This window comes from Poromitra crassiceps (assembly GCF_964638095.1).
Source record: "Poromitra crassiceps genome assembly, chromosome: 13".
NCBI lineage: Eukaryota > Metazoa > Chordata > Actinopteri > Beryciformes > Melamphaidae > Poromitra > Poromitra crassiceps.
In genome coordinates, this window is record NC_139644.1 from 15990039 (window position 1) to 16062127 (window position 72089).

General features: G+C 43.6%; 2 protein-coding genes across 2 annotated transcripts in view; both read right to left on the reverse strand.

Moving 5' to 3' along the window:
• Positions 1-3086: 3086 nt before the first annotated feature.
• Positions 3087-54668, reverse strand: LOC310788378 (transmembrane protein 235-like; the record flags this gene model as incomplete). The annotated part of the gene is made up of 8 exons (XM_083649941.1): positions 3087-3155; positions 7920-7971; positions 9336-9451; positions 17334-17479; positions 26471-26692; positions 48646-48783; positions 50891-50968; positions 54500-54668. 8 exons carry the CDS (start codon positions 54666-54668, stop codon positions 3087-3089), a joined length of 990 nt encoding a protein of 329 aa, XP_083506067.1.
• A 14360-nt stretch (positions 54669-69028) lies between these two features.
• LOC310788319 (fascin-2-like) overlaps positions 69029-72089 on the reverse strand; it is a gene marked incomplete at both ends in the record, with an annotated part of 7268 nt that continues 4207 nt past the window's right edge. The window contains 4 exons of the mRNA XM_083649890.1: positions 69029-69231; positions 70935-71102; positions 71214-71335; positions 71444-71600. Of these exons, the coding sequence (XP_083506016.1) occupies positions 69029-69231; positions 70935-71102; positions 71214-71335; positions 71444-71600 (650 nt within the window). The remainder of the gene's footprint in view (positions 69232-70934; positions 71103-71213; positions 71336-71443; positions 71601-72089) is intronic.

Genomic DNA, 72089 nt, shown 5'->3' on the forward strand with positions numbered 1-72089 from the left:
CAACACGGGAACAAAATAATTTACAACATATTCAAGTGAAATTTCCTTTTATTTCACTGTTAATTCAAATGACTGTGAAGCAGAGGGTTTATACATTTCCCTATCCTCGCTTTCCTGGAAATCCAATTGATAGACTTATTTGGAAAGCCACCCCAGCGCCATTCAAATGTCCTTTTTATTCCAGTAAATCAGACAAGACAAAAAGTACCGCCTCACCACCCTCCACTACACGCCGCACAAAAGCTGTATTGTACATGTGCTGTAGAATTCCTCTCCTACAATAGTTTTCATTGATGAATAGTAGTATGAATGTATGAATATTATGTACTAGTAAAGCAGAGTAAAGTAGTATGAAGTATGATGAAAGGTAGGTATTGTTTATTTTTGTTCTTAATAATCTCAAAAGTTTACCATTTACCCATGGGGAGATGTAAACTAGAAATGTGGGTGTATGTATTGGGATAAGTATATCTATGCATGTGTGTTAATTGTAGGTATGTATATACAGTATATAATATGTACTGTACATTGTATAGAAATATATGTGTATATTATTTATATGTATGCATATTGTATGTCCTTTTCTTTATATTTTATTTTCAATTTTTTTAATAGAACAATAAACGAACAAGACAAACAGGAAAATAAAAATAAAATACATACATCAATGACGTTTGGCATTGTTAACGTGGTGCTACCAGCCACAAAAGGTGCTTATGTGCTTGTGAGGGATATTACGCATAGGACCCCCCCAAAGGGGTCCACATGAAACCGACCGGGCAAGCTGTCCATCCCCCCCAACCTTAGTCACCGCTCACTAATCATTTTTAACCTCGTCAAAGTAGCCCAGAAACGGGTCCCAAATAGTTAAGAACTTTCTAAGCGAGTTGGTTCACAGGAACCTGAGTCTCTCCATCTGTATAACAGAAACCATGTCCATCAGCCATACTTGAAAAGAAGGTGAAGAGGAGGACTTCCATTCCTCCCTCACTGTTCTGCGGCTCAACAACATGTTGATGTGTGCATCTGGGAGGAGAAGTGTGTGAAGGGGAGTAGAACATCTAAAAGCTTAACAAAATGGGCCCCAAGAGGCAGAGAGCTGTAATTATCTGCATAAACACATTAATGATACATCCATTAACACCATGCGAAAGCATCTGCACACGTTTACAGTAGCAGAGCAACAGGCTGGCCGCAGGCCTACATGTAGGCCTACAGTGCATGTAGGCCTACATGTAGGCCTACGATTGCAGCATAAGGCCATTAACGTTACTCTCCAAAGTGCTTTCATTTGAATTTGTTGTACAGATGTGGCCATTGTAGGCTTCCTTTTTTTTTTTTTTTTTTTGTTAACCGCATACTTGCCGCGGATTGAGTTTGTTCTATTTTCACCAGAGAAAGTTACAAGGAATGTAATCTAAGCTGCTGGTTAGAACCACTGAATATGCTTTTTTGCTAATATGCTAATTTAGCTTGTTAGAACCACTGATTTTGTTTTGTTTTGTTGCTAATATGCGAATTTATCACTGAGATCTATTTTTATATTAACTATAGAGTATGGATTCAGTCCAAATCTGCTGTAGCATAGCGGTACCGGTAGTACCGGGTCGGATGATGTGGAGTCATTCACTATCATTTTTTAAACTTGAAATATGTATGAAATAATAATGCACACAAGGGTGCTTTCACACTGGCGCTCCGGTACCGTTGACCACAGTTCCGGAACATCTGATGAGTGTGAACGTTGCGTTCCTTTCCGTTCCGTGACCGGGCGCGGAACAGGGAACCGTGACAGGGTCCAGTTGAAAAGGTGGTCTGGGGAATGCTTTGGCGTGGCCGGGAATGCGGGGCAATCGTACTCGGGCACGGAACGGAACCAAAGCAATCGTTCCCAGTGAGAAAGCACCCTTAGACACCTGGCAAAGGATGAACCCAACTGAATACAGACGCCCATATAAGTCCATATTCACCCCCACACGGACAGACATGTGGTCATCATCAATGACAGAACGCTATGTGGACATGCACACTTTGCATGAATGAAGGGACGACTCATATCCTCCACTCCATCTGATTGTTATCAGCGAGGCTGACAGCATGACGGAGAAGAACACGCTGCTGTTATCATTTCCTTCCAAGTTCATTTGCTTGCAGAAACCTTCAACATGACTGCATAGTTATCGTGAGCAATAAAGGAGTGCCATGGAATAAGGGTCAACATTGACTTTTGTGATAGATGCACGGGCAACTTCCCCATGCTGGCAGTGTCTGCTTCAGCAGTAGATGATGATGAGCACTTGTCCGATTCATTGATGAAAAGGGAGCAAATATCGCACATTGTGACATACGGTGAGTTAGTTCCTGTAAAGATCACGTGTTGAAGTATAAGCGGTGCAGTTTTGCACAGGTCGGACCCGTGCGTTGCGTGTCTGCGCGTGCATCCGCATGCCTGCGTGTGTGCGTTTCACCGGCTTGAAGCCGCGGCGCCTTGTGTCTCCACTCACTTCTCGTGCTCACAGGTGCTCACAGGCGCGGACTCCATAATCGGGCACGTCGGGCAAATGCCCGGTGGCCTGGCCTGGCCTGGTCTGAAAAAAAAAAAAAAAAAAAAAATTTGGTGCCCGCAGTCAGGCCACTCACTGAACAGCAGGCCAGGCGCCGCCTACTGGTTTACTAGTGGTTTTATTACTTTATTCAGGGTTAAAGTGGGTGCATCTCATTGTAAAATTGGACTCGGCCCAAATTGGGCTTCAAACGGCCCAAATTGGGCTTCAAACGGCCCAAATCTGGCTACAAACGACCCAAATTGGGCTTCAAACGGCCCAAATCTGGCTTCAAATGGCCCAAATTGGGCTTCAAACGGCCCAAATTGGGCTTCAACTGGCCCAAATTTTTCGCCGGTGCCCTTCGGACACCGGCACGCGCGGCGGCCCGTATCGGCCTGGCCTGCTTGGTATCTAATGCCCGGCCTGAATTATGATCCCAGTCCACCCCTGGGTGCTCAAACACACACAGTCGCTTATAGAAGCTGCTGCACTGCCTAGAAAAAATGGTCACTGTCGGCTTCTAGGAACATGTTGTTTGTCTCAGGTGAGCAACACAATCCTGCAGGCCAGAGTAAAGGATCTGGAACGCAGGCGGTTTGGAGCCAGGGCCTAAAAACGGGAAAACACACATGACACTTGCCCCACACAAGGTGATTATTACCATAAGCATACACCTGTTTACGATCATCTGTCTGGCATTTACAGTCACCCCAACCTGTCAGGACAGCGACACATTCATGGAATTCGACTTCGAGGAATAGTAAACAAAAGGAGAGCGGCAGAGCGAGTTCAAAGCAAGAGAGATTGACAGACAGGTAGACAGACAGGTTGTGTGACTGAACAAGAAAGAAAGAAAGAAAGAACGAACAGAGACAGACAGACATGAATACAGACAGGCACACAACACAAGAAGAGGGAGTGTATTATCTCTCTCAGGCAATCCCTCCAGGGCTCTTTGTGATCCAGGATATGGATCTGTTATTGCACTCTTTACAGGAAAGGGCTGACCACACTGTTACTATGACAACCAGGTGACATGACATGTGGCGCCGGTTAAGGCCCATTCTGCGCACAGCAAACAGGCGCAGCGGTCAGGCAGCCTGACAGGGTGGGGACCTGGGAGACCACATCGCCTGACCCTGACCAGACCAGATCGGCAGTGACGCCAGCCAACGGCTCTCTGCTCAGCCCTCTGCCAGTATTGAGTCACGCTGGCACTTCCAGTCAAACAAGCACACAGACACACGCGCGCGCACACAAACATGCTGTACGCACATACAAGAAAACAGAAAGATATATGCACACAAGCAGACACACAGATACACACACACACACACACACAAACATGCTGTATGCACATACAAGAAAACAGAAAGATATATGCACACAAGCAGACACACAGATACACACACACACACACACACACACAAACATGCTGTATGCACATACAAGAAAACAGAAAGATATACGCACACAAGCAGACACACAGATATACACACACACACACACACACACACACACGTGCGCGCGCGCACACACAAACATGCTGTATGCACATACAAGAAAACAGAAAGATATACGCACACAAGCAGACACACAGATATACAAACACACACACACACACACACACACACACACAAACATGCTGTACGCACATACAAGAAAACAGACAAATATACGCACACAAGCAGACACACAGATACACACTCACACACACACAAACATGACGGCCACAAATAGCTTGGCACAGTGTCGTCACTGCAACCTCCAGCTTTGCCCTGCTTAAACAAATGGAGTGCAGTTCTCTTTAAGTCAGCAGTAAGGGTGACTATCTGCGCCATAGCCTGTAATGTAGATAAGTAATGCAGTGTGGGTAGTAGTGTGGGTCAGTATCGATTATTGAATCATTCATTAGCGTCAGATTTCATTTTCCGTGCTGCGTCTTGCCGAGAAGATCAAAAGCGCAACATCTGAACAAGTTCAGTCATGACTGTGAGAATTGATTTTGACACTTCAAACTTGAGCTCCGTGAGCCTCGCTTTACAGATGGATCAATTGGTGCTCAATCAAATGTGCAATTCTGAACATCACATAATGTTAAGATGCACAACTAAGCATAGCTGAAAGGCGATTAGCAGGCTACGTAAAAGATCACTTTTGTTGAAAATGGACGAGTACCACGAGGAGGAAGGTTGATTGATGATTCCCCACCTTGCTTCCTTAGGCGGTGATTTACCTTTAAACTGGTGACCTGGTTCAAACGGTGCTATGTGGATTTATGCCCACTGTGCTTGTAAAGAAGAGACCACATGGCAAACAAAATGTCAATTAAAAAAGCTATTTAGTCTCAAATTCAGTCTAATTCTTCTTTAAAAAACAATCTTTAAAGAAGTGACGAATGGTTAACGAGTTAATTTAATGTGTTTCAGGAATTGTCTATAAGCAAGTGTTAAACCTTCAAACAAGTCAGAAATAAGGCAGATCACTCCACTATCAAGAAGAGGGTACTTGATTCAATCAAGACAAGTCGTTGGTTGAAGCAAATTGATTTGCAGCAGAACCAACTAAATCCATCTGTTTTTTTGTTAAAAGATAAAGAAGATAAAGAATGGATAGCAGACTGTGCTAAGACAGATATAGTCTTTGGGTGCATTGGTGAGTTATCGGCTGCAGGGTGCTGTGGCGCGTGCGGATGAACTACTGCTGGAGGATGAATGGGCTGAGGGACATTTGTCCTGCCCGCCTGTGTCCAGGCGAGGAGAGAAACCCAAGCCCGTCCGGTCTGAGGTAATGCCACAGGGTCTGCCGGCGAGTGGATCAGATGACCGCAGGGAGGCAGGGGAGAGAGACTTTCATTTTGAATCAACTCACTGACACACACATCCTCTCTCTCTCTCTTTCTTTCATGTTAACACAAACAGTTTTTTCTTTCTCCCAATGCTAAAAATAACAACATAACACTCATGTCAAACTGTTCTATGTGTCCCACGTCCAGAGATCACACTGAACACTGTGAAAGGTTAATTGTGTCTAAAAAAAAAGTTTTTCTCTGTTTTCAACCACCGGAAGTTTCAGGGGAGGCTCTGCAAAGTTGAAGAATGAATTGTGAACAGGGCTAATGCAGAATGCAGGAGAAATGTATTGAAGAGACAGTGAACTGACATGTGGTTACTGGGTGGTACATTATTTCCAAAGCAATACGTATAGACTTACAGCGTCTGAATATATCCAGTCTGTCACTCTCTCCTTCCTATCTCCACACAATCTGCTTCACACACTCACAATGCTGCAAAATAACTGCAAACATTGAAACCATTCTATCTGTCCTAGGTCCAAAATTCACCCTGGACACTTTATCGGGATGGCTAGTGGCACATAGACAGATAAGTATCAAAAATAGTCAAACATGTAATCAGCTGACTCTATTATTCTTGCAACTATGTAATCTCTCACTGCTCCAGGGTTGTTTTTTTCTCTCCACATGGTTGATCTTAAGTAACCTGACACAAACACTCATCACAGGTTGATGTTAAGTAACCTGACACAAACACTCATCAGATACCAAAACCCGGACCCGGCGGCACTGCCGCCGTATTCTTTTCCGACACACTGAACTCAGTCACGTGATTCATACAAGCAGGGACTTCCATTGAATTTCACTGTAAAAAGGTGCAGTCACCAAAAGGCAATTTTCCACAATGTTGGGAAAGGAATAATAGACATTGTGTGCGTACAGGTACATGTCCTTGTTTGGTGGTTTTGTGACTAAATTTGCATAAGAGCGTGATGTGTGCAATATTGAGATATTTGAGAGATAGCATGTCACAGACATGCACACAATCATTAAGCATTCTATACTGTATATCAGCATCATTTCATATATACTGTGTGTATATATACTGTATATATATATATATATATATATATATATATATACATACAGTATATATATACAGTATATATATATGTATATATAAATGTATATATATAATATATATATATATATATATATATAAATATATATATATTTCTTTATATATATATATATATATATATATATATATATATATATATATATATATGAAATTATGCTGATATATAGAATGCTTAATGATTGTGTGCATGTGTGTGCACAGTGACATGCTATCTCTCAGATATCTCAATATTGCACACATCACGCTCTTATGCAAATTTAGTCACAAAACCAACAAACAAGGACATGTACGTATATATATATATATATATATATATATATATATATATACGGTATATATATATATATATATACGGTATATATACGGTATATATATATATATATATCAGTTTCCTCCCTTGTGCAGTTTTGACGTGACATAATTCCAAGAAACAAAAGTCTTTACTGTGGAGCTTGAAGATCCTTTCATTGATAGCACCTTTATTTTTCGTGTCAGACAGATTGTTGTACAAGACCTGATCGGTTGCAGTTTACACAACTCTGACTTTCGAATTTAATGTGAAATTTGAATCACACCACCTGCCCGATAAGGAACTGTAATGTGGAATTTGTTAATGACACAATCTAAAAAAAATATGTTCAACTGTTTCCTCTTTCCTAGTAACCTGACAGACTGCTTGCCAGTACTGCGGCTGTCTGGTGTTTGATCTACCAGCAGATGACCAGTTCCCACCTTATCAGCAAATGACTGAATTACAGATAAGACAAACTCACATGGTCAAGCATTAACGTCTCTAATCTAATGAGTGCTGCAGCGGCTGATCTGTGAGAGTATGCATTTGTGAATGAACCGCCAGTGCTTGAATAGTAGTAGTATGAGTCATTGTGTGATGGGTTGTAATGTTTGCCCTTATGGTATATGCATCCTCAGGCGACCTTTAAAACCTTCTAGTCTCAACGCTTCAGGAGACAGAGACACCACACCGCTGCACTGGCCTGCTCTGCCTACATCATCATGACTTCAAAAACACCTGCTTTATGACCCCCATCGCATTCTTGTAATATTTCAAAGAGCTCATAGCCATCATAAAATTCAGCCCAGGCCCTCTCTAGTTTGTTTGAGAGAGCGGGCAAGAGAGACCGGCAGAGAGAGAGAGAGAGAGAGAGAGAGAGAGAGAGAGAGAGATGTTTAATATCATTACAGCATTGACCATTCTTTACCGTAACACTTGAGCGTAGTGTATGTGAAGTCTCTTACACCTCATCTAACCCAAATCCAAGCTCCTGTCTGTCTCTATGGCTGGAGAGTGAGATGGGGGGAAGGGGGGGGGGGGGGGGCAGGAGTGCTGGCAGGAACAGCAACAATGAGTTCATGCTTGGCTCTTCCCGTCTGGCCTTAACTTTAGCTCCATCTCCCTGGGGAACACAATACAGCTTACCTTGAGGAGGGGAGGGCCCCTTTGTTGAATCAGGATGGGAGGGCTCTTTGCCCTGGTAGAAGGCGGGGAGTGAAGATGGTAAGAGGCCACGTAGCGACCATCTCCAAGCCCTGTTTGCCTTGGCACCATACCCGTGTCTATACGGGAACAATCACACGTCTTAGCCCAGCCAATGTGATGGCCACTTGAACAAGTTGCTGGACACATGAGCTCGGTGCAGTCCAAATGGGAAACGAGTTCTATCCTGGGAAACACTGCATAATTGTTTGTTTGTTTACCATATACTGTAAGTATATGACTGCCTGGCAGCTTTGAGGGGGAGATGTTTATTCCCGTCCGTAGCAAAAGACCATAACGTGGGCCTTTGTTCTCCACACGAAGACATCAGAAACAGGTCCAGAGAAGACATTCCAAACACACTCTCAACAAAAGCATTTTTTTCCACATGCGAGACATGGGCGTCATCATCTGCCACATGAAAGCCCCATAGTGAGCTCCGCTGTCGTGCCAAAGCGTCTGTGGACAGAACGGCACAGACCTGAACCTCAGACAATAGAGGCCTGTTCAGAGATGACAGAGAAGAAAAGGCCATTTCATAGTCATTCCATAAAGTGACATCAGGGTCATTTTGACTGCAAGTAATTCCATAAAGTGACAGCAAAGGTCAGTTTGACTGCAAGTAAGTAAACACTATAAGCAAAAACATGTTTCTTTGTTCTGATTTTCTCCCCGATTGTGCTTGGCCAAGTCCCGCTGCTGCCCCGGTTGTAGCTCCATGAGTTGTAGCACATGCTGCCTTCGTCACATGTGCAGTCGCCAGCTGCTTCTTTTCACCTGACAGCGAGGTGTTTCACCGGCAGGACGTAGCATGTGGGAGGATCACGCTATTCGCCCCCCAGTTCCCCTCCCCCTGAACCGACCAGAGGAGGCACTAGTTCAGCGACCAAGAAGACACATACCCTTAATCTGGCTTCCCACCTGGCCTGTAGACATGGCCAAAATGTGCCTGTATGGACACCTGACCAAGCACGGGGGCACATGCGGGACTTGAACCTGCAACCCTCTTCTTGGTGAATCCACTGCTGCACTACCAACACTATAAAATGAAGTATGCGAGGAAGTTTGGATGTTTTACGGCGAGGATTCGGGTCTACTGATGTGACAATGCGGCCAACTCAACAACTGAGGGCAGTGAGTTCAGTTTCAGCGTGTCTATGTAAAAACCTCTGGAAGGGCATGCAAAGGTTTGCTAATGCAAAGCATTGCTTTTTCAAAGATAACCGTGGTTTGAATACACGTCCCTGGTGGCATCTCTGCAGCAGAGGGGGAAAGGAGGACCTCGGCAACGGTCGCAGGGAAGAGGTCAGGAAACAACGCTCACACGACAATGTGTGGACACACCCTGCCAGACCTTACTGGAAACAGGATGCCAGCTGTGCCCTCTGCACTTCCCTGCTGTGAGTGACATACAGCATGCGTGGCAGCTCGCCCATGCCAGCCAGGTGGCTGCGTCCAGTCATTTCTTTGACCGACTGGCAGGAAGACAAAGACAGACAATCCCTTGTAACAGATGCCTTAATAACAATGAGGCAAACAGACAGAGGGTTCCTGACCCATGCGGGGAACAACTTGGCCTCCTATGGTCACTTTTCCTGTAAGGCTCTCGGGCTCATTATGGACCGTAATCCTTGAACACGGCCTTCAGTGTGACCTGTGCTTACTTTCCTAACCTTGTTATCATTTCTGGGGGAAATTTAATTCAATGACATTTTCGAAAAACAAGGGAGCGAAACTTAAGAGGCCGAAATTAGAAAATATGCACAGATTCTGGTCATTTTTCATCAAGAGTCAAGAGGGACACTATTTTAATAAAGCCAAATGATATTCACAGTGTTACGATGTACAGAGACTGACAGCATGATGATGAAGGACAGTTTGGGCAACAAAGACATCATTTTGTGGCCAACAACATATTGTGGATGCTACATGAGCATGTGCCAGCCTGGGGTGAGAAGACTCCAGTATGGTACAACGCTGCCCCCCAGTGGACTATGTGATATCGCCCCAAAGCGTCCCAACCCCAACAACAGCACAGCGAGTCCAGTGGAGGGAGGATGGGTCAATTTGAACATTAGGAACATTCTGTGTCGGTTTGTTGGACGATTAATTACTAGCCCACAGGCTGCATGCATAATGACTGTGATAAAGCCGAGGAAAGCACCTATTTATTGCAAAGACTGCAGCCACGTCGCGGATTCAGTTTATTTATTCATTCAATAAAGGAAACACTGTCGACATTTCCTCACCATTAAATCAATAATGCAACACGACCCCTAACCTCGCTTTAAATTCAGCCTTTTTCTCCGGATTCAAGCAACTAAACATAACATTTTGTCCATCCTAGGTTTACATTAGCCGCCACGGGCAGAACATGTCATAAGGATTCAGGTGGTGTTTTGAATGAAATCTGTGGGAATGTGTGTAGGGTTTTGATTAGGTTACATTGTCTTTGTCAGGCATGCACCTTTACAATGACTCCTGCCACCCGGAATGATATCTTTAGCCAGCAGGGGAAATGAAGCATCGCCCATCAATTCACTTCATGTCCTCTTTGCATTATTTGCTATGATTATATACCTTAACCTTGTTATCATCATATACCTTAACCTTATTACACTCAAATGGACTGTGGATCCTGTCTCAGCGTTATGAAAGGAGACCCAGTGGCCACAAACAATGCCATTGTTCCACTGGAATAAACCCAGAGAGAGAGAGAGAGAGAGAGAGAGAGAGAGAGAGAGAGAGAGAGAGAGAGAGATAGGGAGAGAGAGAGAGAGAGAGAGAGGGAGATAGGGAGAGAGAGAGAGAGAGAAAGAGAGAGAGAGAGAGAGAGAGAGAGATAGGGAGAGAGAGAGAGAGAGAGAGATAGAGAGAGAGAGAGAGAGAGAGAGAGAGAGAGAGAGGCAAAGGTAAAGAATAATAAAACCATTTCCTCTCTATCCCTGTCAGTTCATAGCCGGTAGCATTTTGCAGCTTTTATCAACAGGAGCTGGTACTATTCTGTTCTGGGTGTATATGTGACCCACCCTACCAGTCTTCATATTATGCATTTTCAAAAAGTAAATAAATAAATCTCTTTGAATCATACTTTTCCATTATTTTGCCAGCTGTCCTTGGAGGCTGAAACATTATTCTATGTCCCTTAACAACACTAAATCAGCCAGGGATATAGGTGCATGTATCCTATTGTATTCCCTCCCAGCTGAAAGCTTTTAGGAGATCTTCTCTTTGCAGTCTGAGTATGCCTCTTCTCTCAGCCTCATCAGTCCACAATTTCCAGCCTTTGTTTCCACACTGTGTGTGTGTGTGTGTGTGTGTGTGTGTGTCCATGTGATGCAGGATAGGCTATACACACACACACACACACACACACACACACACAGACACGTCCCCGCATCAATCATACCATCCATTTCATCATTTATCTCACTCGCTTATATTTTCATGCACTTTTCAAATCAAGGAAAGGCGTTTAAGCGACACCCGCGTGCCCTCCTCAATTTGTAAAACGATCCCGCTGCACACGGTGCGCCTTAATTAACTTTCCAAGTGGTGCCGGGCTGCAGGCGGCGGGAAGGGAAAACGCATCTTATCCACGTCCCTCCGGGGATTGAGTAGCCCCTTGGTTTATGAGACCACTCAATCCTGAGTCATGAGATCTGCAGCCTCCTACGGTGCTAGAAGAAGGAACCCGTGTAATGTGCTGGAGTGTCCAGACCAGTGTTGGGGGTAACGCGTTACATTGTAACGCGTTAGAGTACTCAGATTACTTTTCGGAGGTAACGAGTAACGTAACGCGTTACTTTCTAAATACATGTAATCAGTAACGCGTTAGCTTTTCAAATGAGCAGTGCGTTACTTTTTAAATTGCGTTCTTTCTTTTGCTTCTCTCGTTGTCACAGAGAGAAAAAAATCTCCGCTGCCTCTGTCTGTGATTCTTATCACGTGACGGCAGTGTTTATGTCAGTGTGCGCATGCCCGGGCAAGCTCGTCACTACTACGCAAAATGGCCGCTGCAGAGAAAACAGCGTTTTCCTCCTGGAAGTTTTCCCAATACTTCAAAGTTGTCAACGATAAGGAAAAGAACATAATCGTGAAATGCAACTTGTGCCGAGGAGTTGATAAGACTCTGTCAACTGCGAGGAATTCCACTTCAAATTTGAAGAAACACCTGCAAGCTAAACACAGCGCAATACCTCTGGAGGAAAAAAGACCCGAGGAGGACACCGGGACACCTCCTCCGAAACAGCAAAAGCTAACTTTCAGTATGGTGTCTGTGAAGGAAGTCAACAAGCTTGTAGCTCGGTACGTAGTGGAGGACATGCTACCGCTGTCTACCGTAGAGTCTACATGTGGAGAGACTGTTTAGCCTGGGAAATCTTGTTCTTACCCCCAAGAGGAACAGACTATCCGACAAGCGTTTTGAAAAGCTTCTTCTCATGCGTTACAATCACCACTTTGGAGTAGCAGAGTAAGCTTTCGATTGGGTGAGTCAGACGTCTGGTCAGAGACAGACGTACAGACAGATGGACATCCAGACAGACGGACTGACAGACATCCAGACAGACACAAGCACCTCTCAACCTGCCACGACCCATGGTTGCATTTCAAATGTCATCTGAATAGAATAATGGGGTTAGTGGATGAATGAGTGAGAAGAATGAATGAATGATGATGATTGACTGATTATGCTCTGACAGGGATACCGAGTACTACTGACTGACACATTTGAAATTAGTTGCTTTAGTTTGCATTTTGAGGTTCTTATAGGCAGGCATATTCATGTGTGCTCTTTTTGCTGTTGGATCGTTTAATAGCAGAGGGAATATTGAGTGAATCTGTGATTTCAAAAGCCAAATGCACTTTTAGTTTATTTCCTGTTTGACCCTGCACTTTAAAAAATGTTTTTACATGTACTGTATGCATGTTTTCGTGGAATATTTCACTCAGTCATTTCATTTGTAAGTAACTGCATTTATTTGTTGCAAGGTATTTATTTTATGTTTAGGCTAGGCCTAAACATGCACTTTATTTTGTATGGATGCTACGTTTAGCACATTTTAATTTTAAACGTTATGTCGGCAACTACCTCATGTTTTATTTTCTTATCTGCTCAGTTCGCTGTGGGAATAGCAGAAGGAATATTGGTCGAGTGAATCTGATTCATTTGAAAAGCCAAATGCACTATTTTAGTTTATTTGTGAGCCTGCACTTTTATACTTTTGTAATACATGGTAGTAGGGCAAAGCATGTTTTTGATTTTGTCACTGAATCATTAGTGAAAAGAAAAACTTGAAGTTGAATTGCAAAAAAAAAAGTTGTAGCCATGCTTTGGTTTGTTCTTTAATGAAACGAATGAATCGTTAATAAAAAGCTGTAAAATGGCTATAGCATCTGTCATTCCTGTTATTACTTATTAAAGCTTGCAGAGTTACAGTTCAACTTTATGGATTGGCTAAGAAATTAAATAAGGTAGAGAATTAATAAATTGCAAGGGACAATATCCAACATGTGCATGGAATCACAAAGGGGTGTTCATGTTTTGTTACGCAAAAGTACTCTAAACTGAAGTACTCTAACGCAGCAGTACTCTTAAAGTACTCTAACGGAGAAGTACTCTGAACTAAAGTACTCTTAAAGTACTCTAACGCGTTACTTTTGTCAGTGGGTAACTAAGTAACGTAACGGGATTACTTTTTCAAGGCAGTAACTAAATAAGTAACGAGTTACTTTTCAAAGTAACTTTCCCCAACACTGGTCCAGACAGGCGCTCTAGCTTTAAGTGGCTAACGTAAGGGGGGTGGGGGTGGGTTGGGGTTGGGGGGGATCACAATGTGGGAATGAGTGGTGGAGAATGTATCATTAGGCTTTGCCACCTAATAGGCTATAACCTTGTAACCCTGGCTGTGCTGACTGCTGAGACAGGAACAGGTCTGAATGTGAGAGAAACGGAGACAATTGGCCACATGAGTCTTGTCTTTGTCCTCATCTCGACTCAGAAATGGGAATAGGCTATCTGAGGATATTATGCTAGATTCCTTCCACCACACTACACCTACAGAGCCATCTAGATTTTGTGAGCTGAAAGGGATAGTTCACTTTTTAAGCCTAGCCCTATGTGCTATGAATTAATGATGTTGATGGGTACAGTTCTTTCTCAGCACAATCCACGCTGTTGCTCATAGTAGCTCTGGAAAGTTGGGCAAAAACGAATACAAGGTCACTGGGGTCACACACCTGTCTGTATACAAGCTGACTGAGGCTCACTCAAATGTCCTCCTCCACAGTGCACACACACACACACACACACACACACACACACACACACACACACACACAGTGCACACAAAGTGCACTTCACTGAGCCTCAGTCAGCTTGTACAGAAGGGAACATGAGCCCATTGACCTGTTCTTTTTTGCACTACTTTATGGGGAACAGCATGGGTTGTGTTTAGAAAGAACTCAATCAAAAGCATCAGTCGTGAGTAGCAAATATAGGGCTCGACTTTAAAACATGTGAAGTATCCCTTTAATGGCATAGAGTTGTTTTTTTTAATTCCCTCATTATGGCATTTTTATTTTCTCAAGGACTACTTCACTTTGTGCTATCTGGCCACGATGTTTAAGCAAGTTCAGAATAATCCTGTGCAGGATGAAAAAGTAAAATGCTAGTGTCTCCTTGCAATCTCATCTCATTCCATTTGACCTTTTTTTTTTTTTTTTTTTTTTTTTTTTACATCTATTTGACATTTTCAATGTTCATTTGTCAGCGTCTACCATCCTACTGTCTGCTGATTCTGAAAGGGTGCAGCTATTGTAAACTACCAAAGAATAATAGCAAAAAACATATCAGTAGTATTGTGAGCTGCCTACTGATCTACAGTACACTAGCAGTAGGTCATGTATAAGCATCAATATACTGTAATCACATTACCATGTCAGCTTATGCTGCAATGATGGTGCGTGAATGTGAATGTGAATGTGCTAATGAAACATCTTGAGTCAGGATGAACTTTTGAAGAACACTTAAAACCCCGCTCAAGTCCAGCCTCTGTGGGACTTCTCTATCTGCTCTGTCTCACCCCTCATTAACTATGTGCTGTTTTGAAGGGGGGCGGGAGATCTGATAAGATATGTTAGGGTGATCCAGCTTTGGTGCAGTTGATTGTTTTCAGGACATTTTTCCATACTGCCCAGTTATGCTACAGACAACCAGGTTTGGCCTTCAGCATTCAGTTGGCAGGGGCAGTGCTGTAAGGAGGCACATGAGTGTTACTTTGTGATGTCACAAAATCACAAAAATCAAAACAGCTTGTTTGGAGGCATTTCTTCCTTACATGGCTGGTGTGGATTTATGTGGGGAGGTGTTGTTTTGAGACTTCCATTATGTGCATATAGCACACAATCAAAGAGGCAAGGAAATCCGGTTTTACACTAAACGGGGTCATGTACCTGACTCCCCCTTTGTTAAATAAATGAACCCCTTTGATTGTCCTTCGATCACTGTGGCTGCATGTAGTTTGAACAGCACAGTCTCTAACACTCAATCAAGGACGCTCCATCACTATGACGACATGGCTTTTCACATCGAGGGCGAAATCATTCTCGGCGATGTGAGAACATTTGTATTGCATTCGGTAAGAAAAAGGTCCTTGAGGCAGTGCCTGATGAATTAACTTTCCGATCCACTTCAAAGTAAGGGCGTATTCATCATGATGATAGACGGTGAGAAAGAAATGACCTGTTAAGCATAAGTCAAACTGAATTATTTTGAAGCCTGTATGTATAAGAAATACAACAGTCCAAGCACACACACACTTGTTTCATGAATCATGTTCCCAGGCCTACCTTACATCGTCATTTACATTATCGAGACAATTTTATTTATTTGTTTGTTTGTTTATTTATTTCAGGTTTATTTAACAGGGACAATGCACATTAATAAACATAAAATGTAAATGCGCCAGAGTTAGCCTGAAGGCTATTTTACATTATGCTGTCCCTGAGTAGGTCATGTCCAAGAATTGGTGCGCTCAACTCAGCAGTCTAATAAATACTTTGGGTGCCGGCCCAACACAACATGAAAGTCCAATGGAACTGGCAGCACTCACAGGTTACGTTTCAAAAGGATTTAAATCCACAGAGCAGCAGTGCAATACAGATGTGTTTCAGCCTGTGGCTTTCCTCAAGGAACACACTGAAAGCCCCTTGATTTGATTCATGACAGACTTGATGACACATTGATGTTGACGCTGCTTATTCAGCTTCCAAATACATGTTCTCCTACTATTCTCTGCTCCTTTCATGCTGCCCCCTCTCCACTGCTCTGCTCTGCTCTCCACTGCTCTGCTCTCCACTGCTCTGCTCTGCTCTCCACTGCATTGCGAGACTTTTTTAAAGGGGAACCTGAGGAGGAATGCCGTTCCAACTCTTGTTCTCACCGTTCCCTCTCAACGTTTACTTTGGGAACTGCGTCCCCAGGCGTTCTCCCCCATTTCCACCACTGGACCACATGACAAACACAGCACAATTGTCACAGACTGGCAGAGAGGAGCAGAGATGACAGCATGATGTCATTTAGTACTTGAATGTTGACAGAGCTGATACTGATTAGCCACTTCTTAATAAGTTCCGTTTAAATGAAGCGTATCTTTTCAAATCTCTAATGTGTTTTGGAATTCGGTTCCACTGACGAGCAGCTTTAATTGAAAACGCAGATTGGCTAAAAGCACTTTTTCTTAATGGGATAATACAGTCGCCTCTCACTGCACTCCGTAGAGATTTATATACGGTTGATCCAGTGTTTACAAACTGGTAATGGTTGCTAACCTTCCCCTAAAGGCAAATTATTTCAGTCAAATATCTTTGGTAATTAGTATATGGAAAGCTTGTATTGCCATAATATGGATACGGCCACTTTAGAATCTAGTTGAAAAGAAAAGTCTATGGGGTGATTGGGGTCGCAGACAGAGTGGAAGAAAAATATGCAATAGATGTTGAACCGCGCGATGGACCACACCAGTGGAGAATAAGTGAATAGTTAAGGTGCCTGGTCACACACACAACAAAAGTAAGTAAGTAAAACTTTGTTTATATAGCACCCTTCCCAGCACGAATGCCCAGAGTGCTTTACACATTAAAAGCAGCAACACAGAAATATAAGTGCAGGAACAATACAAGAAAAAGCAAAAACATAAAAACATACACAGAGCATGAACAGGTAAAAACAATGGCTAAGAATGACTAAAAAGCCTGTCTAAACAGGTGAGTCTTTAATAGTTTTTTAAACGAGAGCTCAGAGCGAGCGGCTCTCAGATCGGGGGGGAGGGCATTCCAGAGGTTCGGGGCTGTTACTTCGAAGGCTCTGTCGCCTTTTGTTTTTAGCCTGGTCCTGGGCACGGCCAGGAGCTCTTGGTCGGATGACCTCAGAGACCGGCTGGCTGCATAGGGGTGGATGAGGTCAGATACATGTATAGGCGGGGGCTTGGCCATGGAGGGATCTGAATGCGAATACGAGGATTTTAAAATGGATCCTGTGTTGTACCGGGAGCCAGTGCAGTGAGGCTAGGATGGGGGTGATATGGCATGACTTTTTTGACCTGGTGAGGAGTCTGGCAGCAGCATTTTGGATCAACTGGAGTTTAACCACCGATGATTTATTGATATATGAATAAAGGGAGTTACAGTAGTCTAGTCTAGATGAAATGAATGCATGGATGGACATTTCCAGTTCGGCATGTGAAACAATGGTCCGGAGTTTGGCAATATTTCTAAGGTGGAAGAAACAGGTGCGCGTCACGGATTTTATGTGCTTGTCTAGGTGCATGGACTGGTCAAATATGACACCCAGGTTCCTCAGGTGAGGGCGCACGTTGTCCTTAAGGGACCCTAAGTGTGAAGCTATTTTTTCTTCAATATTTTCGGCAGCTACAATCAGCACTTCCTTTTTTTTTGCAAAAGCACCTAAAACTGAATCAACATTTGTTTGACCAAATCTAGTGAGAGAAAAAGCCTAATAAGGCATGGTATCAACATAGATGAGGTTTTAAGGGCCGTATGCTGCGCAACACATCTAGCTGTGACTGATGACAATGGCACATCTCACAAAAGCAACTTGCAGGTCACATCACAACACTGTCCCAATGAGCAGATTAATTTGCAGATTACATATGCGTTTTTAATGACCACAGCTGACTAGGGGAAAATGTAAGCAAAGAAAACATGTTCTAATTGAAATGTGTTTCTTCAATAAATTCTTCTGGAGAGCCTCGAGGTCGCTGAGTCAAGATTACTGCACTCTGTCAAGGACAAGGGCCCAACCCAAAGAGAAGAATGCCTCAGCAGTAGCCATGATGGTGTTCTCATGCTGGAGGAAGAGGATTGAGTTATTTTGTTCCATAAAACTTTAATGACATTTCAGCAGGTCTAATAATTTATATAGTACGGCTGCCAGAATCTGCTGCTATGCCGCTGGTGGTCCTTCCTTCACCGCTCTCTCTCTTCCCTAACAGTCTGACACCTGATTACTTATTGCCAAACAAACAGCTGACTGGACACAGTGTTTCATGGTTTGGATTTTGATCCAATAGCTGCCGCACAGCAAATCATTTTTCAAATCACGTTTAGGCAAACATGAGCACACACACACACACGATTAGAGTATCTCACTCTGCATGAGCACCCTTAGCAGAGATTTATGCATTACTTTTTTTCCACCCACAATCCGCTGGATGGGCACAGTGGGGTTAAGCATGGCTCTTAGTGCATGGGGTTCTCAACCTTTTTTACACCAAGTAAGTACCACCTCAGAAATGATCACCATATGAAAGTATGAAAGGGACGGGGGTACCCGGACGTCTACAGAGCCTGTAGGGGGGAATTATATTCAGTTATGTGACCTATGAGTCATGGAAAGATGGGAGTTTGCTTTCTCCCTTCCTTTACAGAGTATAATGACATCTGCATGACCACATATCCAGAGGGTTGTTTTTGCCGCCCTAATGATCCCAACAACATACATGTAATTAGGCTTTGCATAATTACTGGTGATATGTTGCTGTTTAAATGGATTTCTCCAAGCTGTATTTGGTCTAGATCAGGGGTGCCCAATAGATAGATCGTGATCTACTGGTAGATCTTGGGCCATCAATAAGCAAAAGAAATCCTAAATGTATACTGTGTATATATATATAAAAAAATATAGCCTATATATTTTTTTTTAATTCATAAACTAAATCCCATTCATGTACAGTATAGCTAACTCCGTATCCACAGTATTTAACATTATAACATTATTAAATAATGTTAAAATGTGCTAAATATGTACTTGGAGGGGACAAGGGGAAAATAAGTATAGCTCACAACGACTACCGGTAGTTTGATTTTTTTGTAAGTAGTCTCTTGTCCTAAAAAGGTTTGGGCACCCGTGGTCTAGATTGAAGCTGTGTAAATGTTCTAGCTTGGTAATGGCAGGTGAGAGGAGATTGATGGCCCTACTCATTTTTATATTTTACAATGGAAAGGCTGGTACTTCTGAAAGCTCAGAGTGAAATACGGGAGCCCTAAATCAACTATGATTATGGACAATTTCTTGAAGAGAAACTGGTATAGTCCATTACCTGCTAAATCAATTTAATTTGACCACCATATTACAGAGGTTTAACTGGATAGGTCCAAATTACAAAGCTGAACACCAATATTCAAAATCTGACCAATCATCAGAACTCACAAAATGCAACAAAGAAGCTAGGTATGGTTCATTATCAATGGAGTCAGTGCAATAAAGCTACAAATAATATAGTTTGGGTGTTCTGAGGAGAAAGAGAAGTTTGACAAGAACTGGAGTTAAAGTGATCATTGGCCTTGGCAGAATATACTGTATATTTATTGTTTTAGTGCATGAATCACCCTCTTTCGTACTTTTGTTTTGAATATTCTAAAATTATCCTCCTTTTACACCGAGAAATTAGAAAAAGTTGTTCAAGGAGGGACTTTGGTCCAGAGTCTGGACTACACTATTCAGCATTGTTTGTTGTCTGTGTGCAAATCGATATTGACAACTAAGTAGGAGAACAGCCAGTGGTTGCCAAGGACAGCTAATATTGGAGATTCACCACTCCTTCGACGGCTTTGTGATCGGAAGTGAAAACAGGGTACAAAATTAACTGTTTTGTCCACCGGCCAAATGGCTAGTGAATGTTGTTGTTTTGGCTGATGAGTGAAGCAAATCCATCAGCCACTTTGCATGTGTTACCGACATTTGGCTGGTGCTAATTCTGAGTGAAAGCCAATGAAATGTCGCTTCAAAAGAATTATACCTCACATTTGCACAATTCAAATTAAATCCGTGTTGAAAAATGTCTGACATGTGAAAAGGTTTGAGGTTCATTATCTGAATACTGATATATAAATCTACCTCTGTGTGAGATTTCATTATTGCAAGATCCACATGACTTGAATATGCATGAATGTTGTGAATGAATAATGGTTCTTATCTGGGCCCACTCTTCAAAGAGATGCCAACTTTCTCTCTGTTGTGGAATGGAATTTGTATCAATAACATCATTCTTCATCCGCATTAACCAGATAGCATCTCAAGCCAAAAGAGACCGGTGACCAGAAAACCAGTTGTGACATCAAAATAATGAAGCCAGCAGTCAGGAAAGTTGTCTCACAGAATTGTATTCAGGCAAACATCCATCTTTGCAAGTAGATTTTCCATTTGCATAGAGACTGGCTCCCTGGAAAAGCTCCACAGTCAAAGGTTTTATACTGTATTCTTACATATCTCAAATAGTATTCTCACATATCTTACATCTCTTCACAAGCTAATGTTTTGACCAGCTCACAGAACAATGCAGGAGTCGAGAGGAGGGGGGGGGGCTGTAGCCAAGACAGAGGTCCAGCAAGGCCACATCTCTGAGTGAGCTTGTCACTGTCCTGCGCTCACGGCCAGAATGATATAAGCTGTCTGTTTATGTGGAATGGAATTTAAGAATGGAATGAAATATGTAACTATGTGACCCTGTGTCTGCGGGTTTTGAAGGCAACCCTGAGCCCTGCAAGGGCACCATGATTAATAACTCATACCAACGATTATGTGTCTTATGACACGAGGCCAATGGCACTTAAATTTCCTCCCACACTCTCTGTCCTGGATTCATTTGCATTCAGAGGCAGATAACAATAGATAATGGTAGATCCATCTCAGGCAGCCTAGAGGTAATAGGATGGGTAATAGTAGTAAGGGATTGCACAGAGTTGTACAGTCAGATATACAGTATACAGTATGCTTTACACCTGATGAGAGTGACATTATTACCCACGGTAAAACAAACAAGGGCATCTTCGGCCCAGGATCACGTGCGTCATGTAGCAACTTTCCCTGCTTCCCACTGATGATGTCACTGTTGACATTGTGACATCATTTACATCACTGATGATGTCACTGTTGACATAATGTCACAGATGATTCCCCCTGTTCACTGTCATAAAGGTGAGGCTAAGTGGGAGTATAAGTAGGACTGGTACTACACTACTTGACTGTGCCAACAATGCGCAAAAGGAAGGGCACGGCGGCACTCTCCAATCCCGAAGACAACCGCAAGAAATTGGCTCGAGCCAGAGAAAGTCTCTCATTTTCTGCTAAAATTGCAGAGTCCGGGGATGACCAGTGGGTGACATCCTTCCAGGAGACAGTTGAGGTCCTGCTCTATCTCCACCGTCCTTCGATGTAGAGGCGGGGGGAGGGGCCTAGGCTAAATCTCGTGCTCACCTCTCGTGCTCACCTCTCGTTGTGCTGTTCAGATCTCGATGCGCTCAGTCAAAACAGATGGACAGCTGGATGGATGGACACACATGTCACTTATAGAAGCGACTGCACCACAAAACTGAGCATGCAAACCCTATCGACTGATGATGTCATACACACTGATGATGTCATGCCATGGCCACAATCATCGAGTGATGTCATGCCCACTGACGATGTAGCATGAGTTTGGTCACAAAGAGGTGGGCCCATGGCGCATCGTCTCCAGAGTCTCCACCCTAGAAATCGAGAGCACACAGCTTTATCTATCTATCTACAATAATCTATCTATCTATCTATCTATCTATCTATCTATCTATCTATCTATCTATCATTTTGGGATGTGAAAAACAGTAAATCTACATTCAAGATTTCAAGATTCACTTTAATAGCCACAGTAAGTAATTAGATTACAAATGATAAATGAGAGTGCCAGTATGCAGCATAGCGGTCACATCAATAGTAGAAGACGAAGCAATACAGAAACACAATCTGAAGTTATAAAGTGCAAAGTAAAAAAGTCCTTTAAAGTGACATATGATGATGTTTGGGGGGGGGGGGGGGGGTGAACATAGTTTATTTGATCTGAATGTCGTACTACACAAAGATGGAGGAATTTTGTTCAGTTTGATTACAGTCTGTCAGTCAAAGATGTCACTCACTGACTATTGACGTAGCCAAGATGATACAGTAATGTATTCACGCTACGACTGACTTGTGATCTCATGGCATTTCTGTCGCAGCACACAAGAAGTTGTTTAGTAAGGGGGGGGGGGGGGGTTGATAGAGTAAATAGTTCACAGACACATTTTATGGCATTGCAAAGTGCTACATGTTGCATTTTCAGTGTGCCTTATTTATTTTCAATATGCAGAGGGGAAGTCTCATTTGTGGGAATGGAGGGAGGTGTCAGAGCCTGGATATCTGCTCATTTACTACTGTACAGCAGGCAGCACTGCAGCACATGCTCCATGCTGCTGATAACAGCTGTACAGCAGGCAGCACTGCAGCACATGCTCCATGCTGCTGATAACAGCTGTACAGCAGGCAGCACTGCAGCACATGCTCCATGCTGCTGATAACAGCTGAGAAGCACCCTGCAGGACCTCCTCCTCTTCAGCCCTCATTTCCATTATTCAATGGTCCTGAATGCAGACTGCAGGGAAATGAACACAGTTTGAAGCAAAAGGGACAGGCTTTTCTATCATTAAAAGTCACCGTAGCGATCATAGAGGTTCTTAATTCCACATGTATCCTGCACAACTGCTGCTGCCCATTGTTTTTCAAATGCTGTGAAATAACTGACTGACCAACAGCAGGGCTTTTAGTATGTAAATCTACTGTAGGTGTTTTTTCTGCTCGAGTAAGAAACCGCTGCAGCGAGGTTGTGCACATCAGCACACTTTCCAAATGATTGAAATACCCATTGATGTAAAACCTTATTTAAAATACTCTAGCCTATCCACCCTATTTCTAGCTGCCATGATGCCTTATGTGAAATATGGGTGCTTCTTCCGGTGTAATCCTCCCAGCCCCCCAGACAACATACTGTATAGCCCGTAGGGCGTCCAGCTTGGCAAAAATCTCGTCGATAAGTAGCCCGAGTTGTTCAAAGAGCAACAGAAATAGCGGATGTGATAGAACATTATTACATTCCCTGAAATAAGTCGTCAAACAAGTGTTATTTATTGTGACAAGCAACTTTTCTTTACAGCGTCGGAGTTTTATGAGGAAATGTGCCAGCTGCAACAATCAGTCACGTTCTAGACCGGACCTTGCACCCATAATTACTTTACAGCGGGGCATTCAAAAATAAGGTGGATACAATAAGGCTGCATAGGCAGATAGAGGTCCTGTATATTTTAAATTGGAGATGAAAAGCCTTAAAGTACATCCGGCAAAAAGGACACAAATCCATTACCATCTTCATTAGGCCTGTTAAATCTAAATTATGTAACTTTTACATATAGATGAGCATCCCTTACATTCAAGCCACTGCCAAACAAGTTCCCACAATGTTGATTAAGCCGGATCACTGCCAGATAACTCTCTGTATTCCAGTAGGACCAGAGTTTTCAATCTGTTGTCGTCCAGGGACATTCCCCCGCTGCTCACCGGAGACTTCCGCCTATAGCCGAGCCTGCTAATTTCTGGATAGCCTTCTGCTAACTTGAATTGGGAGCACCAGTGGCTCCTGCATTACATTACTGGCTTTCCTTGGGAAGCTAAGCAGGTCTGGCCTAGGATACTCCTTGGATGGGAGACTGGTGCTGGAAGTGGTGTTGGAGGACCAGTAAGAGGTGCTCTTCCCCTCTGGTCCGAGTAGGTGTGTAACCCCGGTGTCCTGGCTAAATTCCCACACAGGCCTTCCTTCAATCATGGCCACCTAATCATCCCTCATTACTTAATTGGCACTTTCAGTCCTCAACTCTCCACCGTGAGAGCTGATGTGTGGTGAGCGTTCTGCCACAAACTGGCTGCTGTGCATCACCCAGGTGGGTGCTGCTACACATCGGTGGAGGATGGGTTGAGTTCCCTCCCTGCCTCCCCTGATATGTGAAGTGCTTTGAGTGTCTTGAAAGGCGCTATATAAATCCAATCAATTATTATTATTATAAATAATTCAGTTGTGCGGCTCTTCTAGAGCTTCCAAATGTAGGAATGCTGAATTGAAGTGAGTCATTTCACGGGTGCTGTGTGACGTTCAAAACTTTCCACTCTTTTACAGCCCCGACAGGTGGCGCTATGAAAGATGATGTGTTGTATTTGATTGCTCAGAGCGTTTAAACAACACGATAGCTGTTCCTACAGTAGTTTTTGCGTGACAACAAAGAGCAAAGGAAACGATCAGGAACTCATTTTCCTGACTGCATCAATGCAGTGCACCTTCCTTCATTGCCAGAAGGGGGAGACAAACTACAAAAGTTATGCACTCTAGCTTTAATTTTCAGTTTGTAGAATTTCTGTTGTACTGAAGCTGCTCTCACTATGTAAATTAAAGGGTATTTCCAGACTCATCTCACTTAAAAACATGTGATACATGTGAGCAACTGTAGCATGTCACAATTTCCCCTCGGGGATCGTTAAAGTATTTCTGATTCTGATTCTGATACCCTGACCTCCATGTAATGTTAACTTGATACAGCATACATACAACAATGCGTTATCTGTTACAAATACATACAGACAGGAATATGACAACACAAGTCATGGAATAAATATAACTACTTTTAAACAATAGTTTGACCCCAAAAAAAGAAAGAAATACTGCTCATTACTGCAGTAATTAGTCAATGAATATTTATTGTCTCCTCAGAACTGCTTTCCATCTGTTATATCAGCTGAGCCACACCACTTATGAGTTAATTGTGGATCAGAACAATGGCTTTCATGTACTACTAGGGTGGTCTTTCATTGAGAGCCATGAATAAGTGGGCGAAGCTGTTGATTAACAACACTTCAATAACTCTGCAAGCTAGAGAGAATAGTGACCACAAAGGGAAGATGCATGTGAAGCAGTACCAAAAGATGAGCATCATGTACCATGCTCATCCAAGTACATTTGAAGTGAGGCAAAGTAACTGGCTAGTGATGCTAACATTCTGTCTTCATACAGTATAGCTGTTAGCTTGACAGAGCTATCTGTGAACAGGTACAACATACGATATTCAGCCCTGCTATATGTCAGCAAAACACTACTTGCTATGTGGCGAGACAGAGGAGTAGTGCCGTTCTGAGCAGTGAAGGAAGCCACACCGCCTCTGATTGTTGTGAAATCAGGCTTGTTTTTCAGCAGCAACGGCCGCTCGTGAATGTCGTGTGCGTAACATTTTACTTCACGAGTCCCTAGGTCGAGCGAGCTCCAGAGTGAATGGAGAGAGCGAGTGGCACAAAGCCGGTGAAACAGAGGAGTTAAAAGTTATTTTTAGATTTGATTTCACAGCGGTTATGCTCTCAGTGTTGCCGGACTGGGCGGTTTTCCACCCAATTGGGCTGGTTTGGCATCGTGCGGGGGGGAAATGGGCTTGGGCAGCATTTCAGGGTTTTGTTTGAATGCAATGTGTTTGTGGCCCGCTCACACACACCGACATGACGCAGCCTGTCTGCACACACAGCATACAGAGGACAGGGACGGTGGGAGGTTTGGAAGATGCAACCATTAGTTCATAGACTGTATGATTTATTTGTACGTACGTATGTATTTATGTATATATGTGATATGTATGTACAGTATGTATGTGTATAAATACATGTACTGTATGCTGCTGCTCTAGTGCAACATCTATAACACCTTTCTTTATAGCTGTCAGTGTTACAGTGTTTTACAGGTGGTTTCCAGAGGCAATAGCAGAATATTATTGAGGATGGGAAAATGTGGCAAGCCAGCATAAACAAGCAAGTGATAAATGTTTAATTTAGGAGCTTCACTGATTTAAAAATCGATTGTGTCTATGAGCAGGTCGTGGTTGTGTAAACCCTGTCCGAGTATGTGTAACAATATCTTTTTGGCCTGAATTGTGAATTCACTGCAACAATGCAACATGGACCTGCGTGACCCTAAACTATTCTCTCGGTTTAGGACCAATAAAATAAAGACCATCCAACCTGTGGGTTTGCAGGTTTACCTGGAGATCATTGAGCTGAGTCTTGAGCTGCAGAGTCTATATCATGACTCCGGTGTGACCATCGCCACGGTGTCCCTTCAGCTGGATGATTCTGCCAGCCAGCATTAGGAGCAGGCCAGTGGCCACCTCCAGGCAGTAGGAGAGCCAGGCCATCACCAAAGACCAGCCGAAAGACACGTCCACGTAGGCCAGGTCCTCGGGGGACACCACCCGCTCAAACTCCTCCATGGCATGATGCGAGTAGCTGATATAGATGCTCACTCCAGAGAGGGTAAACAGACCTGTTGATGCACAGATACAGATAAAGGACGTTGGAAGAGCAAAATCGTTCACATTTTATCTAGGGCTGTCAAAGTGAACGAGATAATAACGTGCCAACGCAAATTGGTTTAGGCGACTTGTTTTACGCATTAATGCAGGTACTGCAAGCAAAGCAAGCAATGGATAAAGAGAAATGTTGAAGGGCAAGTTCAGCTACAAAGCCCTGCCAGATGGGTTCTGCCGACAAGACCTAAGTTATTTGCAGTTACTTTTGATCTGAAGTCTTAGATTATAGATCCCACGCCTCTTCTCGGTAAGACCCGCCCTACTCTTCCTCTGAATGCCCTACCTACTCTGCCTCTAATAGGCTTACCTAGTGTCCTCTAGAGCAGTGATTCCCAACCAGGGGTACGTGTACCCCTAGGGGTACTTGAGCAGCTTGCAGGGGGTACTTGGAATGATTGGGAAATACAATTTACCTCCAAAATGATAAATACATAAATATATATTCCAAGTCATTTCATAAGCCCATTGTTAAAATGTGATGTGTGTGTCGCAACTAGTTCTGCTGGCAAGTGTCAACTGCTACACTGTTCTGCTACTGATAATGGCAAAAAAAACAACTAAAAAGCCCAAACACCGGCAGTTCAGTGAAACATATATTTTGTATAGATTTACTTGTATGTAATCATCAACACGCATGAGTGAGGGGTACTATTGTCATGGAAAAACGGCTCAAGGGGTACATAAGACAAAAAAGGTTGGGAACCACTGCTCTAGAGAGAGAGTGGCGTCAGCGGAGGACCAAAATGCAAGACTCATTAGCCAATGAACAGCCAGGATATGGGTCTCGTGCTACTTTTGCATGCTAAAATAAAGCTGATAATGTACAATTTGATTGAAGGGGGGGGAAACCCTTTCAGAGTACAACACAAATTGTCTATTTTGCTGCAACTTGACAGTGCTACTTAATCCAGGACCTTACTTCCTGGAACTCTTGAGAGTAAAAAACTGGTCCATTGGAGTGAATGGAGATGTCGGGACTCTTCTATCTACACGGCTCTGGGCTTACCCTGATGTTCTTACCTTAACTCCAACCAATCGTCACTCTGCATGTCTACATCCAACAAATCACCAATCCTCATGCTTAAACCCAACCTCCTCATTCCTAACCCAACACATTCAGAAGCAGAGTAGGTCGGCTCTTACCTAGAAGAGACGTGGGATCCATAACACGTCTTAGATGTCAGTTGCTAGCCAAGCACACAGCTAATGCAGACGGCATGTTAGCCCTAAACCTCTCGCTGGCGGCAGAATACAGTGGTGTGGTAGTGCCACACCACTGTATCGAAGATGCACAACTTGTATGAAGAGCAGAAAGCTAAATCAGCAGAGGAGTTGGGACAAAGCTACGACGGTTGCGCTCCGGTTGGGACTATTGGAATTCACTCAGCAATCACATTTACCTCGGGGTAACAGCGCGTTTATTTTGACAAGCAGTGGGAACTTCGGTCACGTACGCCGAACACTTTCTGCAAGTAGCAAAACAGTAGGCTACATAAAGCAGCGATAGTAGCGGCCAGACAACTCTCGTTTGAGTGTTTGTGCAGCGCAGCGCCTGCACATGCAGTAGTGGGTTATTTCAAACATAGCCAAACCCCGCGGAGCTTGAACAGCAGCAAATTGCAAAATGGTTAAAAGACAGTCACTACACACAGGAGGACGTGTCAACGAGATGGAACTCTACCCTGGAGATGAGAAGGTGTGTGCAGAGAAACCAAACAACCACTGAGACGCCACTGGCCCAACCAATGTCTCTATGCCAACAACAGCAGAGCTGGATACACTGCAGAGGGTGGAAACGGTGCTGGAGCCCTGCAGGTAATTTATTGATATTGATAGTCAATGTGTGTTCCTTAAGTGGGTCGGAAGTCTGAAGTGTGTGTGTGTGTGTGATTGTGTGTGAGAGAGAGAGAGAGAGAGAGAAGACTGGTTCAACCTCTTCCTCTTTGAAGGAGTGTACATAGCCTCCTGCTGTGTGCACCTCTTCCTCTTGCAAAACCCTCCTTTCAATAAATAGTTTATAAGACAAACCTCAGACTCCAGAACAATAGTCCTCAAAAAGACTGCATGAATAGAGTATGGACTTTTTTGAAAAGATGACATAACTCCTACTGTACTGTATGTGAAAATGACTGTGCAGTGTTAACATGTCCTGTTATAAGCGCCTCTAAACCGTTTACATTGAAAAGAAGAAGAAAGTGGGTCATCATCACCAAGTGAAACAACCACAGCTGTGAATTCTAAAGGTGCGTTCACACCGACCCAGAGCCGTGTAGATAGAAGAGTCCCGACATCTCCATTCACTCCAATGGACCAGTTTTTTACTCTCAAGAGTTCCAGGAAGTAAGGTCCTGGATTAAGCAGCACTGTCGAGTTGCAGCAAAATAGACAGTTTGTGTTGTACTCTGAAAGGGTTTTTCCCCCCTTGAATCAAATTGTACATTATCAACTTTATTTTAGCATGCAAAAGTAGCGCGAGACCCATTCCTGGCTGTTCATTGGCTAATGAGTCTTGCATTTTGGTCCTCCGCTGACGCCACTCTCTCTCTCTCTCTCTCTCTCTCTCTCTCTCTCTCTCTCTCTCTCTCTCTCTCTCTCGAGGACACTACACTGACCTATTACAGTTTTTCGCTGGCATCGAGTTTACATACAAAGTCAATGCAAATGAGCGATTGAGCGTATATTCGCCCGGGGGAAAAATCGCTGGGCGTCCGAGCGACAGAGACAGAGCGATAGGGCGAAAATTCGCTCGTCGTCCGAGATGAAATATCCCAACTCGAGCGAAATTTCGCTGCCATCAGTCACTCGCTGTTCAAAGCTGATTGGCTGCCGTGTGAGAGTGAGTCAAGGATCACACTGGCTTGGAACAAACCGCTGGTTTATTGTGTGGCACCAAACCGCATTGACAGCTGATTGACAGGCTGACAGCTGACATGAAGTGAAGTCTGTACTACCGGTATATAGCTCGCGTTAGGAGCACGCTGATAGGCTTAGCTTGTAAACAACTACGGTGGCTCGTAGTGGACAAACATCATGACATTGCGTAATGTTATAGCCCCTAGATGTCCTTCAATTATTGTACCTGTTGACGAGCGATTTAAACACAGCGACAGAGCGATTCCTAAGGGTTGAAACGAGCAACGGAGAGAAAAATAAATATCTCGGTGTGAACACAGCTTAAGTCTCATTTGGTCGGGAGTTATGTTATGTTTACGCCTGTGTTTGTCTGTTTTTTCTGCAGGATATCGCAAAAAGTGATGAACGGATCTGCACAAAACTTTGTAGTAAAGTTGGTCATGGCCCAACTTAGATCTGATTAAATTTCCACACACACTCCTGCTTTCAAACCCTGTCGGGGTAATTTGAATTCAATCTAGCTAAAAACAAAGAAAAGTGCAGTGCATTGTTTGGAGGGTCGTACTGTAGGAAGTTAAGACATAACATATTGCTTATATACTCTACTTGGGCGACTAGTTTTAATATCAGTACATTCTGTACGTCCTTGGAAGAGACATAAAAGACTGAAAGAATCTCTTTGAAGAACTGCTGCGTGCATCCCTTCCTCTTATAAGACTCCTTTTATATTCTAGTAAGATGGACTCTTGTCTGTCTCCACTCTCCAGAATTTCTTTTTGAATAGGGAGAGATGCCAGATGCATGGGTTTGTTTCACAAGAATCCAGCTTGCTTGCAAGGTTAGAGATGAGTGAGGGCAAGAGAGAAAGATGGGAGAGAGAGAGAGAGGGAGGTAGTGTGTGTGTGTGTGTGTGTGTGTGTGCGCGCGCGCAAAATTGACTACCCTCTCCGCACTACCCTGCGCTTCTCGTGTTCTCAATACGCTAGACCCATTTCACCGCAACTGTTTTGAGGTGGTAAAGCAGGAAGTAAAGCAGGTGTAACCAATACCACTACACTGATGATTGAGGTATTCCAGTGCCAGGGAGCTTATTCTATTGCTTACACCTACTATACTTCCTGCTTTACCACCTCAAAGAGGTTGCTGTGAAAAGGGCCTATTGGCATGGATAGTATTAAAGAAAGAAAGGAAGACAACAGCAGCTGTCATGGTTGCCCTAGACTAGAGTCTGACTGATGATGAGGACGACTCCACTGAGAAGTGTGTGGAGTGCTATAGGCAAGCTGGCCTGTTGGCAGCACCTTCTACATCAGTACCATGTGAGAGCTTATGAGAAGAAGTGAGCTGCCCTGTCATCTGACAATGTCAACAGGCTTCTCTGTTTAAGCAACTGCCTCGGCGCAAACAAGTATAGCCTAACTGCAGTAGCCAAGTCCTATTTCTGTCATTTTGTTTCTTATACTCCCTTTCCCATGTTTCCTGCAAATGTTTTTATTGATTGTTTTATGCTGTTTTTTTTAAATCCCAAATAGCACAAGGGATATTTTTTGTGAGGACATCTTTAAATTTCACGTTTTAATCTCATGAAAAATCCCACTTAAAAAAATACACCATTACATTTTTCCTGGAGAAGCGGGCTTTTATAGAAGTTCAGCACAGATCTCTTTTCGTGTAGGGGTGACTTTGTAAGAGAATACAATTGTGTATTTGATACTGTCGATACGTCTGTCGTCGCCCTGGGTTAAAAACACTCCATATCTGTTCAAATTTCTTCTGAGACGAAGACATTTTCCTGTGGATATGTTGCATATTAATCATCTTGGACTGTGACTATCAGTCCTAAGAAGTAAGATTTTGGTATCTAAACTGCCTGTTCCATTCTACAGAAAGAAAGTGTTGTACTGTAAAGAAAAGATAATCTGTTGACGAGTTGAAATGCGCTATACAATTATTTTGTCATCTACCCTCAGATAAAAAAAGAAAGACAATATCATTAATATGTCTTTTCCACAAACATATTTTGGAATAAAAAGAGTTGTCGGCTGGAATCTGAAAAATATCCTCTTCCCAAAAACACATAACTAGGCATGCATGAGAGGGTGCAAAATAACTACCCATGCTCACACCTGCAGAAGATGGCACCCAGCGTGTTAAAATACATTTTTCATAAAGGATCAGCTCAGTGACGATGATCAAAAACTAATTTGAAGGGAGAACACAGGCGACCCTGCAAGCTTCAAGATACAGTTGTTACCGATTTCGTTTGACCATTTTGCTGCTGTCCTGCGTTAATGCTGTGGCAGCACAGCAGTGAGGGGGAGCTTTTGTAAGCAACAAAGAAAACATTGAAAGACAAAAAGCCCCCACTTTTACCACTGGGTGTAGTACCTTGGAAAGCCAGTAGTAAAGTGGTCAAATGGAATGAGACGAGTAACAACTGTAGTGCCAAAAGGCCTCTGTGCCTGCTGCACCATGGGCCAAGAATTGAACATCACAATTCAATCACAATGATTGTGGGAGTCGACGGACTCGAGTGATATGTGCACAGCCCAAAGAAAAAGTGAGCAGAGACAAAGCAGCTTTGTGCTCCGCTCTTCCCGGTACCTTCTGATGTTAGTAATATTGACTATTATCTTGCTAGCCAAAGAAACGAGAGTGAAGTGTAGTCGCAGACTGTAGTTCAATCATGGAAGACCAAATAAGGCATTAATAGAGCACCCCATGCTGTCATACCCCTCAGCCCAAATGACGTCACTAAATGACGTCACCATCTCCGACGTCACCTTCTCCATGACGTCCCAAATGACATCAGTTATGACATCATAAATGACATCATAAATGACATCAGTTATGACATCATAAATGCCCTTCTCCCAAATGACATCAGTTATGACATCATAAATGACATCAGTTATGACATCATAAATGCCCTTCTCCTGGTACTATATAAGCCCCCATCACCACAGCTTAAATCACACTTGTGCAGTCATCACTCACCTTGTGTCAGCATCACGCATTCATCCAGCATCTCCAGAGCAAAAAGCTTCATTCAGTCCAGCACCATGTCCGAGTCCGAAAACGAGCAGCAAAGTTTCAGCTCCACCGTGGACGCTTTCCTCCAGAGCACATTCAACGCCCCGGCCAGCCTCGGGCAAATCCCCAATCCCCAGGCTCCATCTCCGGGCGTCACAGGCGTCTCATGGGACGCTCCCCTCACCAGGGGCCGCGGCCGCAAAAGAAGATCCAACGTCAAGGAGGTCCTCGTCTCGCCTGGATCTCAGTCCGCACAGCACTCCGGAGGCCGCGGCCGCGGCAAAAGAGCCCAGAAGTCCACCTCCCCCGGATCTCAGTCCGCACAGCACTCCGGAGGCTGTGGCCGCAGCAAAAGAGCCCAGAAGTCCACCTCCAAGAAAGGCCCAGCGAAGCGCACCACGACCGCCGGCTCCTCGGCGGACGCGCCAAGGCTCCAGCCCCTCCAGGCCTCCAAGATCCCCTGATCGCAACGACGTCTTCACTGGTCGGGTCCCTCATCGACATCGATGCCCGGCCGAGGACGCTCGCGAGCCCCACGCTCCCCACGGCAGCAGCCCAAACAGCCCTGCCCCAGGTTTCAGGTCGTATCCCCCCTTTTCAGCCGGCATCTCTTCCGGCGGCCGCACTCATTGCAGGCCGGGTGCCAATCCCCGAGCAACTCTGCCCTGTTGCATACGGCCGCTTCCCTCTCCCGCGTCCGGTCGGGTATTATCAAACATGCATTTAGTCCCTGGTTTCAGTCAACGTTGCGGCATTGCTGCTGCACTCATTTCAGGCCGGGTGCCAATCCCTTAGCATACGGCATACGGCATACGGCCGCTTCCCTCTCCCGTGTCCATTCGGGTTTTAACAACATGCCTCTAGTCCCAGTTTCCAGTCAACCTTTTCTTTTTCATAGCATGGTTCCTCTCTTACGCATCCAATCCATCGATCCAATCCCAGTCATTTAGATAAAGTATAACCCTTGTAAACTTTTCCGGCCATGCTGAGTAGCGCGCTAGCTACCTGGCTAGCCACCGGCCTTCCATGCTATACTGCGCATGCGCGTGGCTGGTCTAGCGTTGCCAAAGATGCGCATTGCAAATGCAAGATGCGACACTATCGTCTCCCGTCGCATGCTTCAGGCAAAATGGCGATAATCATCAGTTCTGCGTTGCCGTCCTTCAAAATATAAGAAAATGTATAGCTCAGCGCTAGAGCGGACTGGCTTGAATGTGGGAAAGCGGGGTTCCCCGTGTGCGCGCTGATATTTTAATTTAAGATCCTGGTGAAATATGGTCTAAATCTGAAAGTTCAATAAAGTCTGCAAATAGTGGGTGAAAAAACTTTCACTTTCAAATTTAAACGTCTTTTCAACCGAAAAATGCTCGCGGGTGGTTCTGGCTTCAGCATATGCTTGAATTAAGTTCTAGAGGTGAATGGTTGCAGAAAAGAGGCACCATGAGTTCCCTACTTTCTCCCAGTAGGGAATCGATCTTCCTCTACGAGATTTACTCTGGTATTGCAAATGCATACGAAGCTTCAGTCTCGATCATAAACAAAAGGTGCTCCTCCCAGTCCACCACGGCTTTAATGTGCAGTGCAGCATCACCCGGCTTTCCGTTATGCATAACTCGTCAGGTCAGCAGAGCTCATTCCCCGGTCACGGCGCAGTAGATTCAGCAGAGCACATCCCTGGTCACAGCACAGTGGCTACAGCAGAGCATATCCCGGCAGCGTTGCCAGACGTACGATAATTATCGTACCTGTACGATAATTTTGACCTCTGTACGATGTACGATCAATAATCCCCAAATCCCCCAAACGTACGAGAATCTCATCATTTCGTGACACTTACACGAATCCTACGTCTATCACTCTATCTGTTTATACAATCATCTCTTCAAACAAACATATTTGCAGCTAATACGTGCAGGGTGTTTTGTTGTTGTTGCAACGCAGGCTGAGACCACAGTGTTGAAAAACCATGCCAAGTCCAAAAAGTAGCCTGTGATCAGCGCAGCCCCCCGACATAGGCGCGCTGAAGGCACGCGCGCTGGGGAGGGGGCGTACGATAATTTCACTCCAAAAACGATAATTTTGACCCTCTGGTACGATAATTCAACATTTGCCATCTGGCAACACTGTATCCCGGTCACAGCAGTGGCTCAGCAGAGCATATCCCTGGGCACAGCTCAGTGGCTTCAGCAGAGCTCCTCCCCGGTCACAGCACAGTGGCTTCAGCAAAGCATATCCCTGGTCACAGCACAGTGGTTTCAGCAGAGCTCCTCCCTGGTCACAGCACAGTGGCTTCAGCAAAGCATATCCCCGGTCACAGCACAGTGGCTTCAGCAGAGCTCCTCCCTGGTCACAGCACAGTGGCTCCAGCAAAGCATATAGCCGGGCACAGCACAGTGGCTTCAGCAAAAGTATACCCCCTGGGCACACCTCTTAGAAAATTGGAACGGAATCTCATTTTTCTACGACGAAATCGTCTCGTCTGCCGACGACTTAAAACTTTCTACAGATGCAGCACATTCACTGCTCCCCCTCCCGCTGGACGTCAAAACTAATCAAAAAGGTCATGGCACGAAAACCGCGTGTCTCCACAGCCAGTCTCTGCCTCAACTGAACTAAGTCCACCGTACAACAGCTCAGCCGAGGGTGCGGGTGCAACTCTCCCGAAGTGACAGTACACGACTGTCAAAACAAATGAAAAAGGCCCATAATAGACATACTGTAGACACGCAACTTAAAGTCAAATCCAAGGGGAAAACGTACTTATTAACAATGGTCAGCCCACCTTTAATATTCCAAATGTCAAAATGCACAAATCATCTATTAGGAATAGAACGGATAGATAGGAAAACTATGAGAAAAATATCAAGCCTATCTTTGCCTCATACAATTTGGGATAAAGTAAGTGCACAACTAAAGAATATAACATTATGTCTACTCATTTTTAGACATTTTCATGCCATAATAATATAATGCTAAAGGTTAAATATTGCATCTTTAAGCCATTGCTGGCTATGCTCATGCAGGTTGTTGCGACCTTGGTCATTACTGACCTTAAAAAATGCAGGTCATCGCTGACCTTTTTCTTTTGGGGGGGGTGGTCCCCTCCCGGGGGGGTCCTCCCTTCAACAACTGGGCTGCGTCCTCATCAGCCATGCGTCCTACATCCATCCAGAGCAAGCTGCTATATCATCAGCCCAAAGATGCCTCCTTCCATGATTGGTAGGAAGTATTAATGCATTTCGTTGGTGGCGGTCTTCTCTCCCAATCCCCGTTTGGTGCCCATGCCCGGGCAATTTGCATATAACCCCATAAGTGTCCTTGCCATTGCTTAACCTCAGTCAGCCCACGTCCTGACAATTTGCACAACCCATCATCCCTGCATTCTGCTTAAACATCAGTCAGCCCATGTCCTGACAAGTCAGCCCCCGTCCTGACAATTTGCTCAACCCATTATCTCTGCATTCTGCTTAAACCTGTCAGCCCACGTCCCGAGAAGTCAGTCCACATCCTGACAACTTGCTCAACCCATTATCCCTGCATCCTGCTTAAACTTCAGTCAGCCCACGTCCTGACAAGTCAGCCAATGTCCCGACAATCTGCATAACCCATCATTCCGGCATTTGCATAAACCTCAATCAGCCCTTGGCCCCCTTTTCCTCATCTCTCCCCATCATCACATGACAGGATCCTGGTTCATCCTTCACTTCAAGACCACACTCCAGAAATGCAACATCCCTGCAGAGAACTATTCCAGTCACTCCTTCAGGATCGGAGCAGCCACATCAGCAGCCATGCAGGGGGCGTCCTCCGCCTCCCTTCAACAACTGGGGCGCTGGTCCTCATCCGCCTATGCATCTTTCATTCGACCAGAGCAAGACACCATATTATCAGCCCAAAGATCCCTCCTTCCATGACTAAAGAGGCAACAAGCACTTCGTTGGTGGTGATCAAACTCTCCTTTTCCTCATCAATGCGCCCATGCCCGGGCTATCCACATCCACGCCCTTGCAACCCCGCTTTGCCTTAAAAAACCCCGGTCAGCCCCTAATCTCCCGACATGCCTAAATTCTCCCCCCGTCAGCCCACGACCTGACTAAAGCATACCCCAGGCGAGCTCCATGACCCCCGTTTTCACTCTCCCAGTTCCTGAAATAACTTTAAATTCCTTTGGGGGATGTCCTATCTCATACAGCACTGACGCCCCTCTCTCATAAGCAAGAGGAGCGTCACATCATGGAGTCATACGCCATACTCAAACTGTCTATTCTGATTCAATAAAGTTTGTTAAAATTATATTACGAGTCTCTCATGATTGAAGTGTAGTCGCAGACTGTAGTTCAATCATGGAAGACCAAATAAGGCATTAATAGAGCACCCCATGCTGTCATACCCCTCAGCCCAAATGACGTCACTAAATGACGTCACCATCTCCGACGTCACCTTCTCCATGACGTCCCAAATGACATCAGTTATGACATCATAAATGACATCATAAATGACATCAGTTATGACATCATAAATGCCCTTCTCCCAAATGACATCAGTTATGACATCATAAATGACATCAGTTATGACATCATAAATGCCCTTCTCCTGGTACTATATAAGCCCCCATCACCACAGCTTAAATCACACTTGTGCAGTCATCACTCACCTTGTGTCAGCATCACGCATTCATCCAGCATCTCCAGAGCAAAAAGCTTCATCCCACCACCTCCCCAGATCACCACCAATGTCATGACTCCTGTTGGAAACAAATCCCCTTAGGGGGGATGTCCTATCTCATACAGCACTGACGCCCCTCTCTCATAAGCAAGAGGAGCGTCACATCATGGACACATCATGGAGTCATACGCCATACTCAAACTGTCTATTCTGATTCAATAAAGTTTGTTAAAATTATATTACGAGTCTCTCATGATTGAACATTAACTACAGCTGGCAAGAACCTTTTACAGATCGGTACAAACTGCATGGAACACTATTTCAATACGGAAACAATACCGTAGGAGGAAAAGAGTTACTTCCTTCATAAAACTCAGTTTCCCATAAACTCAGCGCTTTCGCCCCGCCCTCATTACCACCACTGAGGTGCCCTTGAGCAAGGGCCTTTTTAACCCCAACCGGGGTGGAGCTGCTCAGTGGCCAGCAGATCAGACTGTGTTTGTAGTGGTCAGCTTGCAGGTATGAATGTGTGTGTGTGTGTGTGTGTGTGTGTGTGTGTGTGTGTGTGTGTGTGTGTGTGTGAGCAGAGCCCACTTGAAAAAGAGAAGGGGATCTGATTACCCTGGATAAATAAAGGTAAAAAAAGATCCTGCACATCCTCCCACTTGAACTTGCCCCTGCCACTTCACTTAATTACCACGCTGTGGCCAATCAGGGATGATCACACTTGGCAATCCTGCAGCTCTAAAAGACACAGTTCCTTTGTTAAAACCCTTGTACCCCACTAGTCCATCTGATGGACTTTTCCTGCATTCGCGTATGGGCCGTTTCGACAGTTTTTGAGTAAATGGTTTTAAACTAAGGCTAGGTATTTTTTTTGGGGTATTTGACAAAAATCAATCATAGTTATCATTTTTATACGCTCCTAAGACCTATTTTCAAAAATACTCCTCAATTTACTACTGGTCCATCTGATGGACCCATTGACTTCCATTGAAAACACTCTATTGGTACTCCCAGCAAATTTTCACAAAATTAATTTATTTCATTTATTTCAGCGGGCATCCTGGACCAAATACCTTGAACTTTGACCGTAATATCTAACCTTGGAGTTGGTAGAAATTTTGGGGGAGTTACATGGTCTCAAAGTCCATTGCATACAGTAGTTGTCCCATTGATTTCAATGTTAATTTTGCACAAAAAGAACATTTTTTTTTGACTTCCAGCAAATTTTTCAAAAAAATCATTATTTCCTTGATGTTACACATCTCACCTTGACTCAAGGGGTTAAAATTGTAGTTTCTACTGTGTTTGCCTATTTCCCCATATTCCCCCAGTTTTGGCATAGCAATCAATTCCATACAGTTTACATGAAATGTAAAAAAAACTGATTCCTATGCCAAAAATGGGAAAATATTAGAAAACTGAATTTGACAGTCCACACTACTGATTTGAAGCCTTTAGACCAGGATAGATGCTGGACTAAAGCTCATTTGTGTTTTTTGGGGAAAATGGCTGGAAGTCCAAAACATGCGCTTTTTGGATTTTTGGCTCAAAATATGAAAAAATACTATTTTTACAAAAAATCACAAAAAATACAAAAACCCACTGATGATGTCACAATGTCTGTGACATCATCAGTAATGTCATCAGTGACATATTATTGACAAAAAATCATCTCATGACATCACTGATGATGTCATAGGCTAGTGATGTCATAGCTATTGTGACATCATGCCTGCAAATCTTTGATACTAGGCATCTTGCAGTGGTGACTTTTGTAAAACACCCCAACCTGCCCATAATATCAGACCCAAAGCCAGTTTGTCTTTATGGAAATGGAAAAAAAAATCACTTTTTTTTTTTTTATGTACTTTTTTTTTTTTACTGTACTTACTGTACACTGGCATTTGAGGGGTTAAAATTCGAATAGGTATGAAATGTTGGTATGAGGTATTAGGGAAGAAGTTACCAATGAATTATAAACAGTAAAAAAATTTAAAATTTAAATTAATATTTATAAATTAGTACACGATACCTGTTAAGGTCCATCAGATGGACCAATAGTAAATTGAGGATTCCGCGGCAGTGGGGTACAAGGGTTAAGAGTTGTGTTTTTTCCCCCCAGCATTCCCTCTGTGTTCCTTTGAGAGTTGTGCTCGCTCGCACCACTGCCCTTAAGATTGTGTGTGTGCGTGACTACTGTAAGTAATGATTTACCTTTTGCATTGTTAATGGTAAATCCTAAATCATGCACATTTGTCATATAGTCCTGTTCATGCTTGATGCAGTAACTGGTGTTTGGATATGTTAGCTGTAGTCATTATTCTCCTGGCAGTTATCTGTATGTTAGTGTCAGGCGGTATTGTAGCCGTTACTGTAGCTGTTCTTCCAGGATGCTATAGTATAGTATAAAACAGTATCTTTATGGATGAGTTAATTTAATTTAATTAAGTTTGATTAATTCAAAAAATCCTCCATACCTGTAGTAATGTGCACATGCTTACTGAACTTGATTCAGGTGATTATCCTGTTTACTATTATATTCTTTCCTTTTCACACATACCTCCACACAAACATACATGCATACAAACTACAAATACTGGTACATCTTTGTGGACTGGACTGTAGGCATTCTTACAACCTGAGTGTTGTACCATGATGGTGATTATCTTCTGAACCCCTGCATCTGCAACATAACTTAGTTAGCTCTGGTTGTCGCCTCCTCTTCCAGACCCTGTTGTGTCTGATTCAACAGCACGATATTTGACCTTGTATGATGAAACTAGTTTTCTTCCAAATATACTACTGATATTTAAAAGTATTTATTACCGGACCGGTATTATATCAGTGGTGTGCACTACTGTATATTCACCTTATTCAGAAGAGACCGTCTGGCTTGACAGACTAACAGGAAGTGTAAATACAATCGGAGGTTCCAGTTGTATTTACACTTCCTGTGACTCATAAACCTAGTCTGACACATAATGTGACTAGGTTTGACCAGGTGAGTCAGACTAGTTTGAGCAGGTAAAACAGCCGGCGTTTTGAACAGGAAGTCGCGATACAATGGGTCAAGTGGGCGGGGCTGCATAAGGTGAATACGTGGACAGGTCAAGGAGAGATTTCTTAAAGTTGCATTAAGCAATTTTTTAACCACTATTGACCACACATGTAAATGATGCAAAGCCACGGTGGAACGGAGAAACCTTGAAATGGGAGGGGATGAGTGACACAAACAGCGAGAGATGAACCCAGCTAGGATGGGTGGCTGGGTGGGGGAAGCCACTGGATGGAGCGGGACAGCTAGCCTGCGAGCGTGGATATTGGTTTATACAGTATCATTATGTCTAAATTAAATCTCCATTGAGCACACATTAGTTCCAGCAGTGGTTATAAGTAGGCTAATATGAGGCCTGATTTGATGATGTCCAGGGTAAAAATTGACGATGGACGATGGCATCGTTGTTGGCAGAAGTGTGGGCAGGCGGAGCAGCAGCAGTGGAGTAACGGAGGAGTGATGGTTGTTATAGGCTACTACGCCGGTTATACTATTTCATATTGCTGTTATTAGATTGTATAATTCTGTAATACTACTAAAGGTGTGGCTTTAACTGCAGAATTGTGTATGTGTTAGTGTGAATAAAACTGTCTGGGAAAAACATTAGTTAGTGAATAAAGCACAGCGGTAGATAATGATGCTTCAGCATGGGTTGGTAAATGCATTGCTTGCTTTTCCCCGCGGCGCACCAGACATTTATGCAACGTGCGCCGCACACGGCTCTGATACTAGACATCATGATGTTACGATGGCGGGGGCTGAGACCATCGGCTGTGCCCGACATTGTGCCAACACCTAGACCACCACACCCATCTTCAAACTCCTTCATTTGAATGTGATACACTACTACTACACACTTTCGTCACTGCATCTTGCAGGGTTGTCACGCCATCAAAACTGCTATGCAAAATCTGTCCACAGACAGACACCTGGCAAAGGATCCAAATGGCTTCTGTGGCACACGCACGCACGCACACACACGCGTACACACGCACGCACACGCACACGCGCACGCACACACACACACACACACACACACACACACACACACACACACACACACACACACACACACACACACACACACACACACACACACACACACACACACACAGAGAAAACAATAAAAGTCACACACAGGTGGTAATAAACAATAGGGCGGACAGGTTCAATGATTTGTGGACTTTTGGAAGCCAGAAAAACAGGACACATGCAGTTTGATGAATTAAAACTCACTGGCTTTCTCACTGATCCGTTTTCTAAAAGACGATTTAATGAAATGATCTTTCAGCTTCAGTAGTGTTTGAGCCTAAAGGGGAAATGGCCGTCTCGCTCCATAAGTTAGGATTTTATACTCCTACTGCCCCGTTCATGCCTCATAAGCACATCTGCTCCACCTCCGTCTGCAGCATGAATGAATAACATCCTGTGTCGGACATATTCTCTCTCTTAGGAATCAGTCTTTTACTTTAAATCTTAAGTCTTTAAATATTTAAGTCTTTTTCAGCCCACAGCCTAAATGTGTTAAAAGTGACTGCTTGGACTTAAAATCCCACAACCCACCTCTAACCATTTTCTCACCCATGCACAACTGCCAACCAATTGGACCAATTACCAGCCACATGGACAGTTTGAGGCTCTGATTAGGGCACAGCTCAGTGTTGCCCTGGACTGCTGCAGAGACGGCTGCTTTTCGTGTTTCTCAGCCCCTTGTTTGTTGAGGCATTATTTGAACACAAATCTTCTGATTGATCCCATTACCATCTGTGTCATCTGTTATTATCATCTGTTGCCGGTATTCATCTTGTCACCATCAACTTCAACCACAAGCGATTTGAATATAAATGAACACCCTTGAAAAGTTCCTGTGTCCCACTTGCTGAGGCTAGAAGAGTAACCCACAGTTAATTAGTTTTGTTCACTTATAGATCAGTTTCAGCAGTACAATGCCATCTGTTAGTACATTGGATCCGGAGAAAAGTGTTTAAAAGTTGAGATTGGAAGAACTTGAAAGTGTCCGCCTTTAATTTAACGGGTGAATTGTGTTAGCTGAGGCAGAAATACAAGACTTTACTCGGCTCTGCTACACTGTGTACAATACTTTACTCGGCTCTACTACACTATCTGTTCACCACTTAGGTTTGGTGGCCAGACATTAATCCCAGTTTGCTGCGGTTGTGGTCTGGCCTGAGCGGATCTCTCAGCGATAAGATGACTAAGTGCAACAGTGCGGTGCTGGAGATCAAACACCACCGACTTCATGACTGGGGCATGTGCTCAGGAATGGCATCTCCAAGGTTGCACTAAGATGGACTCCCATCGGGGGAGAAGGAAGCACGGCTGGTCCAAAACTACCTGGCAGCGAACTGTGACAGCTGGGCTAAAGGAGATGGAGCCAACTAACACGGGGCAGAACGTCCAAGCCTTATGTCCCACCAGGGACATGGAGGATCAAGTATGAGTAAGCGGTTGTGCGAAAGAAAGAGACAGACAGAAAGGAAAGAGAGAGAATTTATATTACTCCCCCCTTCCCTAAACCTCATAAATGCAAATCACATCAGAGTAGGACAGAAATGAATATCTATTGTCCTTACTGATTACTGCATACACAATTGCTCACAGTCACTCATATCAATCATAAAGTTCAATGTTGGCAATTACTTTCCAAACGCACGCGGACGCACAACATGCACAACACACACACACACACACACACACAAAACAACGGCAGATGAGCAGCATAATCAAACTGAGCTGTAATTAAATGAAACTAAACTGAAAATCTCAAAGCAATGATTAATGTGATGTTTGAAAAATACTTACCAGTAGTTTCATTCATTGACATAGACCAACTTTAATGTAATCAAGAGGTGCATGAAACTCAAATATGAAGCGCGCATGCACGCACGCACGCATACAGTCAAAATATGTATGATGTACTACTGAGCCTATAATACACAGAACAATAGGTACAGTACCTAATACAAGGACATGTCGACATTTGCCACAAGAAATTAAGGCAGGAAAATAAAAAATTTCCCCATTGTTATTTGTTGTTTTTGCTCCAACTGAAATGTTTTATGGTCACTCACGATTCAGTAGATCACGTGTCGGCTTGGTTCCAGCTTAAAACTAATATAAGGATTTTTTTCTCTCGAAATGTCTATGGAGAAAATGAATGGGAAACTCACTTCCGGGGCAAGAGATGCCAGGTGACTGTTCAGCTCTAGACCAGCACACGCTGTTGCGAATGCTAAAAAGAAAGAAAGATTGAAATCTATTCCGGCTTCTGTTGACCTAATAACAGAGGTGGCTTTGGAAGTGGCTGATGTCAGTCGCCTGCAAGCCTTTTGCTGTAGAGATGGGGACATAACATTTGGTAAAAAGCATGAAATGATCTGTCCTTTCTGTGTGACATGGGAGGCTGTGCCTGCCTGTCAGCGGCAGCTGTGAAGACACGATAAGAGCTTTCACATCTATGACAGATTCACGCACTCGCCTTCAAATACAATTTCAAACTCAATCCACATTCCTTTGGTTCATCTAATCACATGTATTAACTGCTCACCAGCGGAACCCTTCATAGCCCAGGAAGAAGCAATCTCGCAAACACTGTGCTCAGCACATCACGAAACGGCAGTGGTCATCTAGCCAGTTTCCTGTACAGAAACCTCAGCTCCCCTTAACTTAAAGAGACCCTAAAGTCATGTTTTAAGTTAAGATATATGTAAAATACTCTACTTTGAATAATTTGATGGTTTTCCCCCACAAAAAAATATTAAATTATCTTGTTAAAATCCTTAAAATTACTAGTTCCCCTCCTCTTTTTTTTTTAGTTCCCCTCCTTCTGCTTCATTGAAAATTCCAAACCAACCAATAAGGGTTATCTAGATTAGAACATAACTAGCCAATCACAGCATACATACAAGGGCTTTAACTGCTGAATACTGGACAGGGATTGGCTCCAGTATTTGTGATGTCACGAATCATGTTCTTTGAAAATGGCCTTTTTAGTGAGCACAGATACATTTTCCACTTTCAGCAGATATGCAGCCTTCTAGTGTCAAACCCTGCACATTCTCATCCTCATTCGGCACAGTGACGCTCAAACATCCAACTGTAGGAACAAGAAGAGAAACTGATTTTTGACTTTAGGGGGTCTTTAACAATACAGCAGGGGTTCTCAAAGTCTGACACTGCGGTGCCTCCTCTCGGCCCTCGGACAAAGCCTGGAACCCCCTCCCAGTTTACTTGCTTAGTTTCGCCCAATTCCTAGATGCCTATGGGATCATGTTATGTAATCCCATAGAGACACTCAATAATTGAGCCAAGATAGCCTGATATTACTGTTTGACTTCAGAATACATCAAATATAGATAGATTGAACTAGGCGTTTATTTGTTTCTGTCTCTGCGAGTCACACACATTTAGGGTATTCCATGTGGGGTATTATCCTTTTGATAAATAATGGAATAACTAATGGAATATTTTTTCACTTCCATTCACTGAGCCCCCCCTGAAAGTGTTTGTAGCCCCCCTGGGGAGGCCTGCCTAATAACTATTTGAGCAAAGTGATCATTACCAAACTTCAATTAAGTCAAATGAGATCTTTAATGTCCGTGCAGAGCTGTTTTGTAGCTGTTTGGCTACAGCAGTGACGCCAGCAGCAGTAAACTTGTACGCAGCGTGCGTACAATATTCTTTACAAGCACCAAGCAGCACTGTCACTAATTGACACTAATATTTTCCCCTGTGTGGAACCATTCCTGCACTGGCGCAACACAATTGTTGGGCACTTTAGCTGCGCGCACAGTTGTCGTTCAACATCGCTCTTACCTGTAGGCAGAGCGATGCTTGGTTCAGATGGTTCAAACAGGATGCGGCGTAGTGGCCAATGAAGCAGATTTGTGGTGTGAGCGAGTCACACCAAGGAGCTCTAACGTTACGGGAGGAGAAACCCTGTGTCTGTTGCTCTAACGTTACGGGAGGAGAAACCCCGTGTCTGCTGCTCTAACGTTACGGGAGGAGAAACCCTGTGTTTGCTGCTCTAATGTTACGGGAGGAGAAACCCTGTGTCTGCTGCTCTAATGTTACAGGAGGAGAAACCCTGTGTCTGCTGCTCTAATGTTACGGGAGGAGAAACCCTGTGTCTGCTGCTCTAATGTTACAGGAGGAGAAACCCTGTGTCTGCTGCTCTAACGTTACGGGAGGAGAAACCCCGTGTTTGCTGCTCTAACGTTACGGGAGGAGAAACCCCGTGTTTGCTGCTCTAACATTACAGGAGGAGAAACCCTGTGTTTGCTGCTCTAATGTTACAGGAGGAGAAACCCTGTGTTTGCTGCTCTAATGTTACGGGAGGAGAAACCCTGTGTCTGCTGCTCTAATGTTACAGGAGGAGAAACCCTGTGTCTGCTGCTCTAATGTTACGGGAGGAGAAACCCTGTGTCTGCTGCTCTAATGTTACAGGAGGAGAAACCCTGTGTCTGCTGCTCTAACGTTACGGGAGGAGAAACCCTGTGTCTGCTGCTCTAACGTTACAGGAGGAGAAACCCTGTGGCTGCTGCTCTAACATTACAGGAGGAGAAACCCTGTGTCTGCTGCTCTAACATTACAGGAGGAGAAACCCTGTGTCTGCTGCTCTAACGTTACAGGAGGAGAAACCCTGTGTCTGCTGCTCTAACATTACAGGAGGAGAAACCCTGTGTCTGCTGCTCTAACATTACGGGAGGAGAAACCCCGTGGCTGCTGCTCTAACATTACAGGAGGAGAAACCCTGTGTCTGCTGCTCTAACATTACAGGAGGAGAAACCCTGTGTCTGCTGCTCTAACGTTACAGGAGGAGAAACCCCGTGTCTGCTGCTCTAACGTTACAGGAGGAGAAACCCTGTGTCTGCTGCTCTAACATTACGGGAGGAGAAACCCCGTGGCTGCTGCTCTAACGTTACGGGAGGAGAAACCCCGTGTCTGCTGCTCTAACGTTATGGGAGGAGAAACCCTGTGTCTGCTGCTCTAACGTTACGGGAGGAGAAACCCTGTGTCTGCTGCTCTAACGTTACGGGAGGAGAAACCCTGTGTCTGCTGCTCTAACGTTACGGGAGGAGAAACCCCGTGTCTGCCGCTCTAACATTACAGGAGGAGAAACCCTGTGTCTGCTGCTCTAATGTTACGGGAGGAGAAACCCCGTGTCTGCTGCTCTAATGTTACGGGAGGAGAAACCCCGTGTCTGCTGCTCTAACATTACGGGAGGAGAAACCCTGTGGAGACAGTTAGGCTGCTTACATTGTGCTCCAGCAGCCACTAAGCTGTATCTGTTCACTACTGTCCTTGTAGAGACACAGCTCTCTGTAGCCTATACCTTTCCACTGTCACAGCAGCTGGGATGAACTTTATATATCTTCCATCTGATTAATTTCTCCCTAATTTCTCTGTACAGTATAAAAGCACTCGCGTTTGTTTGTTATCTCAGCCAGAGTCTCTCCGTCCACCTGCGCGGGGCGTGTGTGTGTGTGTGTGTGTGTGTGTGTGGGGGTGGGGGTAGAGGTGCCTGTGCATACAGTGAAATAGGGTCCTGCCGGCGCCACTGGGCTACAGCAGTTATCTTCAGCCAGCTTTAAGATAATATGTAGACAAAGCGAACCGCTATTTTCTCAGTGGTTAGCAGGTTGATTCAGTGTCGGCTGAAATGAGGTCTCAGCAGTTGCCTCAAGTCTGAACTGGGTTAATACAGTTAAGATTGGATTTTCAAGGTTCTCTGAGTGTAGCTCAAGGATTCACACACACACACACACACACACACACACACACACACACACACACACACACACACACAATGTAATAAACAATAGGGCGGACAGGTTCAATGAATGTACAGTGTCCGGAGCGCACACCCACGCAAGATCTGTGATGCACTGTACATCTCACCCTCCCGGACATGACCAAGTGAAGGATCTGCTTCAGAGCAGTCCACATGGAAAACATACTGTTTCATGGCCAGGCTGTGCTCTAACTGAAAAACACTGAAAAGCCCTGATTGTGGACTTACAGCAGAGCCAGGCTGTGCTCTAACTGGAAACACTGAAAACCTCTGTGGACTTACTGCAGAGCCAGGCTGTGCTCTACCTGGAAAACACTGAAAACCTCTGTGGACTTACAGCAGAGCCAGGCTGTGCTCTAACTGGAAACACTGAAAACCTCTGTGGACTTACTGCAGAGCCAGGCTGTGCTCTACCTGGAAAACACTGAAAAGCTCTGTGGACTTGCTGTAGAGCCAGGCTGTGATCTAACTGAAAAACAGTGAAAAGCTATGTGGACTTACTGCAGAGCCAGGCTGTGCTCTAACTGAAAAACACTGAAAAGCTATGTTGGCTTACTGCAGAGCCAGGCTGTGATCTAACTGAAAAACACTGAAAAGCTCTGTGGACTTACTGTAGAGCCAGGCTGTGATCTAACTGAAAAACAGTGAAAAGCTCTGTGGACTTACTGTAGAGCCAGGCTGTGATCTAACTGAAAAACAGTGAAAAGCTCTGTGGACTTACTGCAGAGCCAGGCTGTGCTCTACCTGGAAAACACTGAAAAGCTCTGTGGACTTACTGCAGAGCCAGACTGTGCTCTAACTGGAAAACACTGAAAAGCTCTGTGGACTTACTGCAGAGCCAGGCTGTGCTCTACCTGGAAACAGTGAAAAGCTATGAGGACTTACTGTAGAGCCAGGCTGTGCTCTAACTGGAAACAGTGAAAAGCTCTGTGGACTTACTGCAGAGCCAGGCTGTGCTCTACCTGGAAACAGTGAAAAGCTCTGTGGACTTACTGCAGAGCCAGACTGTGCTCTACCTGGAAAACACTGAAAAGCTCTGTGGACTTACTGCAGAGCCAGGCTGTGCTCTAACTGGAAACAGTGAAAAGCTCAGTGGACTTACTGCAGAGCCAGGCTGTGATGTAACTGAAAAACACTGAAAAGCTATGTGGACTTACTGCAGAGCCAGGCTGTGATCTAACTGGAAACAGTGAAAAGCTATGTGGACTTACAGCAGAGCCAGACTGTGCTCTAACTGGAAACAGTGAAAAGCTCTGCGGACTTACTGCAGAGCCAGGCTGTGCTCTAACTGGAAACAGTGAAAAGCTCTGCGGACTTACTGCAGAGCCAGGCTGTGCTCTAACTGGAAACAGTGAAAAGCTCTGTGGACTTACTGCAGAGCCAGGCTGTGATCTAACTGGAAACAGTGAAAAGCTCTGTGGACTTACTGCAGAGCCAGGCTGTGATCTAACTGGAAACAGTAAAAAGCTATGTGGACTTACTGCAGAAGAGAAAGTACGATGCTGAGCCCACCAGGAAATTGGGACTGCGGGCCAACGAGCTGACAAGTCCAAAGATCCAGCCAAACACCAGCAAGACCAGGCTGAGGGGCAGCACGATGACCACTACCTGGTGCAAGCCTGCAAACAGATAGTCAAAGAAACACACACACACACACACACACACACACACACACACACACACACACACACACGTTATTGTGCTCTCATATTTTAAGCACCTTTATTATAGAGACCTAATTATAGATGAATGGAATTTTAAAAATCCGCAATGTATAATACAGTACAAATACAGATCATATAGAGACACTGCGTAACGCGCCATCATTCAGAAACCATGCCCAAAACGGGGGAAAACAGAACCCCCCCCTCCAATCCTGGCGTTCTCCTATGTCACGTGCATGGTTGCGTGTTGTACAAAAATATCGTATATATGGAAGATGAACACTCCAACTTACTTCCTTGAGAGCTAGATCCACATTTTTCTTGTCGCCAATTCTCAATGGCTTCCTTGTTTTGCTCAGGAGTACAAAAAAACTTTAACTGGCGATTTTTTACATTTGTTGTCTGCGTAGCCCACCACACAACAGCTTTTAGCTATGTTCAATTCAAGGAAAATTACGCTGGTGTGTGGAAATGAACGGAGCTTTTCCCCCGTGATGGGCGTGGCCTATTTCATGCAGTGTCTCTATATACATTCTTATCCACTAAAAAGATGCTATCTGTTTGGGGCCTAGAACGAGCTTGCTTGAGTAGGTTTTGCGCTGATGAAGAGGAATCGATCTTGTACTTGATGTGTTTGTTGCCTTATTGTGGGTTCAAGTCCAAAAGTGGATAATGAACTATAATAAAAAAATATATATACTATCAACATACAAACTGTAGTGTTAGGAGACTTGAGTAGCAACAAATCAGATATCAGTAACATTGTAATCCTGTTTGGCAAAGCATCCATAGTAAAGCGGAAAATCTTGAACCACACACACAAATAGAAAGCTTGATATCTCTAAAAGAAGAATGATAAGCCTTGAAATTTCCAAGGGGATGAGAACAACTCAGCCTTGGGGAAGGATGGGAATAATCTCCTCCCCTGCCTCCTGCTGGCTAGTGTTATGGACCAAAAGGTCATGGAGGACCAGGGGACTATTAGGAAGTGTAGGCGTTGTAGATTGTGTATGCATGAGTGCAGGTACAATCACAGGTATCTCAACATAATCAATATGCTACACTGCTCTGGAGGATTGTGTGGTACAGTAGGTGGACTGCAGGTGCGCCTATGCGGTCTCTGTTTTTCAGTCATATTCGGTCATATTCTGATTTCGTGCAACTACGTGTGTGTGTGTGTGTATGTATGTAAGTGTATGGATTATGTATTATATCTATGGATGTATGTGGGTGTGGATATGTGTGTGTAGGCTATATGTTATGAATAAAAAAAGATAGATTGCAGCCGTTTCTGCCTGCAATGTACAAGTATCTTGCTGTAATAGGGATTTGTGACATCACAGTGGGATTTATGACATCACAGTGGGACAATCACAGTGGAACAGAGAAACAAACAGACAGAGCCCTAGCTCCCATACTGATGATGTTGATGATGATGATGATTTCAGGTAGTATCAGATAATCAATGGTTTATTGATAGTAATAATGTATTAGGGACGGGGCAATGTATCGAAACTCAGTAGGCCTATATCACAATAATTCTTTTTTGACAATATGTGTCGTCGGGTCGAAAGATGAATCCTGATATTAGCTCTGTTTTATTCTGCTGTAGTAATCACAAATGAGATGGCTTGCTCATCGCTCACCATCAAAATGATATTATTTGCATTTTGTAATGACATTTTTAAAATGGTTTAAACATTACATTCAAGGTTCAAGGTTTCTTTATTAGTACCCGAGGGTAAAATAGTTATGCAGACGGGAAGTTCAGCTGTCCAGAAGATAAAAATAAAACATACGAAATCACAAGACATCAAACAAGCATCATTACAATAGAGCACATTAAAATACAGTAAGATCAAAGTAAAACCATTCTAGCAAGCCAATGCCATCGCTAGAAAGTTGTGACTCGGAAATAAACAGAAATTTGCAGCACAGCCATACTTTGTTGTTATTGAACTTTACTTTCATGGAATTGTGGATACCGCGGCCGGACAAAATTATGCACGCACGCACACGGACACTTGTCACATTATAATAAGATGCACGTCAGTCGACTCACCCAGAAGGTGCCTTTCTACCTCTGACAGGCTGGAGGTATTTGCTGCAAAAGAGGGGATGATGGAACTGCTACTTTCTCCTGTAAAGGTCAAGGTAAAAAGGTTACACATGACAGGACATGTGGACAGCTCCACAGGACTTTGCTGTAGGAACCTTCGGTCTGATGGAGCACATTACCGCGGCCCCTTGTGTGTCAAGAAGACTGGTTCCAGTAACCGACGGGTGAACACTGTCTGGAGCTTTGTATCACTACTTGGATTTGACTGTGAGCCGTTAGTGTTTAGAGCAACAAAATTGACACCATCAGCTCCTCAAGCTGTGCAGCCATTACCCAGAATGTTTTGCAGCTGTGTTGAGAAACTCCCTTTACAATAACCCTGTGGGTGTCACCTGTTTGCCTGCTACTGACTGTAAACGCTAAAAGAGCCACAGCGGAGGTGTGTAGATTACCGTTATCTCTTAGAATAAGACACAACAAAAGCAGAAAAACTAGAAATTAATATAATGGTCACATTGTGGGTCTATTGTTGTGCATTTATACGGCATGCATGGGTTGTCAATCATTGAATAAAGACGTTAATTCAACTCAGGATTTATTAACGATTAATTATCTGCTTCACATATGCAGGACATCTCATTCACAGTACTTTACCCCAAATGCTCATATCTCTGGAATATCACCTCTACCCTGCATCCGTGCAGGGCAGGCACATACAGACCCTACTGTAGGTGTAGCTCAAACACTGCCCTTTTGACCTCTGACTAGATAAGTGGCACTTATTAAGTGCCCTTTTTGCAAGACATTTCTTTCTATTTCTTTTTCTAATTTGTTTGTTTTAGTTTTTAAATTTTGCCCATGGCATCCATTCTCAAGTAAAAGCACATTGTAATGCCCGACAACTCATTTTGACTTCTAATTCTACGTGACCGCACATCACGAGCCCCCCCTCCCTCGACTGCAGCCACCACAGTTAACACACACAAATGAGCCCTTTTGGCTCATTTCCACTACATGGTACTGAATAGTACGGCTCGTCTCCACTCGGCTTTACTCGTCTCGACCTGAAGTAGCCTCTGCTTCCACCGCAAGTAGTGCTCGCTCAATCTGCCCTCCGCCCATAACTGGTCGGCATAGCGACGCCGCATATCTGCCCTCTGTTTGTAACGTTAAAATTAAATTCCTACACGGAACTTTTAAACTGGTTATGAAATACTGGTGCCTCTATATGGCGCCGCTATATAATCACTCGGTAATATAAGCACATGGGCAGTGTTTTGCCTTCTCTCTCCGTTTACCTCACGGAGAAAAATGCTCCTGCTCCTGTCTGCAGAAACTCCGCCCCCGCAAGCTGCAAGTCATTAAGGCTTGTTAAGGCTCCCAATGCCATTCTCCGCAGATGTGCACATACATACATACATATAATAAACAATAACAGCTGCCCTCAGAGCAGATTCCACGTCTCCAGCAGAACTTCCACAGCTCCGTTGTGACGTAAAACGCGTCAGAATCTAGAGCTTTGCCAGAGGAGGAAATGGGAGATCTCCATGAGGAAAACAGAGAGAGGTAAACACTGTGCATGTGCTTATATTACAGAGATTATTAATGATACAAAGTGGGTTGATTACCGGTAAAGCCATCCTTTAAGTTTATCAACAAGCAAGCTAGTCTGTGGTCAAATATACTCGTCACTGAAAACGAGTGAAATGCGGAACCCTAGTTCCTTTGTCTATGTCCGGGTAACTGAAACAAATAAATGTGCTTAATAGTCTATCTATGCAATCATATTTGGATATCAGAAACATTAGCCGATCTGTCAGCCATCACAAGAAAATCCATTGTTGTACTGACTAGTAAAAGATACAATTATCGATTATCTTACTCCTGTGACACAAAATGTACTGGTAATTATTATTAACCTTTATTTATCCAGGGTAATCACATAGAGATTTCCATCTCTTTTTCAAGTGGGCCCTGCTCACACTCACAGTCAAATACACATTAATATCTGGAAGCTGACCAGTATACCACAGTCTGATCTGCTGGCCACTGAGCAGCTCCACTGGAGCGGTTGGGGTTAAGGTCCTTGCTCAAGGGCACCTCAGTGGTAGTAAGTAGGGAGGAACAAGGGCTGCTTTTTCACTTTCCCCACCCAGATTTATCCTGCCGGTCGCTCACTGCTCGGATCGAACCGACGACCTTCTGGTCACAAGCTCACTTCTCTAACCTTTAGGCCACCACTGCCCATTGTGGGCAAGCCAACTTATTGTCATTTAATACAATAGTCCATGGCCTTTACAAGCTAAGAATTTTGAAAGTTTAATCGTTCCTGTCCTGATCGAATTTTATTGAAATCTTATTAGGCCCACAATTTATTATAACGACAAAGTGGCATGGCGATTCTAAATCAGACATGAAGCTACATTCTAAATCAGACATGAAGCTACTTTCGCTCAATATTAGTATTTTGTAGGCTAAGACACTTGCAGTATTTAAAACATTGACAGTTATCACTCTGAGAGGTGTTGTATAATGCATGATGACCAAGCAGTTTTATCCAAATAAACACATCATATTGTTGGTCTATTTTTTTCTTTTAGATTAGCCCTTAATTAACATGCACAACGTTAATTTTGCTCATTTACCAATTGCAGCATGCCAACATAATGCCAAGGACAGGTAAGCAAGGGAGCAGGGCAGCCCAGACTCAGAGTAGCGCAGTTCTCTTGTATCCTGGTCTGCATCAGGTGCCATGGACACATTAAGTCAGAGTAAGCTTCACACAGTTACGATTTAATGTATCCCATCAGATTATTCATAACTTGTCATGTTGTTAAAAAAAACAAAAAAAACAGCTTCTCAATTTAGTAACAGTTGTTGCGTGTATATTGCCCCTTTTTTGCTTGAGCACCTGCCCCCAAATGTATGTGCAGGGCACTGCTTTAGTGTCACAAAACATTGATTCTAGATTGGATTCACATCCGGCAAGTTTGCTCCTGATGACAGTGGAGTGATCAAAGGCACTGCAGGCAATCAGCAGTCAGGGAAAGTGATTATAGGCTGCCGCTGTCATTATGGCTACAGCTAGGCTACCGCTCCATATCAAATCCATAGCCTACAAACACAACAACAACAACAAAAAGGAGGGGGGGGATTAGAAAGTGAAACCCTCAAAGCCATTTAGCTCATGATTTGGCCACATGTCAGATAAACTGGATTGAGTTGAAAGCAACTCAATTCAGGAATCGACCGATGTAAAACCGTGGATAGAGGAAACCGCAGCGGTGGCGGCGACTGCCATGATGCCATGCACTGATCAGGTGATTTAAAATTTCAACAGTGGACAGGGTTCATCAACACTTAATTTAGTCAAACTCAGAAATTAATCCATCAACGCTAATTTGCACAATGAGGGTAGGGGGTAGGTGGGCGCAATTGCAGACTAATCAGAGCATGTGCGCGCAATAGCGCACAGCCATACTGACAAACCGGGCAATATTTTGTGACAGCCTGGTCATGTTCATCATGCAGATTCGTCCGCTCAATTAAAACTTGCGAGCTCGTAGCCTATAAACTTGTTATTGACAATTTACGTTAAATAGGCTTACGTACCTTCATTTATATTCCACAGTCCAGAATGGGAACTCAGGTCTGCACCTGTGTAGTTGGGTTTATTCACGTCGATTATGTACCAATACTCTGTCCCAATTGCCACAGCAAGGAAGGTGAAACTGAGCAGACCCGTAAAGCCAGCAATAAGAAGCACCACTCCGTACCTCATTATCTACTACAGCCTAGGCCAGGCGCAGGACTAAGTTAGAGAAATGTACTTTTCTACATCTTCTGTGTCGGCTGAGAATGCGTAAAAGCTCTCCAGCTGCCTGGATCCCTCGCTGTAAAGTGCTGGTTATATCGTTGACGTTATCACAAATTCCCAAAATCTCGTTTGAGGCATAACAACTTCTTTCCAATTTACTAAGAAACAGTTTAGGCAACTGAAAAAGAAGAGAGGTGTGCGTGCTTCTCGGTGCCAGTCTACGAATGTGCCAGACGTGTTCGCGCTCGAGGACTTACCCAGTGTCAAGCTAATCAAAACAACAAACACTTCCGGCCATAGCTTCCAAAATAAAACTATTTTATTTTACTAGGAATCTCGAGATTCCTAGGGTGGGGACTCTGGAGATGATGCGCCACTTGTCCTCTTCTCCCTACTTATAGGATATTATTCAGCCTGATATTATGCAGACTGCAGCGACCTTCTTGCTGTATTTCCATCTTCAATTGGTCGATTTCAAACTGGCCCCTCTCGCTGTCCGCTGCTCATCGCCTTGCAAAGCATGCTGGGATACCTGACGATGTATGAGCGACAGCAGGTGTCTGTCTACATGCGGGGGAAATCGTTGAAGTCTGCACAGCCCGTCAGCCAGGAAGGATTTATTACATCATTGATGACATCACAGTTGCTCGAGTGATGACTTCACAATAGCTCAAGTGACATCACAATGGCACAAGTGACATCACTGATGACATCACAATCGTGACTGAACCACAGACACCGCCACCACCACAGACACCACTTAGCCAATTTTTATGAAAAAACTGCGGTTCCGATACACAAGGTCCCAAGTCGATACGATTTCCGATACAATACGATACGATTCGATATCAATATTTTAGTTACAATACCAGTTTTGCTTTGATAATGGAAGAGATTCTCAAAGAACTAATGCTGTAAATTGTACAAGGAACCCTCTAACCTGGTGCATTATTAAAAAATATTAATATTTACATTAAGAATTGACCATAAAGCAAGCAGTTACATCGAGTAATTCTTTTTTATTTAAACATGACCAACATAGTCATTCAACATCTTATCTTTCTTTACAGTCTTCTGTCTCTTTCTTTACAGTCTTCTGTGAGAAGCCAAACAAATTTAGATTTCCACTATACAACAGAATCATTGAACAGCAGCATGTTGTAAACAGTGTTTCATAAAGTATAAATGCTTTGTAAATAAAATTAAATAAAATTAAATACAGCTCATGAACATTTCCAGTTCACAAACATTATAGTGCAAACAGCCTACAGTATTTATGTTTTTGTTTAAAGTACAAACATAAATAAATGTCAACTTGAAACGATGTTTTAACTACCACACACTGCCTATAATATTATAGCCTATGTTTATTAAAACAAACAAAAAAAAAAATTGTAAAATATCGATACTGGGATTTATGTATCGATACTTGTTCCTTCACATGAATATCGATTCAATATCGATATATCGATTTTTTTAACCCAACCCTAGCTCGTGTGTGGATTATCATGTGTCTCTTCAAGTCTGCTTTACGACCAATACCTTTACCACAGACTGAGCAATTAAATAGTTTCTCTCCTGTGTGGACTATCATGTGTATCTTCAAGCTTCCTTTCTGACCAAAACCTTTACCACAGACTGAGCAATTAAATAGTTTCTCTCCTGTGTGGACTATCATGTGTGTCTTCAAGCTTCCTTTCTGACCAATACCTTTACCACAGACTGAGCAATTAAATAGTTTCTCTCCTGTGTGGACTATCATGTGTGTCTTCAAGCTTCCTTTCTGACCAAAACCTTTACCACAGACTGAGCAATTAAATTTTCTCTCACCTGTGTTGACTAGCATGTGTGGCTTCAAGTCTGCTTTACGACCAAAACCTTTACCACAGACTGAGAAACGTGTGTGTTTCTTCTCAAGAACCTCACTGTTTGTATGTGAGTCTAAACCTGACTGAGGTTCACTAGTTTCCATCCATTCTTCATCATTGTCTTCAGTCTCAGGTTCAGAAGAGTCTGAAGTCTTGTCATCACTAGCTGGTTGTAAACTACTAGCTGGATCGAAGTTCCTGGCTGGTTCTGATACTCCACAGTCCTCTCCACCAGCTTCTGTTTTCATCTGTTCAGTTGAGCTGCTGGCTAGAGGCTGTGCCGATCTGTTCGCATCAGTTTGGCTTTGATGAAGCTGTGAGGACTGAGGTTTCTCTTCCTCATCTTCACTCTTCACAGGGACAGCAGTAAATAGGAACTTGGTGATATGGGCCTCCTCCAGCCCTTGAAGCTGCTCTTCCCCCTGACTGGACCAGAGTTCCTCCTGTTCTTCTTTAATGTGTGGGGGCTCTGGGTCCTCCTGAAGCTGCTCTCCCTCCTGACTGATCCAGAGTTCCTCCTGTTCCTCTTTAATGTGTGGGGGCTCTGGGTCCTCCTGAAGCTGATCTCCCTCCTGACTGATCCAGAGTTCCCCCTGTTCCCTTTTAATGTGTGGGGGCTCTGGGTCCTCCTGATCCAGACTGAGGCTCCACTCCTGCTGCTCAGTGGGAACTTCTTCTTTAATGACCAACAGCTGCTGAAGGTCTGGAGGCAAGGCTTCTCTGTGTAACCGCACGGCATCCAGCAGTTTTCGTTGTCGGTCGATCTCCTCTATTGAACGAGCAGCTTCTTCCTCGTACTCTGCTCTCGTTCTTTCAAACAGCCCAAATATGTCTTCAAAAGCCGCAGTTAGGTGCTGCTTCACTACAGCTCTCAGCTTCTGGACTTTAGACATTTTCATGTTCACACGTTTCTTCTTGAACTGTACTGTTCCTGTACTGAAGGAACGGATAACGGATATGATGTCATCAGTGATGTCATCAGTGATGTTGTCATCACTACATCAGTGATGTAATAAATCCTTCTTCTTCTAATGGCTTTCCGGCAGACGGATGCCTTGCTGCCATCACTGATGACATCATTGAGTGCTCGATGATGACATCACTGATGATGGCATAGACATTGTGACATCATCAGTGACATCATTACTGAGCAAAATCATCACAAATCTCACAATGTGGGACCAAAAACGTGACCAAAAATGCAGACAGACAGAACCCACTTAGTCAATTTTAGATGATGATGACGCTGACGACGACGATGACGACGACGACTGAGCCTCTTGGTCAGACATTCTTACTTGCAGTGAGAGCTGAATTACCATGCAGCTGAAAGATTTATGTGCACAGATTCATCCTGTGATTTCATATTATTCAGTGCCCCATAAGAGCCAATTCCAAGTATCACCTTTGCGGAGGAACTCTGACAGGAGACAGCTGGTTCCACCTATTGGTGACCTTAAATCACCAATCACACCTTTCCTGCATTTATCCTCCATTATGACACGGAGATATTATTTTAGAAATATTGTAAGTAGAACCAGAACAGGCATATTGTTATACAAAAATGTCTGACTGTTGCCACATACCGACCAAAGAGGACCTATGTAACTCAAGTTTTCTGTGGGCTTCTCATTCTGTGAGAGGCAGCAATGTGCCGGGAATAACCTTAATAGAGAAAATAACTTCATGGGTTGAAAGCAAGGGTAAAAAGGTGGGTTTTGAGGGCTTTCTTGAAGGATGGCAGAGTGTCTGTCTGACGGATATGACTGGGGAAGGTATTCCAGAGGGTGGGGGCGGAGAAGTTTTTTAGTTTTGATGGGTTGGAGGAGGTTAGCATCTGTGGACCTGAGGAGGCGGGTAGGCGTGTGGTGGTGAAGGAGGTCGGAGAGGTAGGGGGGGGGGGGGGGTATTTGAAGTGATATTTTGAAGTGATGTCACTGATGATGTCACAGTGTCTAACATCATCAGTCAATGTGCGGACTCTACTTTTCTCTTCACTCACTGACGTCATCAGTGATGCGAAGTTGGGCAATTGTGCGCTGAGTGATGTCACTCGAGCACTCCATGCAGTGATGGTCACTCGAGCAATTGTGATGTCATCAGTGAGTGATGTCATCAGTGATGCGAAAGTTGGACAATTGTGCGCTGCGCCTGCCAATAGGGCAGGCGAGGCCACGCAGCAGCTGAGCCGTGGGTGAGGCCTCGCAGCGGCTGGTATGTGAGCCTGCAGCGCAGCAGGCGAGCTGCAGGGTAGGAATCGATTTCTAGTGTTTTGTTAATATCAAATCATCCAAATGAACAATTATGTAACTCTGTTGTTTGTCTGCTCTCAATGCAAAATGTTGGCATGATGTGTTTGAACAAAGGCAGGTGGATTTGTTTGTAACCTGGAAGACCATTGCTGCACTAATGTTATTACAGGCTTACTTTTTCTCTTTCTGTCTTTGGCAATTTGTAGGCCGTGTATGATTGAAATTAGTTCAATTTCTCTTCCATTTGAAAAAAAAGAGTTGCATCTTTGCGAGCTCTGAGTGAACAGTAATTTTAATCAGTACAAGTCTGTGTGTGACCACGTAGATTTTGTATCCATTGATTGATTGGGATTGAGCAAATTGTATTCTCCATGGTCGTTACATTGACAGACGAGAGAGAAAAAAATAGGTTTGTCTTTTTGTCCACATTCTTTTGACCTTGAAGCCATTTTGACTCTACTGTACTTGGGCCAGTAGGCCTGTACGTAATTGATATCCATGACTTCACTATCCTACTGTATCAGAGATGGTGAAGGTGGAGCTGACCTTTTTCTCTTGCGTTTTAAATTGGAAGTTGTATGAACACCAAATAGAACAAACATGGCCTGGCATAATGTTAGTGCAGCGCTGCAGCCATGAGTGTGAATCATATTTGTCTAGAATGGCCCCGGCCTTGTCGAGATGATCCATGCTTATGTGTTCACACACCAGCCTCATTTTGCATTACAATCGGACGAAGAGTGTGACTGATACGAATTCCATCGGTTCCAGCCATTTCTTTCTGGCCGCTGAAATATGCTGCAGTCTGAACAAAGTTAAAGGGGTTCAGCTTAAGCAAGAAAATTGGGAAAACGCTGCTTAAAAAGAGGGATGACCTTCCATTGTTTCCGCCACTTCTTCTTAACTTATCAGCCCCATAGAGAATAGATTGCTTCAATTTGGTTTTCACGCACACAAAATCTCTCTCTCATCTTGAGCTTGAGTGTGTTTGTTTTACTGCCGCTGTTCTGTGCTTCTGTGCTTGATTTGATTCGATTTATGAGAAAGAATGTTAAAATACATACAGAGCTGTGCCACATTGGCAACAGCACATCCATTAAAACCATTCTGACGAGGATAATTATTATAATTATAATTATTTCTATTGTGTGCCTCCATTGGCAATCAAGACGTGCAACAAGCAGAAAGAAGGGTGCAAAACTGTGCAAAAACAGCAGATTTCGGCAATACCTCAAAACGAAAGAAGAATAGCAAGAAACACAATTAAAAAAGCTAGTTTGGATACCTAAGTGGAGAGCCACTTGCACCTTAATAGTGGTTTGCAATCTGCCAATAAACACAAAGAAGAAGAAGAAGGAACAGGATTTTGCCGAAAGGACGGAGGGACACGAGTGCGGAAGGCGGATTGTTTGAACGCAGAAAGAGAACTCGTATTTGTATTTAAAACAGTGGATTTAGGATACGATGGCGAAGAAAAAGAAGAAGAAGAAAGTTTCTTGTGCAAATGAAGGAGTGGTTGGCGGAGAGGAAATGTTGTCGGAATCAGAACTAGTGACGTGGGAAGTGGAAAGTGAGGAGGATTTGAAAGGAATTACGAGGAAGAAAAGGAAGAAGGATTGTGAATTAAGTGATTCAGGCGAGGAAGGTGGGGTGAAGAAAAAGGAGTCCTTCATTGTTGGAATAGTGGCTGTGGAAAAGGTGGACGGTGTTTTTAAAGATCCACATGCAGTAGGCAGGTATATTGGCAGAAGAGTTGGCGATGTGCGATTGATAAAGATAACTAGGAGTGGTATGATTATAGTTGAATGTGTGTCAGGAAAGCAGAGGGAGGAAGTCCTAAAAATTCATTCGTTCGGCGAAAGTCAGAGTGACGGTGTGATTGTGGATTGCTTCCCGCTCGGGGGCCAAAACATGGAAGAAAGGTGTGGTAAGCGGTGTGCCAGTGTCAGTGGACTTTCAAGTTTTTTTGAAGGTTGAAGGTGTAAAAGATGGAAGGAGATTGACGAGATTCCGTGAAGGGAAAAAGCAGGATAGTGAATCTGTGTGCTTGACATTTGATGGTGAATTACCAGAGAGAGTGTACTGTGATTATGTGTGTTATAAGGTAAGGCCGTTTGAAAGAGCTCCCTTGAGGTGTTACTGTTGTCAAGAATATGGACATGTGGCTGCTGTATGTAATAAAGAGAGAAAGTGTGGCAGATGCGAAAAGGAGGAATGCAGTGAAGAGAGGTGCACTGAGAAAGAACAAGCTAAGTGCTTACATTGTGAGGGAAATCACTATACAGGGTCTGTGCAGTGTCCAAGGAGAAAGAAAGAAAAGGAAGTGAATAGGATAAGAGAAACTAGGGGAATGCCGTATGTGGAAGCTGCTAAGAGATGGGGGTGGGAGAGAAATGAAGAAAGGAATAGGATGGTTGGACAGAAGGCACCGGAGAAGAAAAAGCAGGAAACGGATCGAGCTGACCTTATCTGTGTAGAAAAGAGGAGATTTTTGGCTTTCATTGCCATGGTGGTCAACTGTGCTGTTGATGTGACGGGGAAGACGGAGAGAATCGAGATGGTGCTGGACGCTGCCAGGAGGTTTTTAGACATGGTGGATGTAACTGGGAAAGATCTAGACAATATACTGAGGGAAGCATTTGATGAAACCCAGACGAGTGAGTCTTTAAAATTAAAATTAAATTAAATTATTAATTAAAAAAGCTAGTTTGGATACCTAAGTGGAGAGCCACTTGCACCTTAATAGTGGTTTGCAATCTGCCAATAAACACGAAGAAGAAGAAGAAGAAGAAGAAGAAGAAGAAGAAGAAGAAGAAGAAGAAGAAGAAGAAGAAGAAGAAGAAGAAGAAGAAGAAGAAGAAGAAGAAGAAGAAGAAGAAGAAGAAGAAGAAGAAGAAGAAGAAGAAGAAGAAGAAGATGCAGGGTGCGGATAATCCACCAGGGGGCAGTAATTTACGCACCAGAGGGCCTTCAGGTGACACCAAGATGGCCACCACCAAGCCATGAAAAACAGGTGGTTTTGAAAGGAGAACTTTGACAGTTTTGAAAAGGTTAAGGTAAGAAATACATTCAAATTGTTACTGAAACATCAATAGGAATAGTTACTAAGTTGAAGCAATGTGAAATTTCATAATTTCATAACTTAGCTTTTAGTAAAACCGTATAAAACCGTGATTTGGAGAAGCCCTAGCCTCAACGCGAGACTCTTCAGTCATTCTTCCTTCAGCGCCTTCAGAGTCTCAGATGCGTGGTCCCCTCATCTACTGCAACGCCGACTAAAGTGGCTGCAAGCGATATACACGCTATCAATCACAATAAAACTGTACCTACCTCTGAGCCAATGTTGTTATCCAAGGTAACGCTGCCCTGGCACTCCCAAATAGTGCGTAGTTTCCAATACCGAGCACTTTCTCACATGGCGGAGCCGATGCTCAAAATAGTAAGCTGCACTACACCCTCCCAACCACTGAGCACCGAACCGATACACCCGGCGCTGTGGAGCACCTAAAAACGTCGGCACTGTCGTGCACTCGCGTTGAGGCTAGAGAAGCCCATATCCAACAATTCTACCTCAAAAAGTTCAGACAGACGCTTTCTCTTTTCAAAAGGTATCAGGATACAGTGCGTAAAAGGCTTTTGGAGCTCAACACAACCAAAGCTACATGCCTTGGCTTGCTGTGCGTGTCATGCAACAACAGGGGCTGCCTATAGTTGGCCCACAATCTTGGACTGTCACTGGAGAAAACGTGATGAAATGGTGCAGCGTTTTTGTTAGCCTGCTTAAAACCATCCTGATTCGTGATCTCACATTCTGTTTCGTTCTACCGGTTGGTTTGCTAATATTTTGTATGAGTATACTATCTAAGGTCCAAGACATCGAACTTTTATATTTATAACTAGCCTCAAATGAAGTAGCTCACGTTTGCTAGCTTGCAAACCTAAAAATACGCTTGGTTTAACCCAAGCCTTATATCCTGTTTGTGCTTGTATATTTGTTTGCAAAACAGGCTCTGTGGAGTAATGCTACAGCTAGTATAGTGTCAATAGCCAAATACATGGGCTGCTTTTAGAGAAATGGAAGAATACATGTTGAATCATGACTAATTTGTGTGTGTGTGTGTGTGTGTGTGTGTGTGTGTGTGTGTGTGTCCATGTGTGTGAGACGTGTGTGTCCCTCCATCTGTCTGCCCTCAGCCACATCTCTATACTGTTGATGAGGAGGTCAGAGCAGCGTGATGCAGCACCAGAGGGACAGACAGAAGGTAGGAAAGGAGAAATGAGCTGCTCCTTGCTGCCAAATACAGCCAGTTCCCCCTCCTGATCAATTCTCTCTCTCTCTCTCTCTCTCTCACAAACACAAAGAAAGTGATTCATCAATCATTCATTCCTCATTCAAGGAGACTAGTAGATAGATCATTCAGCCAGTCCCTCTTGAAAACGCACATACATCCACCCACACACACACCCCCCCCACACACACACACCCCACACACCCACACACACACACACTTACACACTTGCACACAATATTCTTGTATCAATGCCAACACGTCATCATTGACACCAGCTTGCGTCAGACAGCATGGCTTCTTCTTGTTTAATTCTATAATGACACTGGCAAGAGGTTTTCTTTGAGAATCACAACCCGTAAAGCTTGTGCTGCATCACCAGCCCTGATCAATCCACACTATTCACTGACCTGAAGATGTTTCAACAGATTAACTTGATTCGTTTTCCCTGACATGACATGGATTAATTGGAGATTATTGTGTGGGGGTCTGCTATACACGAATCCGGCGAAGTCCCGTATGTAAACAAGCCGCCATTACTGCAGTGGCTCCTGGGGGAAATACGCGGCGCGCGCGTTTGAATGCAAGCTGTCCTCGAGTGTATATTTTTCCTGATAATTTTCTACGTTTACATTTTTATTCAACGTTACTTTTGACAACGATGTCTAGGAAATCGGGAACAAGCTGTGCAGTTCTCACTTCTCAGCTGCTCCTACAGTAGTGGCAAACTTCAGCTTTGGAAGAGAATCGAATGTGAAATACACAAGCCTTTACTACATGAAGAGTGCCTCTGTCTGTCTGGAAATATAGATTCCCTGGACGTGCAGAGGACCGAGCTGTTCACCAGAGGTGGATCAAGAATATTAACAGAAAGGACTTTGTTCCCAATAACAACAGCACGGTAGGTTTTGGTTAACAGTCGTAAATCGCTAATGTTATTTCACCTCATAATGAGTAGCATGTAGTTGCCTAGCCTAAGCTAACACTGATTATGACATGGGTTATATCAACATTATGATGGTTGTTGATGGACTGTGAATATCGGACAGGTCCTTTCAGAATGATGTGTTCATCATCTGGTAGAGTGTGCAATATTTTGCCAATCCATCCCGAGCTCAGGTAATTTTGACCCTCTATGAGAGACCTGTAGTTGGCATTCTGTTGCTCATCACAAGCCAGGCAATTAATAAAATACTCTTGAATACCTATTAAAAAAAACGCTAATTCGTATTTTTTTAAATTTTTACTAATGTAATTGGTGTGCAATGATTACATGCAACTTGATTGTTTATGCTAGCTAGCTAGTTACAGTAACATTAACATCAGCATATTACACAATAACGTCACTTGAAATACGGCTCGTTAAGTGGTCTTTTTTCCGCTATTTACAATTTGAATAATTACTATCCCCATCCATAATAAAATAGTACCTTCATCAGTAACTGGGGGCCACTGTCTCACGTCATCAATCCAGCTCATGACGCTGTCATTCATTTGGCATAGCGTTACTGCAGTCTGCAACAGCCAGCAGCAGTCTACCTGCCACCGCAGTAATGGCGGCGCCACTAGATGGCGGACTACACAAATTGGCCGGCGGATTCGTGTATAAGAATAATAGAGCAAGAAAGATTTTGGTGATTTTGGCAGAGGTTCAAGAAAGCTTTTGATGATTTTGACAGAGGATTGCTAAGCTGAAATTGCCTGGGCCTAGAGCTTTGAATCCGCAGACTCCACCTAGTTGACCGCTTAAAATGGAGTCTAAGGAGTTGATGACTGGCTGACATTCTGAGAGAAAATATTTTCTCAAAGGATGCTGATCCACAGTTAGGCTGCCCCTTGAGAACACTATCAAACACAGTTAGGCTGCCCCTTGAGAACACTATCAAACACAGTTAGGCTGCCCCTTGAGAACACTATCAAACACAGTTAGGCTGCCCCTTGAGAACACTATCAAACACAGTTAGGCTGCCCCTTGAGAACACTATCAAACAGAAGAAGTTAGGCTGCCCCTTGAGAACACTATCAAACACAGAAGACACACAGTGAGGTGAGCTACATGATTTTAACAGTAGAAGGACCAGAATTCCATAACTACTAGAAAGACCGTAAGTGGTCATTTTGACCACTAGATTCCAAACTCTATAATCTCTCATGATAAATACCCAATTGAGAGATTAATGAATTAATGAATATTGTGTTAAGATATATTTTAAAAAGACAAAACACCAAAATGTGGAAAATATAGACTTAAAAATACGTCTAGAACCCTGGGAGTTTCAGTGAGGTCAAAATGACCACCTATTTTTAGGTAAAAAAAATATATTTTCTTTGCCTTTTGTGTAATTCATATAAAAGCTATTTTAAATGACAATATAGACACTTTTAGGAAAAGTCAGGTACCAGCAGCATTGTATTTTTTAATTCAAAGTTATTGCGCATATAAATTTCAAAAAGGTCAAAATGGCCGGTGTGGTCTTTCTAGTGTTAACCTAGTGCAGTGCCCGTAGTGTAGTGCCCTTTCCCCTCCCTCCCCTTCTCCCCATTCACCCCCCTGTGGGCCCCCATGTGCCCCCCCCATACACACACACACACACACACTGTACTATGCCCCTAAGCGCACTCCCCAAGTTTGAAGTCGATCCAACGAATGTTTCTCGAGATACCTGCTGTACTCGAAGGACAGACATACAGACAGATAATCCTGGAATGATAGTATATTGATGTAGGCCTACGTTGTCATGTTGTTTTTGTCATGATGCCTTCCTTGTAAATCTCTGTGCTGCATTTGACAGTTGAGGCCATTTCCCATCCACACTTGAGTGTTTAAAGAGTAAACAACATGGTGTATTTTTAGCAGTTACTTGGTTGTAGTCATGAATGGTGTTACTGTGTGCCATGTGTAGTGACAGAACTGTCTTGTTGCGCCACCATTCTCTAGTAGCAGACAGTGAACTAAGAGAGGTGTATACTGCCACCCAGTGTAGTGAACATGGAAATCCAGAAACCACACTGGTCAGATGCTCTGTGCATTTTATTCCTGGTTGACTGTTGGCAAGGATGGGTCGTGATCTGGGGGGGAATTAAGTGCAGCCACCCAGTGAAATACTTGCCACTTTGACAGGTAACAAACAGTAGTTTATGGGTATGAAGTGTTATGGGTAAAGTAGTGGAAGTGACTGTGGGGATTTTGTTTGGAAACCACCAACCACTGTGGTCCGTGGATGAAAAAGTATCCTGTCTTGTCTTGTGTTGTTGAACTGTAAGTGGGTCGTCTTTGATCCGTGTTTTCTAGATGGCTGAGCTGAAAGCATCTGAGAGTCCTCGGCTAATGGATACAAATCATCCTTTAATTACGTAGAATCCATTAGTTGTGAACATCAGATGATTATAGGATAATCATGGGGCTCTCTGTGGAAATCTTTTCACACTGAAGAATCAGATTACACTGCACGGTGGAGAATCAATGTGGAACACTGGGAACATTTTTGCAATTATAGTACTGTATCGACACTAGCAGTTAAAAGTTTGGACACATGGTCACACAGTTCTCATTTTCCCAGGTCGTCACGTTGTGGGTTTGTGCGCTGGACTGGCAAACCCAAACCAAACCCAAAACGTCAGTATTTGACGACCTGAGAAAATGAGAACCGTGTTGACTCAATCTTTCTCCAAAATCACATAGCTCCTTTCCATCCAGGCAAAGGGCGGCTATAAAGAATCTAAAATATGATAGTTTTGATTTTTTTTAACACTTTTTTGGTCACTGCATAATTCCATTTGTGTTATATTTTGATACTAGTATTTACTTTTTTTGTGGCATGTCCAAACTTCATTCTTCTTATTTTTTTGTTTTAAAAGTTAGAATGTCCGGGCTACTTGACATAAAATCTCATTACAAACACCTAGATATTGTTGATTTTATTATTATCAGCATTTTCAAAAATCATATCTGAATACAAACAACAAAAACAGAAAAAAGAACAACAACTAAATTAAGTACATTCTAAAATATGACGAGAGGTGCTCTCTAGAGCTGATACAAGATGCATAGTTGGCCTAACCTTCAAGACATGGCTTTCTAAGATCCTTTTCTATTAATTGCAAATGTCATACATCACAAAACCATTGGTACCAATTTGAACTACTGCAGATTTTGGTTCTTCTTTGGAAATAATTGACAGATACTACGGAAAGATTGTATTCATACTCAGGTGTCTAGGTGGTAAGGTGTCAGCTAGTAACTGTATGTCAGGGTTGGGCAGGTTACTTTTGTATTATTAAAAAGAATGTCTTACCCAATCTCAGTAGTATGTATTCTGATTGCTCTCAGTAACTTTCAGATTACTTCAGGTATAAAGAGTCAGGTAAGAAAACATTAAAAAAAAAATACAAAGATCAAGAAAAAAAAATCTGGTTTGCATTCCAACACTAAAACGTATACACCTGCAGGCTTTAAAATGGCCTTCTGGGTTTCTCGCATTCACTTTAAAAGTATTCCCAGAAGTAATCATTTATTTGCAGAATATTTTTTTAATCAACTTTGCAACATGACTATACTATACATTTTCTTGTATTTAGAGTTTGAAGAGGGTATCTAGAGTGAAGTATGGTTTAAGGCCCCTAGGCAGAACACCAGAGCAGCACTTGCTGAATTGCTGATCTGATAGTACATTAACAATGATGTCCTATGACGTCCATCAAATGTGTAAATGGTTGAAGTGTGCTCCCCCTTTGGCTTCTTGCTTGTCCCTAATGTTAATATGACATATTTCTATTGTTATTCATTGCTTCTGAGCACATCTGACCGATTATGTATTTCAATATCACAATATCTACACTACAGTGTCAATGTCAGAGATGTGTTTTGAGTATTTCCAATGCCACTGACTTAGTCCTCTTTGGATGCAGTAAATACATTGCTTACCAGTGCTAAGGGACTTCAGTCAGTGTAGGATCCAGTTCATTTGTTTGATAATTTATCGTGTTTATACTGAAGCTGTAAATGGTCCATGAAAACGACCTTGGCACCAGCGTTCAGCAGTTTTTGAAGACAATGGCGCATTAGGCTACCTTTGCTTACAGTGACATCAATCACCACAGCGTTCTTAGAGTGTGTCAGTCTTGGAGCTGTTTCAGTCTTAACTGAAATCATGTAAAGGCTATAGACGGTTTTCATGGAATTGTGTTGCTAGGGAACAGTTTGAAACCTAGTTTATTTCCTGTCAGCTATTGTATTGGCAAACACTGCAACAGGAAGTAAGCTAGGAGCAATTTAGAATGTGTATGTTCAACATCCACATTTTAACTTGACAACATACTATGTTGTCAAGTTAAAACCGTCTATAAACAAGAAAATGGTGGTCCTGTGGAACCTGTGGTGGTGGTCCTGTGGAACCGAATATACTAAGGACTATAGTCAGCTAAACCACATTAAGATAGTTGATGGTTTCCAGTGAGTTGTGCTCTTTTGCTGGAGTAAACCTTAGACATTTACTGTAATAGTAATAGCACTGTACTAATGTACTGAAATTGTACAAAGTAGTGTGTTGCAAGAATGGTGCTGTCACCAACTACATGTATGCCATAAGTAGCCCTATGATCTGTGTGGTAAAATAACAGATTATTCTATTATATTGTATTATCTGATGTTGGCATTGTCATTTAAAAAAACAAAACATTTAACACAGATTTCGGAAAAGAAAAAGAACACACACACACACACATACACGCACAGATATCTTCCTAAAGTTTTCACTTCTTACAACAACAAAAAAAAGATTGGGCACCTGGCAGCGAGGAGGCACCTGGCAGCGAGGATATAAATGTTCCTGGTCATTGCGCATCATGTTTACATTAGCAGCGGGTCCTGCACCTCTCCTCTCTCCTCCTCCTCTGAGGAGCATCGTGAAGACAGATCAGTACTCCCAGAGGGAGGACAGGTCCACAGCGGTGCCGTCACCCTTCAGTGTGCCCCCCTCTCCACGCAGGTATTTGCCATTGGAGCCCTTGATGCCGATGCGTCCGTGCTCCAGGAACTCGAGGAAAAAGTCCTCAGGCTTCGCTCCATCGGAGCACACTAGGCCGTTGCTGGAGACGTACCAGAACTTTCCACCCACGCCTGGAGAGGGACATTAGAGAATTATCTATTTACGGTATCAGCTGTTAGGTAAAAAAATAACAGTTATTGAGATAGATCCTAAATAACCAATCATAAAAAGTTTGGAAATGCGTGTTTGGTCGGTCATATCTCTGTTACTGTGTCCTCAGCATTGTATCTTATCTCAATGGAAAGCGTGTACATTTCCCTTTACAATGAGGCCCTAGCTGATTATATGGGGCGGTCCCAGGTGAAATGTGTGAAACGTTCCTGCCTGTGTTAAGCAGTGTGTTCTTCTGTTGGTATTGACTCTGTTGTTGTCCTGGTGCTATCTCCAAACTCTGCGTTGGTCACTCCACCACATACAGCACGCCCCAACTGATCCCACAAGTGTTCAATTGGGTTGAGGTGTGGGCTGTTGGCAGGCCATTCCATTCTCTCTACTCCCACATTCTGGAGGTAGTCTGTGAGAACCCTGGCTCTGTGAGAACCCTGGCTCTGTGGGGGCGAGCGTTTTCATCTTGGAGGATAGGGTTAGGTCCCAGATTGTAGAGATACTGTAGGAACGCCACTGGGAGAATCTCGTCCCAATAGCTTACTACATTGAGATAGCCTTCAATGCTGACCAGCCTTGTTTTGCCAGTGATGGAGATGCCGGCCCACACCATGACACTGCCCCCACCAAAAGCTGTTACTCAATCGATGCAACAATCAGCATAGCGTTTCTCCACGTCGTCTCCATACTTTGACCCTGCCATCCAACTTCTGCAGACAGAACCTGGACTCAGCACTGAAGATGACATTCCTCCACATGTTCAGGTTCCATTGTCCGTGTGGCCGACACCAGTGCAAACGGGCCTGGTGGTGAATCGCAGTCATTGCAGGCTTCCTGGCAGGTTATGAGCTCGGAGAGCCTGTGTGCAGTTTGTTCCTGATCATCTGATCAGAGAGCCGTCTGCCATAACATCCTGCAAATCTCTGGAAGAGAGCCTTCGGCTCCTCAGTGCTGTAATGGTGATGAAGCAGTCTTCGTGGGGTGTTGTCTTTTTGGGACATCCACTTTCTGTATTTGATATCGCCGGTTTCACGGAACTTGGCCTTGAGTTTGGAGATGGTACCAGGCCAGCCAGGGCAGCAATAGAGTCAATACCATCAGGAGAACACACTGTTTGACATTGGCAGGGAAATTTCCCACATTTCACTTGGGACTGACCCACATAATCAGCTGTGTTGCTCATCCCACAAATGCATGATCCATACAAATAGGGCCTCAAGGGAAATGAATGTGAGATAAGGTAAATGCTGAGGATACAGTAACAACAGATATGATCGACAAACACACATTTCCGTTTTTTTGAAGGGTTTACAGGGCACAGATATTATTATGCTATACATAGGGATAGGATGACATGCTTATCACAAAATCTGATTCAACAAGCGATATCGCGTTCACTTCTTTCATTTCTAGCAAAGGCATTGGCTTACTACTGTAGAATGCGACCAAATATTGAAATAATATACCTTCGATGTAGAACTTGTGAAATTGTAATGGGCAATAAGCCATTTCATTTGTGATGACTACAGCAGAATAAAATGTATATCATGAATACTCTTTCTGCCCCATCATATGCATTCTCCCATTTTCGCATTGTGATATATTGAATTTCAATATTGTTCCATCCCTAGTTATAACCCCCATGACACACGCATGAACACACACTAACTTTTTATGTGGTATGCGCCATCATTGAAGATCAAGGAGAAGATGTCGTAGACAGATCGGTTTGCATCCAGAGTGTTGGAGTTCTTGTGGTGGCACACAAAGCCATGCTCTCCCCGGAGGATCAGCATGGGACGGTTGATGAGTTTCATCAGGAAGAGTTCATCCTCACCTGCAATGGCCACACAAGAGTCCAGTTTACACAGCAGCGTCGGGAACTTTTGGGCTGTTTTCAGTCAAGCGCACACAGTGAGTGGAGAAATGGTCGCCTGAGAGGACTTACCCACAGTATCGCTGACCGCTGAGAGCTGCCCATTCTTCTTTGTGCACACGTACTTCCCATTACTGGCCTTGAGGGTCACCCTCTGACCTCGCCATTCAATGTCAAACATTGTATTGACCTCTCTGGATAGAATGCGGAAAATGTGGATAAGAGATTCGTGGATGGTTAACACCAAAATAATGGCTTTACACAAAATAGGAGCTCTTATTTTGAAGCTAAGAGCTACTCACACTTCTGTGGCAGTGGATTGGATCTCGCCGTGAGACACGAGAGTCCAGTAGGATCCGCCGTTGGTTCTGAACATGCACTTCTTGCTCTCCTTGTCAATCTCCATCTGAAAGGTCTCCTTGTCTGTCTCCACATCCTGATTGGCTGAAATGCTCAGCCCTGACAATAAGGGACGAAAAAAGACATCCGTGATAATTATGCCTTTGTTCAACAGAGAATAAGGCCGTGTGTCCATCTAGCGTCTTTTTCCGACCGTTAAACGCTGGAAGTACGCTGGGAAGCGCTGATCTCAGCTCACAATATACAAGTTTGAAGCAGTCTGAAACTAACGTTATTTCAGTGCGGTAGTAGCTTGATAGCTGACAGCTAACATTAGCTAACAACACACATACAGTGATTTAGCTCAACACTCACCAGAAATATTAAGTGTCTAGCCAATCTGCTCCCACAATTGAGCCTTTCGGTCTCTGTTGCGATAGTTTTTCCATATGATTAGTTGCCAGAAAAGGAGCACCCGACACCAGCGTCTTTCTGAAAAGTTAAAATATTTTCAGCTGGGAGCCCTGGGAGTCGCGCGCACAAAAACGCCGGAGTGCTGTGAAAATAGACGCTGGACGCAGGCAGCGCACTTTCTCTAGACGTCTGTGT